This window comes from Canis lupus, chromosome 1 (assembly GCF_048164855.1).
Source record: "Canis lupus baileyi chromosome 1, mCanLup2.hap1, whole genome shotgun sequence".
Taxonomy (NCBI): domain Eukaryota; kingdom Metazoa; phylum Chordata; class Mammalia; order Carnivora; family Canidae; genus Canis; species Canis lupus.
This window is the reverse complement of record NC_132838.1, coordinates 105,525,228-105,597,316: the sequence shown is the minus strand read 5'-3', so window position 1 is coordinate 105,597,316 and position 72,089 is coordinate 105,525,228. Positions and strand designations below refer to the sequence as shown.

Below are 72,089 nucleotides of genomic sequence, written 5' to 3'. Positions count from 1 at the left end.
TCATGAGAAACAGAGAGGAAAGAGAGACAGAGACACAGGCAGAGGGAGAAGCAGGCTCCATGCAGGGAGCCTGACGTGGGACTCGATCCGCGGTCTCCAGGATCACGCCCTGGGCTGAAGGCAGCGCTAAACCGCTGAGCCACCCGAGCTGCCCTTACACTTTTTAAAAAATAGATTTATTTGAGAGAGAGAGTATGTGTGCATGAGTTGGAGGGGGAGAGGCAGAGGGAGAGGGAGAGAGAAACTCAAGCAGACTTCGTGCTGAGCGCAGAGCCCAATCCCGGGCTCAGTCTCAGAACCCTGAGATCAGGACCCCAGCCCAAAGTAAAAGTCGGACACTCAACCAACTGCTCCACCCAGGCACGCCTGAACTTCTACATGCTATACGAACTTTTCATTGGATCAACAGATGGATGACTGAGTTCACAATTACAGAATATTTAATTAGGCATTTGCTTCTTCCACAATGTATCAAAATAAAAACCTCACTAGTATCTAGATACAGACGATTGAATGGAAATAAGCAGAAAATTTTTAACACTTCTTCCATCTCATGGAAGTGTATCACTTCATTAGGTAGCACTGTTATAACAGGAATCCCTGAAGTTTGATGATGTGGCTGTGTACCTCACCTGGGAGGAGTGGCAGCTCCTCCGATTTGCAACCTCTTTTTCTTTGTAGGAGTTTAGAGTAAAATGTATCCCATTTGTCTCTTCAGGGATTTGATCCCTCTTTATTTTTTTTATTTTTTTTTAATTTTTATTTATTTATTATTTATGATAGTCACAGAGAGAGAGAGGCAGAGACATAGGCAGAGGGAGAAGCAGGCTCCATGCACCGGGAGCCCGACGTGGGATTCGATCCCGGGTCTCCAGGATTGCGCCCTGGGCCAAAGGCAGGCGCCAAACCACTGCGCCACCCAGGGATCCCGATCCCTCTTTATTTTATTTACATCTTGAATTTTGTTTGCATGGGGGTTTCCTATGATTTTCAGATCTTTCTTTTCTTTATATTCTTCAACCTCCCTTGTTATAAAAGTCTACTGTCCAAAGGCCTCTCTCCAAAGAGAAAACTGAATTCCTCACTGTCTTCTAACTATTGCACTTTTCTGTCTCATTGGTATTGTTGATTTTCCTTCCCAACCTCTACCCCATCTTGGATACTGTGCCCTTGTCTTCACTCCGAAGATCTCCAAATGCTCTGTTTTCCATTTCTTTTCTGCTCTCCTAACCCTTCAAACTTTCCTTTATTATTATTTTTAATTACTTTTTTGGAGTTCAATTTGCCAACATATAGAATATCACCCAGTGCGCATCCCGTCAAGTGCCCCTCTCAGTGCCCATCACTCAGTCACCCCAATCCCCCCGCCCACCTCCCTTTCCAATACCCCTTGTTCGTTCCCCAGAGTTAGAAGACTCTCATGTTCTGTCACCCTCTCTGATATTTCTCACTCCTTTTCTCTCCTTTCCCCTTTATTCCCTGTCACTATTTTTTATATTCCCCAAATGAATGAGACCATATAATGTTTCTCCTTCTCTGATTGACTTACTTCACTCAGCATAATATGCTCCAGTTCCATCCATGTTGAAGCAAATGGTGGGTATTTGTCGTTTCTAATGGCTGAGTAATATTCCATTGTATACATAGACCACATCTTTATCCATTCATCTTTCGATGGACACCGAGCTCCTACCACAGTTTGGCTATTGTGGACATTGTGCTATTAACATTGGGGTGCAGGTGTTCCGGCGTTTCACTGCATCCGTATCTTTGGGGTATATCCCCAGTAGTGCAATTGCTGGGTCGTAGGGCAGGTCTATTTTTAACTCCTTGAGGAACCTCCACACAGTTTTGCAGAGTGGCTGCACCAGTTCACATTCCCACCAACAGTGCAAGAGGGTTCCCCTTTCTCCAAATCCTCTCCAACATTTGTTGTTTCCTGCCTTGTTAATTTTCCCCATTCTCACTGGTGTGAGGTGGTATCTCATTGTGGTTTTGATTTGTATTTCCCTGATGGCCAGGGATGCGGAGCATTTTCTCATGTGCTTGTTGGCCATGTCTATGTCTTCCTCTGTGAGTTCATGTCTTTTGCCCATTTCATGATTGGATTGTTTGTTTGTTGGGTGTTGAATTTAATAATTTCTTTATAGATCTTGGGTACTAGCCCTTTATCTGATATGTCATTTGCAAATATCTTCTCCCATTCTGTAGGTTGTCTTTTAGTTTTGTTGACTGTTTCTTTGGCCGTGCAGAAGCTTTTTATCTTGATTAAGTCCCAGTAGTTCATTTTTGCTTTTGTTTCCCTTGCCTTCATAGATGTATCTTGCAAGAAGTTGCTGTGGCCAAATTCAAAAAAGGTGTTGCCTGTGTTCTCCTCTAGGATTTTGATGGATTCTTGTCTCACATTTAGAGCTTTCATCTTTGTGTATGGTGTAAGAGGATGATCTAGTTTCATTCTTCTGCATGTGGCTGTCCAATTTTCCCAGCACCATTTATTGAAGAGACTGTCCTTCTTCCAGTGGATAGTTTTTCCTGCTTTGTTGAATATTAGTTGACCATAGAGGTGAGGGGCCATTTCTGGATTCTCTATTCTGTTCCATTGATCTATGTGTCTGTTTTTGTGCCAGTACCACACTCTCTTGATCACAGCTTTGTAGTACAACCTGAAATCTGGCATTGTGATTCCCCTGGCTCTGGTTTTCTTTTTTAATATTCCCCTGGCTATTCGGGGTGTTTTCTGATTCCACACAAATCTTAAGATGATTTGTTCCAACAACTCTCTGAAGAAAGTCCATGGCATTTTGACAGGGATTGCATTAAACGTGTAAACTGCCCTGGGTAACATTGACATTTTCACAATATTAATTCTTACAATCCATGAGCATGGACTATTTTTCCATCTCTTTGGTCTTCCTCCATTTCTTTCAGAAGTGTTCTGTAGTTTTTAGAGTATAGATCCTTTACCTCTTTGGTTAGGTTTATTCCTAGGTATCTTATGCTTTTGGGTGCAATTGAAAATGGGATTGACTCCTTAATTTCTCTTTCTTCAGTCTCATTGTTAGTGTATAGAAATGCCACTGACTTCTGGGCATTGATTTTGTATCCTGCCACACTGCCAAATTACTGTATGAGTTCTAGCAATCTTGGGGTGGAGTCTTTTGGGTTTTCTATGTACAGTATCATGTCATCTGCGAAGAGGGAGAGTTTGACTTCTTCTTTGCCAATTTGAATGCCTTTTATTTCTTTTTGTTGTCTGATTGCTGAGGCTCGGACTTCTAGTACTATGTTGAATAGCAGTGGTGAGAATGGACATCCCTGTCTTGTTCCTGATCTTAGGGGAGAAGCTCCCAGTGTTTCCCCATTGAGAATGATATTTGCTGTGGGCTTTTTGTGGATGGCTTTTTAGATGTTGAGGAATGTTCCCTCTATCCCTACACTCTGAAGAGTTTTGATCAGTAATGGATGCTGCATTTTTGTCAAATGCTTTCTCTGCATCTATTGAGAATATCATATGGTTTTTGTTTTTTCTCTGGTTGATATGATCTATCACATTGATTGCTTTACGAGTGTTGAACCAGCCTTGCATCCCAGGGATAAATCCCACTTGGTCATGGTGAATAATCTTCTTTTTTTTTTTTTTTTTGAGATAATAATCTTCTTAATGTACTGTTGGATCCTATTGGCTAGTATCTTCCTGAGAATTTTTGCATCTGTGTTCATCATGGATATTGGTCTATAATTCTCCTTTTTGGTGGGGTCTTTGGTTTTGGAATTAACGTGATGGCTAGCCTCATAAAATGAGTTTGGAAGTATTCCATATCTTTCTATGAAAGATATGAATTTAGTGTCATCATAATACCTATTCAGTCCCTGTTTTTGTGGATTATTTCTTTGGGCATCTTCTTTCTTTTACAGGTCCCCCTTAATATTTCTTGCAGAGCTAGTTTGGTGGTCACATATTCTTTCAGTTTCTGCCTATCTTGGAAGCTCTTTATGTCTCTTTCTATTCTGAATGAGAGTCTTGCTGGGTAAAGTATTTTTGGCTGCATGTTCTGCTCATTTAAGACCCTGAATATATCCTGCCAGCCCTTTCTTTTTTAATTTTTTTTTAATTTTTTTCTGCCAGCCCTTTCTTGTCTGCCAGGTCTCTGTGGAGAGGTCTGCTGTTAATCTAATATTTCTCCCCATATAAGTTAGGGATCTCTTGTCTCTCACTGCCATAAGGTTTTTCTCTTTTTTATCTTTGGAATTTGCAAGTATCACTATGAAATGTTGAGGTGTTGAACGTTTTTATTGATTTTAGGGGGGAAGTCCTCTCTATCTCCTGGATCTGAATGCCTATTTCCCTCCCCAAATTAGGGAAGTTCTCAGCTATGTTTTGTTTAAATATGCTTTCTGGCCCTCTGACCCTTTTGGTGCTCTCTGGAACCTCAATTAAACGTAGATTTTCCCTTCTGATGCTGTCATTTATTTCCCTTAACCTTTCCTCATGGTCTTTTAATTGTTTTTCTCTTTTTTTCTCAGCTTCCTTCCTTGCCATCAAGTTGTCTTCTATGTCATTCACTCGTTCTTCTACTTCATTAACCCTCGTTAGGACCTGCAGTTTGGATTGTATCTCGTTTAATTGGTTTTTAATTTTGATTAGATCTAAAATTAGATCTAAAATCTACAGTCATGAAGTCTCTTGAATCCTTTATGCTTTTTTTCCAGAGCCACCAGTAGCTTTATAATTGTTTTTCTGAATTGACTTTCTGACATCAAATTGTACTCCAAATTCTGTAACTCTGTGACAGAGGGTACTGTTTCTGATTCTTTCTTTTGTGGTGAGTTCTTCTTTCTAGTCAGTTTGCTCAGTGCAGAGTGGTTAAAAACAAGTTGTACTGGAAAAAGGAAGAAAAAAAGAAAAAAAAGAAGAGTACCCTCTGGTTCTATATACTGTAAATCCCTCAATTTCCCTGGAGCTTTCTAGCTCCTCTCAGTCAAGAACTTGCTCTTCCCCTTCCTTCAGCTGGTTTTCTGGGGGAGGGCCCTGCTGTGCTGATTCTCAGGTGTGTGTACCTGGGGGAGCTCCCCTGCCCCGGTCAGGTGTGGGGCTCAGTAGAGCTGTTGACCCCGTGAGGCCCCTCTTCCCTGGCGGCCCTGCTCTATCCCAGGCATAGGGTGACACCAGGAGTAACACCACCACTGACGGTGGCCAGCTCTCCAGCTCTGGAGTCAGTTCCCGCAGTAACTACTGCAGTCTCCCAGTCCACACTGGCCTGGATGCTCCTGGGGTGGGTGGCGCTGATCTGCACAGCTTGGGGCGCTCGGCGGCAGGAGAGTCCTCGCTGTCCTATGTCCTCCCTGCCTCTGCCTGTTGGGGGCGGGGGAAGCTCAGGATCGTGGGCTGTGTACATTTGGCACCCTGGGATCTGGGGCCTCCACTGCTGGAATTGTGCCCCTAGGGCTGCAGCTCCCGAAGGCATCAGGGCACAGCCCCCTCCATCCAGAGCCACCGCCTGAGCTTCTCCTGAGGTCCCACTGGGTGCACGCTCCAGCCCTTTACCAAGATCCACCCACAGTCTGTGGCCCACTTCTCTGGGCGCACTTCCTGTGTTAGTGATCTCAGGAACCTGGAGGCTCCACTGCCCCTCTTGGGATTATGCCTGAGTTCCCTGCTAAGTGCCTCTGTGTCCAGGAAGAATCTGGTGCAGATTTTTTAAGTTCCTGCTTCTCGAGACTGGGCTTTCCTGTCCCGGGAGGCTTTGGCCCGCCTGGCCTTAGCCCGGCTTCTCCCGGGGGCCTCTCTCCCACTTGATTCCCCACCCCCGCCTTCCCACCTTGTTAGAAGCGCAAACTCTGGGATCCCTGGGCGGCTCAGCGGTTTGGCGCCTGCCTTTGGCCCAGGGCTTGATTCTGGAATCCCAGGATCGGGTCCCGTGTCGGGCTCCCAGCATGGAGCTTGCTTCTCCCTCCTTCTGTGTCTCTGCCTCTCTCTCTATCATAAATAAATAAATCAATCTTAAAAAAAAAAAAGAAAAGAAACAAACTCTTCTCTCTGTAGTGTTCCAGCTGTTCTCTCTTTAAATCTCAGGTCGAATTTGTAGCTTTTTAGGATGATTTGAAAGTTATCTAGGTCAGTTGGTGGGGATAGGTGACCTTGGGACCCTACTCTTCCGCCATCTTGCCCCGCCCCCAGGGAGAGTGAGTCTTAACCAGACCCTTAACCATAGAGCCCAGAGCCCAAAGCAGAGCTTGATCTTATGATCCTGAGACCTGAGATTACCACCTGAGTGAAACCAAGAGGCCCCCACTTAACCAACTCTGCCACCCAGGTGCCCCAAGCTGGCACATTTCGTAAAGCAGCCACTTATTTCCAAGGGCAAGTACCGGCCAGGGCACAACCATGTTGTCTTATGGGTGTAGGTGAGAAATCGGTCCCAGAAGTCCCCATGGGGTCTCCATACCACTGCTGTGCCTGCGTGTCAGGGGAACGGGTAGACTAGCTCTAGTGGGTGAGCAGCCGAAGGTGCCTGACTGGCTGGGAGCTGTTGCCCTTATATTCATGTCCCAGCAGAACCCTGCAAAGCCCTGTGGGGAGGCCTGTGTCTTGAGTTGGGGATTGGGTCCTGAGGAGACCTGGGCAGGCACAGTGACTCTGGGTTCAAGGGATTTGCCTCTGAAATCCCTGGTGTTTCTGATTTTGGAGTCTGAGGTAGATGAATGATAGACAATGCGATTAGAGCATGGGTTCTTGGAAGTCTATGAGGGGGTCTCAGTGAGTCTGGGGGACAAGGAGAGTGATGATAAAGGGAGAATTTCTGGTGGGAGGATGGGAGGACTGTTTGACAAATGCTAGACCTGTACATTAAAAAGTGAAATAAGTCATTCAGAGAAGGACAAACATTATATGATCTTATTCATTTGGGGAATATAAATAATAGTGAAAGGGAATAGAGGGGAAGGGAGAAGAAATGGGTAGGAAATATCAGAAAGGGAGACAGAACATGGAAGACTCCTAACTCTAGGAAACGAACTAGGGGTGGTGGAAGGGGAAGAGGGCGAGGGTTGGGGGTGACTGGGTGGCGGGCACTGAGGGGGTACTTGACAGGATGAGCACTGGGTGTTATTCTCTATGTTGGCAAATTGAACACCAATAAAAAATAAATTTATTATTAAAAAATAAAAAAATAAAAAGTAACACTTTATGTACATTAAATGTAAATTTAACAAAGTTTTTAAAAAGGTATACAGTCCTGACACATGCTGCAGTGTGGATGCACTTTGAAAACATTTTACTAAATAAGTCAGTCACAAAAGATGTTATATTACATTTGTATGATTCTATGTATAGGAAATGTCCCAAGTGAGCAAATGTATAGAAACAGAGAGTGGGTTCATGTTGCTCAGAGTTGGGAGGAATGAGGCTACTTTGGGTGATGGCTGAAGGCTATAATGTTTTTTAGTGTGTGTATGGTGATAAAATATTTAAAAATTGGTTGTTTTAATATAGGCACAGCTCTTTGATAAAACCATGGAAACCACTGTGCACTCTAGGTGGGTGAATCATATGTGAATTGTATCACAATGCTGTTGCAGAGCTGTTACAAAAAGATAAGAAAGCTAGAGGGATGCCTGGGTGGCTCAGTGGTTGAGTGTCTGCCTCAAGCTCAGGTTGTGATCCCGGAGTCCTGGGATCGAGTCCCACATTCTGCTTCCTGTGGGGATCCTGCTTCTCCCTCTGCTTATGTCTTTGCCTCTCTCTCTGTGTCTCTCATGAATAAATAAAATCTTAAAAAAAGATAAGAAAGCTAGAGTGCCTAGTTTAAAATCTTACAAAGTAGACTTCAGGAAAAGTAGTAGATAGGAGAAGGGAGTTTATACTTTGATTAAAGGATCAGCTTACCAGAAGTCATAACAATCCTGAATGCTGCACCTACCATCACAAATTTAAAATTTGTGAGGGAAAATACTGATAGCAGTGAAAAGAGAAATATGGAAACCCACAAATATGTTTGGAGATATCAACACTATTTCCTCAGTCATTTATGGAACAGGTGCACAAAAGATCAGCAAGGTTATGGAAAACTTGAGCCAACACTGTTGGTGATGGTGACCTAAATGGAACACTTTACTCCACAATAGCAAGTGTACATTCTTTTCAAGCACACATGAAATATTGTGCAAGATAGTCCAAATTCTGAGACATAAACCTAAACCAAGGGAATGAAATTGTTTAGTCTCTGACCATAATAGAATGAAGCTAGAAATCAGTAGCAAAAAGGTATTAGGAAATTCTAAATAATCTGAACTCTCAGAACACACTTTTTTTTTAAGATTTTATTTTCATTTGAGAGAGAGGAGAAATATAGCACAAGCCAAGGGGAGAGGCAGAGGGAGAAGGAGAAGCAGACTCCCTGATGAACTGGGTGCCCGATACGGGGTTCCATGTGGGTATTGATCCCAGGACCTGGAGATCATTACCTGAGCTGGAGGCAGACACTTAACCAACTGAGACACCCTAGAAAATGCACTTCTAAATAAACATGAGTTAAAGTGGAAGTCTCAAATCAGATGCCATCTTGAACTGATTTAATAAAAATGGTACATGTCCAAATTTGTGGGATGCAGCTAAAGCAGTGCTTACAGACAAACAAAGCATTGGGATCCTGGGATTGAGTCTTGTGTCCAAATTCTTCAATGGATTTTGTTTTCTGTAATTTTATTAAACTCCCTTATTAATTTTAGGAGCTTTTATTATTTTCAAAGAAACAATCTTATTTTCCATCAGTCTAATTTCAATTTTGTTTAACAGATTGTGCAGGAAAGCCTCAAGCTGCTCAGTGGTTGCTCCTACCCACTTGGTGGCCTGAGCAGTGAGAGCTGCACGCCAGTCTTCAGTGGTGGGCTGAGTGCTCCAGTCTTCAGTAGGGAACTGCTGAAAAGGCACAGAGGCACCTGCCCACCTACAGAGCAGGTCTGGGACCACAGGTTGAGTAGCAGTGAACTCGGGAGACGGAGCAGTCCATTCACCCTGAAATTCTTTCCTTGGTTAGTTGCTTTATTTTTAAATTTCATCAAGTTTTCTGTATAGATGACCTTGTCATTTGTGAATGAAGTTAGTTTTACTTCTTTTCAAAACTAGAGGCCTTTTACTTTTTTTTTTCTTCTCTGATTGCATGGACTAGCACAAACAGAACAATATTGAATAGAAGTGGTGAGGAATCCTTACTTTGATCCTAATATTTGGGGAGAGCATTCAGTATTTCATCATTAAATACAATGTTAGCTGTAGGTTTTCATCAATCTTCTTTATGAGGTTGAGGAAGTTCCCTTCTATTAGAGTTTTTTTTTTTTTTTCATAAATGAATGTTGGAGTTTGTCAAAAGCTTTTTGGATATCTTTTAAGATGATCATGGGACTCTTCATTTTTGTTTCTTAATATGATTAATTACATAGATTGAGTTTTGAATGTTCTAATCCTGCATTCCTAGGAGAAAGTACTTTTCATCAAAGATGCCTTATCTTTTAAAATACATTGTGGCATGTTTTTTCCTAAAATTTGATTATTGAGAGATGCTAATCTATAGATTTCTTGTGATGGTTTTGGTGGCAGAGGGATGCCAGAGGGTGTCCAGATTCACGGAGTAAGTTGGGAAATGTCCCTTCCTCTTTAGATTTGGTAAGAGTTTGGTAGAATTGGTCTGAGTCTCAAATCCTCCTTCCCACCTGGTCATGCAGTGGCATCTACACACCCTGGGTCAGCCAGGGAAGCTTTGATAGATCAGCTGAACACATCTGAGCCATGGAATCCCTACTGGGACCACCCATCCATACTAAACAATCCTTCTCTGACCTTTATGGGCCAGAGCCAGTTTTCATCAAAGCTTGCTACAAGAATAAAAGCCAGCCTGGCCCATACCTGGCTTCTTTGGACATTTTGGAGAAACGTGACCAGAGTCCAGTTAAGAAGCATTGGTCATAATTCTGAGTAGGGGCCCCAGAATCTCTTTCAGCAGGATCCCCAGGTGATTTGTATGCACATTAAAGTTTGAGAAGCAAATAAGTCAATCAGAGAAGGACAAATATTATATGGTCTCATTCATTTGGGGAATATAAATAATAGTGAAAGGGAATAGAGGGGAAGGGAGAAGAAATGGGTAGGAAATATCAGAAATGAGACAGAACATGAAGACTCCTAACTCTGGGAAATGAACTAGGGGTGGTGGAAGGGGAAGAGGGCAGGGGGTGGGGGTGACTGAGTGGCGGGCACTGAGGGGGGCGCTTGACGGGATGAGCACTGGGTGTTATTCTGTATGTTGGCAAATTGAACACCAATAAAAAATAAATTTATTATAAAAAAACATGGGACAGAGTATAGAATAGTCTGAAAAGGAAGAGATAGAAATATGAATATTAAGGCTTTTCACTTGAAAACAGTGTCTGGACTTAAAGGTATTGGCATATCCCAACAACCTGTACAGTTCTAGAGTGTGATAGTTTAGGGGTGAATACAATTTGAACTCATTCATGTTTAGATTGCTATTTTGAAGATCATCACTCTGGCTTTGGTGGAACTATGGTGATTGGCGGCAGAAGGAATCACATGTCAAATATCTTAAATAAAAATTTATTGACTAAATAATTTTGCCTATACTATACGTAATTAAAAAAAACTTTACACTTTTAGTAAAAAAAAAGTCTGGAAATCACTTCCTGTAGCAGAGGACAAAGGCCAGACCCTTCGGGTTTTGGCTAATTCTATACACAGTCTACCCCTTGGCTTCTACTCAGGACTCTCATAAAAAAACATGTTTGTGTGGATATCTACACGTAGTACAACATTTACAGGACAATTGGCAACAGATAGCTGTGAGTAGGCCTAACATATGGAATAAGCAGTGTGGGGTAGGGACAGATTTAAAGAAACAGCTATTCCGGGAACCCTGGGTGGCGCAGTGGGTTTAGCGCCTGCCTTTGGCCTTTGCCTTTTGCCTTTGGAGATCCAGGATCGAATCCCACGTCGGGCTCCCGGTGCATGGAGCCTGCTTCTTCCTCTGCCTATGTCTCTGCCTCTCTCTCTCTCTCTCTCTCTCTCTCTCTCTCTGTGACTATCATAAATAAATAAAAAAATAAAGTTTTAAAAAAATAAAGAAACAGCTATTCCATCCACTGTTGCTACATACATTTTCATAATTTTGTACTAACTGAATTACTCAATTCCCTTTTTGGTCTACAGACCTATGTTCGGGGGAGGCCAATTCTTCTGTACTCATATCCTAGTTGCCACATCAGGCAAAATAGCCATATGGATGACAACCCATTCTTAACACACAAATGTACACACATGGTTACTCAGACATATGTGCAAATGCATGTATGTTCACTTACAGACTTAAACATACTGAAATATGTACTGAAATAAGTCCTTACATGCACACTCACCACATGCAGATGTTCACATTCTGAGACACGGTGCACACACCCACACAGATGACACACAGATGACACCCACAGATGTCCTTCTCACATTCCCACAGTCACCAGGAAGATATGTATCTCAGTAACATGTTCATAGATTCTGTGGATGGTTCCTTATCTAGTAGTAGTTGGCTTCAGAACAATTAGAGTTGATGCATGATGGCTGGGTAGGAGAACTCCATGAGGGGAATGGTAGATATTTGGATTGCTTATTTGCTCAAGGAGAGCCTGCTGTACCCTAGCTTGGGACTCCAGACTGGCTCAAGGCAGCATGAAACAGGAAACTCAAAACTCTATTACAGTGTATTTTTGGATATTTATGTTCTGGAAACTGTTAGTATCAAGATAGAGCCAGAGGAAGGGGAGCAGCAGCCTTACAAGGGTGATAGTGGACTTGGGGAGACAAAATGGTTGTGGGTAATGAAATCTGAGGGGGAGGGTAGTGGTTTTGGGTAGACTTCAAGGCCCAGAGGAAATTAGTAGATGTAGGGGTGTGAATGGGGGCATAGGGTGGTGATGGCATCCAATTTTGAAGGGTGGTATTTTGAGGGAGGTGTAAAGAGGATATGGAATTAGGCTGAGGTCACTGGAATTGGGACAAATATACATCCAGAGGGAGGCAGAGGCAGTGGAAGTCAGGAGTGTTTGGCTGAGGTCTTGGTAATGGAATGTGGCAGAGAATTGACGGAAGGAAGGAATCCCAAGTGGGTGAGAGGTGGAGGTGGGGCATATATGTAGAATGGTTCAGTCAGTGGAGGTGGGAGGGGCAAATGCATCTTAGGGAGTTGAAGGGTAATCAAATAGGTTCTTACAGATGGGAAAGATCTAAAGATTTGTAGGATGAAGATCTCAAGGGCAATAAAGGTGAAGAGGGACCAGTATGGAGATTCAGAGGATGGAGGTATGGGGCCTATTGGGCTTCAGTGATTTTATTCCTTCACTCAGTATCATCATTTACATTGAGGCACACATTACTCATGGATCATGTTTACTTTGAGCCCATGAAGCAAAATTCTTACTCATATAAATTGCTCCTACAAAACTTTTAGCCTACAGTGGGACCACAGGCAGAAAGTTGAGTGATCAGCACTCCATCCCTATCCCATTCCTGTGTGAAATTCAGGTGGAGGGTATGGCTGGGGTGGGTCTGGTAGGAGAGCTTGTTCAATAGGACTAGGTACTCAGTGTTGGCAACAAGTGGCAGGCCTCACCATTCCCAATACTTAGATTTTCAAGAACTGTTATTGTCCAAAAGTGATGAAGTTGTTGTTCTTTAGTGGAATATTTCTGAAATGTCATACATGCTGTCTATAGGGATTAAACAAAACAGAATTGAAGAATGGTAAGTAATGTTTGTTCCTTAGGACGTCTGAGTGGCTTAGTGGTTAAGCGTCTGCCTTCAGCTCAGCACATGATCCTGGAGTCCTGGGATCGAGCCCCACATTGGGCTCTCTACATGGAGCCTGCTTCTCCCTTTGCCTATGTCTCTTCCTCTTTCTCTCTCTCTGTCTCTCATGAATAAATAAATAAAATCTTTTAAAAATGTTTTTTCTTGTGTATGATCATTCCAAATGGTAATAAGTAGTGATATTTTTGTGGATATTATTACAATTAAGGCTATTTTTACCTTTGTTTTACTGAGGTAGCAGTTTCCTGGTGTTATCTGTTGGTTGTATTTACCTTACATGACTAAAGGGACTTTGGAGATGAAATTAATGTTACTCATCATCTGACTTTAAAATCAAGAGATTATCCTGGATTGTCTGGGTGAATGGACTATAATCATATGGCCCTGAAAGCTGATTCAACTAGGTGTAACAGAAGAGGAAGAGATTGGAAACTGGGAGGGGGATTCAATGTGCTGATGCTGGCTGTGAAGTTGGAGGAGTCTTCTTGGAGACTGTTCATGGAAAGGACCTCTGCCAACAATGGATATCAGCCTGGAGGAATTCTCCCCCAGAGGCTCCAGGTAAGAGCTCAGGAGAGCTAGCATCTCGATTTGGCACTATTCACCTCTACTGACCTGTGAGAAAATAAATGAATGGTGTTTCATGGAAATTTGGTCCGGCAATAACAGAAACCTAATATGGCCATACTTTATTTTATTGCACTTTGCCATATGGCACTTACAGATACTGGTTTTTATTTTTTTTAAGATTTTTATTTATCCATTCATCAGAGACACAGAAAGAGGCAGAAACACAGGGAGAGGGAGAAGCAGGCTCTATGCAGGGAGCCCAATGCAAGACTTGATCCCTGGTCTCCAGGGTCATGCTCTGGACTGAAGGCGGTGCTAAACCACTGGGCTGCCCCAGAGATGCTGTTTTTTACAAACAGAAGGTCTGTGGCAACCCTGCCTGGAGCAAGTCTATCAGTGCCAGTTTCCCAACAGCATTTGTTCACTTCCTGTCTCTGTTTCACATTTTGGTAATTGCTACAATAGTTCAAATTTTTCCATTGTTACTATGTTTTTTATAGTGATCTGTGATCAGTGATCTTTGATGTTATGATTGTAATTGCGTTGGGGGCACTGGAACCATGTAAGACCACAAACTTAATTGAGAAATGTCTTGTTCAGACTGCAGATGTGGTGGAAATAGCAAGAGAACCTGCATTAGAAGTGGAACATGAAGATGAGTCTGGATTGCTGCAGGTTCATGATCAAACTTGAACAGATGAGTAGTTGCTTCTGGAGGAGCAAAGAGAGTGGTTTCCTGAGATGGAATCTCCTGCTGGTGAAGATGCTGTGAGGGTTGTAGAAATGACAACAAAGGATTCAGAATATTACATAGTCCTAATCGGTAATGCAGCGGCAGGGCTAGAGGAAATGGACTCCAGTTAAAGCAGTTCTGCTATGACTAAAATGCTATAAATCAGCATCATGTGCTACAGAGAAATCATTCCTGAAAAGATATGTCAATTAGTGTGGGAAACTTCATTGTTGTCTTATGTTAGGAAACTGCTATATCCATGCCAAGCTTCAGTAATACCACCCTGACCAGTCATTCAGCAGCCCTTAACATGGAAGCATGACCCCCCCACCAACCAAAAAGGTTTTCACTTGCTGAAAGCACAGATAATGGTTAGCATTTTTTTTGTAATAAAGTATTTTTAAATCGTTATACACATTGTTTTTTTAGGCATAGTGGTATTGCACACTGAATAGACTCCAGTATTAGGTAAACATAACTGTTAAGTGCACTGGGAAACAAAAAAATGCATTTGGCCTCCTTTATTATGTTAGCTGCTTTATTGGGGTGGTCTTGAACTAAACCTGAATATCTCTGAGGTGTGCCTGTACACATAAATATGCACTTAATAATTCACAACAAAATAAGTAAATTTTTAATTTATTAATTCATATCTGATACCATTTTGATCTCCAAGTGTAACAGTTTTCTGGATGGGTTTATTCTTCTTCTCATGCAGCATTATAGCATATCTGATATTATAAAAGAAATGGCATAAAATTGGGACGCCTAGGTGGCTCAGTAGTTGAGTGTCTGCCTTTGGCTCCGGTCATGATCCTGGGGTCCTGGGATCGAGTCCCACATCAGGCTTCCTGTGGGGAGCTACTTCTCCCTCTGCCTATGTCTCTGCTTCTCTCTCTCTCTCTGTGTCTCTCATGAATAAATAAATACATCTTTTAAAAAGTGGCATAAAATTAAATATTTACACACACCTTTAACATATTCTGTTTTGGTTCAATGTTTACATAAATATATTATACTGGACTTATTTTCCAATCAGATAACTTTCCTGAGAATCAGTGATCTGGAAGGAGATGTATTTATGCATTAGAAATATGTCTGCCATATGCTTTTAAACATAATTCAATAATATTAATGAGTTATCTTTATCAAAACACTCCTTATTTATACATGTAAAGAGTTTAATGAGAAAAAATTCTTTATATTGATTATCTGGGTAGGGTTGTAAGAGCTGTAACTTCCTCTGTAAATTTTTGGAGTAGTGTACAACATTTCTATAATATTAGGAAAAATAAAGATATTTCCAAACTAAAAGAAAAAATTGAATATTGGCTATCCCACACATCAAGAGATGTGGAGAGTTGGTCAAGTTGCTTTATGCCCATATGGATTATCTTGGTGGTTCTGGATATGGATTCACTTCACCACAACTGCTGGTTTTCACCGTGGCTGTGCACTTGATAAGTCATCCTTTTAAATGGCTGTACCATGTAATATCTGAGCACCTGCATGCCCACATGTTTCCACTTGTCATTCAATGCTCACTTCATTTCAGGGACTATCCCTATACAGATTCCAGAGTAATACAATGATGTCATTTTGTCTGTTTTCAGAAATTGAGGATCCAGTCATGTCAGGGATTGATTTTATTATCTTCTTTCCTTAGTTTCTTTAATCTAGATCAGTTACTTCTCTTGCTTTTTCCTTTATCTTCAGTGATAGGGAAAGTTTTGAAGACTGCTGCCATTGTTTTGCAGGATGTCCCTTGGTGTGGATTTCTCTGATTGTGTCTGTCATCCTGTGTCTCAGGCATCACAAATGAGCAGAACTTCAGTCCTGAGTGTATCAGCTCAGAGGCAAAGGTTATGAGGAAATGTCAGTGCACTAGATATGTGGATGAGCTTCTTCAAGGGAAAAGCAGGAGATGTGGTTTGATTGTTGCAGTGAGCTGGGGAGAGAAGGTGTGCCCATCCACTTCCAGGCTCCCAGAGGAGCCCAGGCAGCTCTTAGAGGCAAGCTGATCAAAAGCCTATTAGCGTGGAATGTTGTAAAGAATCTCTTTCAGGCATATGCCAGGTGATTTCCAGGCTCATTATTTGAGAAGTGGTGTGCAGCTGAGTGGTCCTCCCTACTGGTTTCATGTTTATTATCACCTTGGGGAGGGGATTTCTGAAAAATCATTTTCAGATCTCTATATGTGCACTCCTAATGCTTCCATGCTTGTAATAAATGTTGGATGAATGTCTAGAAATCATGTGATCCTGTGCAGAAACAGTATGTCTGGTTGCATTTGCTGGAGCAGAAATGTTTTCTATAACTCTGGGTTATGAAGTGCTTAATAGATTAAATAACTGTGTCTCCGTTAGTTATGTAGAGAATTTTTCCATTAATGGAGGGAAGAAGCATTTAAGAAAAATATAACCAATTTTAGGGGGTATTAGTTGCTGGGGTGTCATAAGAAGGCCATGGACTGAGTGTCTGAAGCAACAAAAATTCCGTTTGGCAGTTCTGGAGGCTACAGCCTCAGATCAAGGTGTCCTCAGGGTGTGGACCTTTCAGATTGTCCCTGGGGAGAGTCTGCTCCAGGCCAGTCTCCCGGCTTTGTCTCCTAACCTTATGGCAGCATAACTTGTCTTTATAGGGTGTTTTCCCTGTATCAATGTCTTCCTCCAAATTTCCCCTTTCTGTAAGGACACCAGTAATGTTGGATTAGGAGTCACTGTGCTCCATATGACTTCAGCTTAACTAATTCCATCTGCAATGGCCCTATTTCCTAAGAAGAGCATATTCTGAGATGTTAAGATGTGAGCATAATGATTTTGATGGAATTCACTGGAACACATAATAGAAGGGTTGATGCCATAAAAGGCATATTTGCAAAATGTGGTTTTTCCAGATAATGAGAAAGACCTGGACCAGGATAGCAAAGGGAAAATGTCTTTCTGAGATAAATAGTGAGTTCCAGGTGAGACTCTGTGTCCTTCCTTCCTCCTTGAGAGGCCATGGGTTTAGACCTTGAAAACTTTTCCTTCTCTCAGCTCTATTACCCTGGCTCTTTACCGTGGGCTCTTTGGCTCACTCACATCCACTCTCTTCTTCAGGGCTCTCTGTCCTGTGCCTATGGTTCCTGCCCCTGCTTCTCTTTCCCCTAGGCTTTGTGTCCTTGACCCACATGCCAAGAATGTCTTAAGAGGTGCTCATTAGAAACTTGTAGTTATTCTTGGTAATTGGCAACTAAGAAAAAAGTTTTCAAAAATATTCTCAGCTCCCAAGCCTGTCAGTGCCAATGCTGCTTTAGGTGAAATGATAATTGAAGTTGTGAGGGGAAGGGAGCTCCCAGAGTCATAAACACACATCTCAGGGCCCAGCTGCCCCTCTTGCACACATACTGCTTGCTCTACCCATCCACTGAGCCCACCATGTGTGCAGCAGGACAAAGTTGGTGGATTTTTAAAAATTTCTGGGAGGTAGAATTTGTAAAGGAAGGAGTGGTATCAGAAGTCCAGATAAGGGAACATATTGGATAAAGGAGGATTTCTATGTATGAATCTGGTTCAGTGCCAAAGGCTGGCATGAAGGTGGAATACATCCTGAGGCAGGAGCTGAGCTAGGAAAGAGAGATGGTGGTCCTAGACCTATGGCCATCCCTTATAGCTCCTAAGGCGATGTAGTATCATCCTCACTGACAATGATTGCTGTGGTTTGAACCAAGTGGGTTGTGAAAACTGATTTTTTAAAGTTTTAATTTTAAGTCCAGTTAGTTTAACATACAGTGTTAGATTATTTTCAGGTGTGCAATATAATAATTCAACATTTTCTGCAAATAAATATAATCATTAATTTGCTTAAGGACTGTAATTCTGGAGTCCGGCTGCTGTTCAGACTCTGTTCCAGGAGCAATAGACATTTTCTGATCTCTACATGTGCATTCATAACACCTCCATGATTATAATAAATATTGGATGAATGTATAGAAATAATCTTATCCTGTGCAAAAACAGTGTGTCTGGTCACAGTTCCTGGAGCAGAAATGTTTTCTAAACTCTGGGTTATGAAGTGCTTAATAGATTAAATAATTGTGTCTCGGTTGTGGAGAGACTTTTCCCATTAACGGAGGGAGGAAGCATTTAAGGAAAATATAACTTAGTGTCACACATGATTTTTAATCTCAAATGTATCTTGTGATACATGTGCTGATATTAAACATACTACTCCAAAACCTATGTCACTTGTACAAGAGATAAGGATTTTGCTTTAGCATTCCATTTTGCATGTCTTGTAGTTCAGTATCTTTCACAAGTCTTGCTTTACAGGTACTAAATTTATTTAAGCAGATATTAATAAGTAGATATGTATATGATCTGAATGTAGTCATAATTTTGTGTGGATGTTACAGGACTTAAACCATCAGCGGTGCTTTTTATCCTGAGTTCCTATGTCTTGCACATTTGTTCCTGGAATAAAAGTCAATGATTCTTTCTTCGCCATCCTCGTATTGAGCCATTCTTGAATTCACTGAATCCAGCTTGTCATGGGGCAGGTTCCTTCAGCTTTGTAGTACTGCAATCAGTGCATCTACACTTTATTACGATATCTAAAGCTGTATTCAAGTTCCTATTTGGCTATAGAAACAGTCTTCATAAATAAGTGAGAACTCATCATTAAAAATTGTAAATATGCCAGCAATCTAACTTGAAATGACAAGGTACAAACCTAAACTTAAATCGATAGCTGGTTTATTTCAAGAAACACACCTCACTAGCATTTTTGTATATTATGGATTAAATGCACTAGTTTGTAACCATTCTGGCCAGATTCGAATTGCCACTTTGCCCCTAATTAGTGAATGAATTCAAAGTACTTCACCTCTGTGTGCTTGTGTTTTCACCTTTATAAAGAATGCAATAGTCACTGCCTCATGTATTTGAGAGAAATAAGTTACCACATGGGTGGCCATTATACCAGTGAGTTACACATTACAAGTATTTGGTAATATTTGTGTTTGCAACAATTTGAAGGCCTTAAATGACAGAAGTGCTGTAAGTATTATTTCAAAGTAGGAAGTGTCAATAAGTGGAGAATATCGGAGTTCAGCTGACATGATTCATGTTGCCCCTTCCTCATATTCCCACACGGGATCCTCTTACCCAGAAGACAAATACTAATCACTGAGACCTGCCAGGACGGCCACCAAGGATCTGGCAGTAGGAGTGATCTTAATACAGACTGTGGTTGGAATCCTGGGGAACTCCCTATCAAAATACATGGACTTTCTTCAGAGAGTTAGAACAAATTATTTTAAGATTTGTGTGGAATCAGAAAAGACCCTGAATAGCCAGGGGAATTTTAAAAAAGAAAACCATAGCTGGGGGCATCACAATGCCAGATTTCAGGTTGTACTACAAAGCTGTGGTCATCAAGACAGTGTGGTACTGGCACAAAAACAGACACATAGATCAATGGAACAGAACAGAGAATCCAGAAGTGGACGCTCAACTTTATGGTCAACTAATATTCGATAAAAGAGGAAAGACTATCCATTGGAAGAAAGACAGTCTCTTCAATAAATGGTGCTGGGAAAATTGGACATCCACATGCAGAAGAATGAAACTAGACCACTCTCACCATACACAAAGATAAACTCAAAATGGATGAAAGATCTAACTGTGAGACAAGATTCCATCAAAAGCCTAGAGGAGAACACAGGCAACACCCCCCCCCTTTTTTTTACAGTATGTCCTACTTATTTTATTTTTTTAAATAATAAATTTATTTTTTATTGGTGTTCAATTTGCCAACATACAGAATAACACCCAGTGCTCATCCCGTCAAGAGGCAACTCCCTTTTTTATCTCTTCTTAACCATTATCTCTTCCTTTATTTCACTGGGTGTAGGCCAAAGTCCACAGATTTCATTGTTAAGAATCTGATTGTAGCCAACATTTTGGTCCTGTTCTCATTTGGAATACACAATGCAATGCCATTTTGGGGGTTATATCATATCCTCAGTGATTTTGGATGCAAATTTTTTCTCTATATTCGTGGGGTAGGCAGGGGAGTGTCCATTGGCACCACCCACCTCTTGAGTGTCTTCCAGGTCATCATCATCAGCCCCAGGAACTCCAGGTGGGCAGTGCTTAAAGAGAAAGCTTTCAAGTTCATTGTCCCTTCCATAGTCCTGTTCTGGGTCCTGCAGATACTTGTAAATATTGTGATTCCTATGTTTTTGACTATCACTTTGAACAACAAAAATATCACAAGTAGAAAAAGTTTTGGATACTGTTCAAGTGTTCGTGACAAAACCAGAAACCCATTGCATGTAGCATTGTTGTCATTCCCTGATGTCCTGTTTTTGGGGCTCATGCTCTCTGCCAGCAGCTCCATGGTCTTCATTCTGTACAGGCACAGGCAGAGTGTTCAACACATTCTCAGGAGCAGTGTTTCCTCCACATCATCACCTGAATCTACAGCCACCAAAACCATCCTTCTCCTGGTGAGCACCTTTGTCTATTTTAAAACTCTGTCCTCTTTCAGATTGTTTTGAGTCTGTTTGATAATCTCAACTGGTACATAATGAACACCAGTTTAGTGATCAGTCTGTGTTTCCCAACTGTCAGCCCCTTTTTGCTCATGAGTCGTGACCCCAGGATATCCCTGGTCTGCTTTGTCTGGATAACGAATATAAAATCCCCTCATCTTATAAGAAATATTTAAATTGAGAAATTCCCATATATTTCCCAATCTTGTTAATTCATTCATAAATGATGAGACCCAAACAGAACATCTTGAACATCTTCATTGTTAACAATGAGTTATAATAGTGATTGTAATGTCTCATTTATATAATTTTTTTTAAAGACTCATGTGATTGAAGTCATGCTAACGGTCAGTGGAAGAGTGCAGAAATAATTCAATTATAAACTCCAGGTCCTGAAGCAATCTGGATATTACAGAGAAGTCTTTGAGTGTGTGACATAAATTTGCACACTAAAATGCGCAGAAGTGAAGTAGGCATGGAATCATAGAAAAAGGAGGACGATAATGGATTGGCATGGGGCAGGTCATCACTGAAACTGAAGAGCATTCTGCTGGAGGGGAAATTTAGACAATGAATAGAGGTTTGGGGAGCCAGTTAAAATTTTTCCTTTTCATACTAGAGTGGTGGTAGTCACTCATGTGAAGTATTTATTGTTTTATGGGAGCTTGGGAGATAAGCACATGCAAACACTTTCAGATAGACATGGGCAGATTGAGCTGGAATAGGTGGTGGAGAGCACAAATTACATTTTAGCTGATTCTTAAACCAGATCAGGTGGTGGTAATAATTTAAATGACATGAATTCCATAGAATTGGCATCTGTAGAAGGCAGATTTTTCTCTCTTTTCTGAAGGTGATTTGGGCCTGTTGGCAAGAAAGAGGTTTGGTGGTAAACACTCCTGTCTCTGAGGTGATGAGATTAGTTTATGGTGGAGACTTCCATTGAATGTGGAGCTGTGAAGTGAGAGCCATTTGAAAGACGAAGAAATACATTGTTTATGTGGAGTTTGTAGCTCCTTGATTTTCAATTATCCTCAATTTTAGAAAGGATTTATAATTTTGTTTTACTTATTTAATTGAGACAGAGAGTGTGCATGCATGTGATTACGGAGGGGTGGAAGGGTGGGTAGGTATAGGAAGAAAGAACATGAGGCCGACTCTGCACTGAGTGTGGGGCCTAACTGTAGGGCTCCGTGCTCCATATCACAACCACCAGGTCATGACTTGAGCCAAATCCAAGAATCAGAAGCTCAATGGACTGAGCCTAGGCAACCCTCGGGGAGATTTTTACATAATATAAATATACTTATAGATTATATATATAACTCTGCATCACAAAATGGAACCCATATTTGTGTCTCACATATGGCACTTAATATATATCACAAATTAGATCACAATGAAAGAAGACAGAAAAAATAGATATTGACACACTCATACATACAGTTCTGCATGTAGGGTCTATTGTGTGTGATCTCTGTAGGAATATACACATACAGATGTAGATTTAATCATTTTTGTTATCCACTAATCAATGCATTAGAGCTTTGTCCATTAGGGAAAATTATCAATGGTACCAGTTACAGTAATGACCAAATCAAGGCAAATGGGATCTGACGCATATATTGCCCTGTTCTGTGTTTGATTGTTAAAGTTCTAGGAAATTATTTTCATTTTCCTACTTTAATTCTATTATTTTGACATATCTCTAGAAATAACAGTGAATATAGGAAAATATGCTTGAAATTAAAGAGGGGTAATTGGAGTGAAGATGACAGTGCTAGCTGATATTCCAGAGGTAAAGGGTTGTCCTCCACCCCTCTGGAAATCCTGTTCTTTCTGAGTTAGTGGTATTATGCTTACTATTCCTGCTGGAACTCCTCATATTTCTGTAGAAAGCTCTCCTGCTGCCATCTCCAACAGCCCATGTAGTAGTGGATGTGGTGATGCCTTTCTTTTACTTTGGAAATGAAGGAATTCGACTATTTTTTTGGTATAAATGGAAACCTCTGCCATTGAAAGATGCCAGTTGGTAGTGTGGGTTTGACCTTCCGATCTGCCCCATGTCCTCCTATTGCCTGCTGCTGCAGACCTCTGTGCTCTTCTTGGAAGCCATCCTGAACAGCATGTTGCTCTTTTGTGGTCTAGAGCTGCTGCTTGAGGTGCTCACCTTGGCTGTTTTCTCCAGAATGGACAGGATTTGCAGTACAGAAATTTCAGCCAGCTTCGCTCATGGGCTGACATCACAGATACTTCTGGTCTTTAGCCACACCAGTGAGAATTTGTGGGTCAGATTGTCCTGGGAAAGGCCACAGCTGTTCTTCAGTGCGGACGTTTGTGTAACACACTGAGCACAAACCATTGGGCATCTTCTAACGCAGGACCAAAAGTCTAAGAGACTCTTCTACACTCCAGTGTCAGGAGGGGCAAGGCTGTTCCATTCTCGCCCTTCTCAGAAGTAGGTTCCTGCTGCCCTCCAGTTCTCCTTGATCCTCCTGGCCAGAGCATCTTGTGTGGGCCGGTAGGCTCCTTGGGCTACAGGCAGGGCCAGAGCCATGTATTCCCGATATGTGCTGTGCTACACCTGTCATAAGAGTACAGAGATCCTGAGGGTGGTCTGCTTCCAGGATGATGCAAAATCCTCTCACCTCATTCTTCAGAGATGAATGCCAGAACTTCTTCTTGTAGTTCATGGTGTTATTTTCCTACTCTTATTATGAAAGAAACATTTATTTTTTTAATTTATTTTTATTGGTGTTCAATTTACCAACATACAGAATAACACCCAGTGCTCAATAATAAATGTGTTTTTTGTCAAAAAATAAAGGAGTAATTAGTCTATTTACAGTTAATATAATTCACATATTTATGTATCAGTGGGGTTCCTCTTTTTATATATGTAAACCACTGTGAATTTTTTAAAAGATTTATTTATTTATTCATGAGAGACAGAGAGAGCGAGGCAGAGACACAGGCAGAGAGAGAAGCAGGCTCCTCGCAGGGAGTCTGATGCGGGACTCGATTCCAGATCCCGGGATCATGCCCTGAGACAAAGGCAGACGCTCAACTGCTGAGCCACCCAGGCATTCCACCACTGTGAATTTTTATTTATTTTTATTTTTTATTTTTAAAAATATTTTATTTATTCATGAGAGACAGAGAGAGAGAGACAGAGAGACAGAGAGAGAGAGAGAGAGTCAAAGACACAGGCAGAGGGAGAAGCAGGCTCCATGCAGGGAACCTGACGTGGGACTTGATCCTGGGTCTCCAGGATCACATCCTGGGCTGAAGGCGGCGCTAAACCGCTGAGCCACCCGGGCTGCCCCACTGTGAATTTTTAAATAGAATTTTACATTATGGTTCCATATAATACTTGAGCTCTCTTTTTAAGTTGTATCCATATTTCTTAGTTTTACCCAGAAATTTCAATATACTCTTAAAAAACTAATCACAGTGTCATTTCATTATGTACTATGAAAATCTATCTTTCTAAATAGGACAATAATAATCCATTTACCATGTTCCATCTATTTGATGAGATGTACTTTAAACATTCAGTGGTCATAAGTGTGTAGCTTATCAACAATTTACATACTGAAAACCTTTCTGTACTTGGCACTTACTTCACTGAATAGAATATTGTCAGACCCCCAGAAACCCTTTGGGCTCCTACCTCTGATGGTCATCAGAGCTCTGACATGAGACAGCATAGGTCACATTAACATGTTTTGCATTTGGTATAAAGGAATAGAGCTTGAATTCTTTCGTATTTTCCTTTTACCTTTCCTTCTGGTGTTTGTGAATGCAGTGCTGCATGCTGTTATTGATCATTCATTGGCATTGCTGCATAGGTTTCCGTTGTGTGTATATAAAACTATTTATTTGATTATTCCCCTGTTAATTAGCATATGGATGGTTTTCACTTTGGAACTATTAGAAATTGTGCCGGTATATAAACTTAGCTCATGCTTTGTTGGCACACATACACATTTCTTTTATTTATTTATTTTTATTTTTTTTATTGGAGTTCGATTTGCCAACATATAGCACAACGCCCAGTGCTCATCCCGTCAAGTGCCCCCCTCAGTGTCCCTCACCCAGTCACCCCATCCCCTCACCCACCTCCCCTTCCACTATCCCTTGTTCTTTTCCCAGAGTTAGGTGTCTCTCATGTTCTGTCTCCCTCTCTGATATTTCCCACTCATTTTCTCTCCTTTCTCCTTTTATCGCTTTCACTATTTTTTATATTCCCCAAATGAATGAGACCATATGTTTGTCCTTCTTCGATTGACTTATTTCACTCGCATAATATCCTCCAGTTCCATCCACTTTGAAGCAAATGGTGGATATTCGTCGTTTCTAATGGCTGAGGAATATTCCATTGTATACATAAACCACATCTTTATCCATTCATCTTTCGATGGACACGGAGGCTCCTTCCACAGTTTGGCTAGTGTGGACATTGCTGCTAGAAACATCGGGGTGCAGATGTTCCGGCCTTTCACTGCATCTGTATCTTTGGGGTAAATCCCCAGCAGTGCGGGGATCCCTGAGTGGCTCAGCGGTTTAGCGCCTGCCTTTGGCCCTGGGTGCGATCCTGGAGTCCCGGGATCGAGTCCCACATCGGGCTCCCGGCATGGAGCCTGCTTCTCCCTCCTCCTGTGTCTCTGCCTCTCTCTCTCTCTCTCTCTCTCTCTCTATGTCTATCATAAAATAAGTAAATAAATCTTAAAAAAAAAAAAACCCAGCAGTGCAATTGCTGGGTCCTAGGGAAGTTCTATTTTTAACTCTTTGAGGACCCTCCACACAGTTTTCCAGAACGGCTGTAGTAGTTCACATTCCCACCAACAGTGAAAGAGGGTTCCCCTTTCTCCACATCCTCTCTAACATTTGTTGTTTCCTGTCTTTTTTTTTTTTTTTATTGGTGTTCAATTTACTAACATACAGTATAACACCCAGTGCCCGTCACCCATTCACTCCCACCCCCCGCCCTCCTCCCCTTCTACCACCCCTAGTTCGTTTCCCAGAGTTAGCAGTCTTTATGTTCTGTCTCCCTTTCTGATATTTCCCACACATTTTTTCTCCCTTCCCTTATTTTCCCTTTCACTATTATTTATATTCCCCAAATGAATGAGAACATATAATGTTTGTCCTTCTCCGACTGACTTGTTTCCTGTCTTGTTGCTAGAACTCATACAGCAATTCGGCAGTGTGGCAGGATACAAAATCAATGCCCAGAAATCAGTGGCATTTATATACACTAACAATGAAATTGAAGAAAGAGAAATTAAGGAGTCAATCCCATTTACAATTGCATCTAAAAGCATAAGATACCCAAGAATAAACCTAACCAAAGAGGTAAAGGATAAAGGGTATAGACCCTAAGAACTACAGAACACTTCTGAAAGAAATTGAGGAAGACATTTCTTTTCTTTTCTTTTTTTCTTTTCTTTTCTTTTCTTTTTTTTTCTTTTCTTTTCTTCTTTTTTTTTTTAAAGATTTTATTTATTCATTCGAGACACAGAGAGGCAGAGACCTAGGCAGTGGGAGAAGCAGGTTTCTTTTTGGGGAGCCTGATGTGGGGCTTGATCCCAGGATCCCGGGATCATGACCTGAGCCAAAGGCAGATGCTCAACCACTGAGCCACCCAGGTGCCCCCACATATAAATTCCTGTTGGAATTGGGTGTTAGATTTCCATCTTAGCAGTTTAAGGAGATGGTGCCCAGGGGGTTGGAAAATGTTTGTAGGAAGTTTCATGCCCTCCAGCAGGGTAGGAGATTATCTGTTTGTGCACATCCTTGTCAACAGTTGTCATTTATTTTCCAATATCTTTTTGACTTCTGGTTGGTATGGGATGGTATCAAGTAGTGATTTTATTTTCATTTCTTTGATTAACATGGAAGTTGAACCTCCTTTCACATATTTGTTAGACATTGGGCAACCTCTTTTTGAAGTATGTGTTAGTTCATTTTATCCATTTTTAAAAAGATTTTATTTATTCATGAGAGAGAGAGAGAGAGAGACAGAGACAGAGACAGAGACACACATAGGGAGAAGCAGGCTCCATGCAGGGAATTCGATGCTGGACTCCATCCCGGGACTCCAGGATCACACCCTGGGCCAAAGGCAGGTGCTAAACCACTGAGCCACCGAGGGATCCCCAGGCGGCACTAAACCGCTGAGCCATCCGGGCTGCCCCATTTTTAAAAAGATCTTATATATTTATTTATTTGAGAGACACAGAAAGAGAGAGAGATAGAGAGCACACATTAGTGGAAAGAGGAGCAGAGGGAGAGGAGAGGCAGACTCCCTACTAAGTAGGCAGGCCAACATGGGTCTCCATCTCAGAACCCTGGGATCATAACCCAAGCCTAAGGCAGACACTGAACCCCCAGGCACCTTGTCTTTATTGATTTGTATGAATTCTGTATATGTGTTGGACATGTTTCCTTTATTAGTATCTCTTGTATCCTCTTTCTGTGTCTGTCTTAAACGTGTGTGTGTTCAGATGAGGAGAAAGTGTTAATGTGCATAGAAGTATTTCTCCCTTTCCAGATAATGTTTATTATTCTTTCTTTTTTTTTTTAATGTAACATCAAGATTTTATTGTCTGCATAACAAAATTTGACGCTTAGAACTGGATCACTTGGCCCCTTCTCTTATCTCCTCCCAGGTCAAATTGCTTGCATCTCTTAATAGCTAGCATTCTCTTAGATCTGCAGTTGGGCTCAACACATTCAAGCCTCAGCACAATCTTCTTTGTAGTTTTAGCCTTTTTCCAGAAAATCGGCTTAGTCTGCCCACCATAGCCCCTCTGCTTCCTGTCATAACGCCGCTTTCCTTGGGCATAAAGAGAATCTTTGCCTTTCTTGTACTGTGTCACTTTGTGGGGTTGGTGCTTGCCACACTTCTTGCAGAAAGTCCGGTGGGTTTTAGGAACATTCATCTTTGCAAGAGTGCTATCGGCATGGAAAGCATGTTAATTATTCTTTCAAGAGATACTCTCCTAAAAAAAAAAAAAAAAAAAAAAAAAAGAGATACTCTCCTATAGTAAGACTATGGCGATATTCTCCTTCATTGTTTTTTAACCTTTATATAGCTTTAAAATTTAGACTGTCAATGCATCCAGAATTGATTTGTTGCGTGTGTGGATGGTGAAATCCATATCTTTCTTTTTTTTTTTTTTAAGATTTTACTTATTTATTCATGAGAGACACACAGAGAGAGAAAAAGAGAGGCAGAGACAGAGGCAGAGGGAGAAGCAGGCTTCATGCAGGGAGCCCAATGTGGGACTTGATCCTGGAACTCCAGGATCACACCCTGAGCTGAAGGCAGACGCTTAACCACTAAGCCACCCAGGCATCCCCCATATCTTTCTGATAAGATAAAAAATTTCTCTCCATTTAGAATACATGGTATTATGTGTGGAAGGAAAGGCAAGAAATGTGAACAGGAAGTTCTTGCTGCCTGTATGTGTGAATAATACTGTCTTTTGTTTTCGTCTCTGGAGTTTCATGTCTTCTCCCAGCATCCATGCAACCGGCAGACTAACTTACTGGTTTGCAAATGGGTAACATTTTACAGCCTTTACATTTCTTGACAATTTTGGCATTGAAGATGGGTTAGAGATTGATCTGTACAACCTCTAGCCTTTGTGAGTTGCCATGGTAGCAGAGGGAATTTATGTTGGTGTGGTCCTTGGGTCCCCTCTCAGTCTGTGTGGAGCAGTATAAGAGGGGGGCACTTGATGGGATGAGCACTGGGTGTTATTCTATATGTTGGCAAATTGAACACCAATAAAAAATAAATTTGTATATAAAAAAAAAGAAAATTCCAGTCTGTCTAGTTTTTACCTGAGTTCATATCTCACAGTTTTGGAGTATGAAAATCTGAGATTAGGGTACCACTGTGGCTTTGAGGGCCTTCATGTGGGTTGCAGCCTTCTGGTATCTTCACAAAATGAACGGTCAAAAGAGCTCTCTGGCCTCTTTTTATTTTTATTTTTATTTTTTTAAAAGTTTTTATTTATTTATTCATAGACACACAGAGAAAGAGGCAGAGACACAGACAGAGGGAGAAGCAGTCTCCATGCAGAGAGCCCGATGTGGGACTCAATCCCAGGTCTCCAGGATCACACCCCAGGCTGTGCCAAACCGCTGCGCCACCGGGGCTGCCCTCTGGCCTCTTTTTAAAGGCCCCCAATCCCATTCATGAGGGCAGAGCTTCCCAGTCACTTCCCAAAGGCCCCACCCCCAATGCCATTACCTTGGGGGTTAAGTTTCAACAGATGAATTTTGAGGGGACACAAACAGATCATAGCACTACTGTTTGGGTAAGTTCAATACCAGTTGTTTCTACATCAGAATGTAATAGGCATTGTTGTGCTATAGGCTTGTGCTTCTCCATCCCAGATCCAGAGGGGGAGTTTCCCAATCTGAATGAGCTGCAAGTAGAGAAGTGCTACTGGGATACAAGGCCTCTCATTTGCCACCAGTGGGGCTGGAGGGGTGGGGATAAGGATTTAGGTCAAGCTCTGTCATAACAAGTTTCAGAATATACATGATATTCTCACTGTTGGCAAATTAGAGGCCTCAGGCCCTGTGGCCCTGTCTCATGTAGAGACAGTAGAGGTACTGTCTACTACTCTTTCTGCAGTAGAGGTGGGTGATATAACCTGCCCCAATTCAGGTCCTGTTTGCCAGTCACATCTCATTGGAAACCTATGGGCAATGAAGGAAAAACTCTTGTCTCTTTGGCTTCCCATCACTTAAAAGAGGGCTCAGCACTTACTGGGCTTCTGTCATGTGGGAGGATGGCACTAGTCTGTGAGGAATGAGTCTATGTTGGAACCTCTGGCAAAGAGAGGTAGCCTCCACTTGGAAGCCCCAGTTGTTGTATGCAATTTGGGCCACTGTGAGTCAAATAACAATTGCACTTTTATAAAATAGCAGTGATTAAAATCTAAAGGAAACTGGGGCACCTGGGTGGCTCAGTGGTTGAGCCTTTGGCTCAGGTTATGATCCCAGGGTGCTGGTATTGAGTCCTGCATCAGGCTCCCCACAGGGAGCCTACTTCTCCCTCTGCCTATGTCTCTACCTCTCTCTCTGTGTGTCTCGAATGAATAAATAAAAAAAAATATTTTTAAAAACCTAAAGTAAACTAACTAAATACATTCTTTGAAAGTAGTGATTAGCATGTAGTGAGTGCTCCTCAAACTTTCCTTTAGATATATTGTCACTCCATGGCTTGATATTCCAATTTTCGAATGAGTCAACATAGATTCACTTGAAATAGGGTAGGAAGGACCCCCAAAATGTTGTGTCCAATGAAAAGTGCATTTTCAAGAATGAAGGCAGACTCTTTCCACTAGCATTTCAGGTTGACAGGAATAAGTAGTATGTATCCTTTCAAAGGAAATTTTAAGTTCCATACAATAGCCAAAGCCAATGGCACTAGAAACCCTCAATCTTCTGAGAGTGCCCCAAGTGCATGGTCCTGATCACTGATGGTTTAGGTCAACTGAAACCTAATGGTGTCCTCTCGGCCACTGGGTCTGGTTAGTTTCAGGGCCAGCTCTGCAGAACCAAATCAGAGGTGGGTTCTTCCTTCATTAGTCACATCTCAGAAACCTGGGCTGCTCCCAGGGGTCTAGATCTTTGGCATGCCATTTGGAAAGCTATGGACTGGCAGTTAAGGACCTTTCCACCCAAATCCCCTTCCATTGCTGTGTTGTCTGTGAACAGTGTAGACTAGTTGGAGGGCAGAAAGACTTGTGTGGGTCACTCACTTAGATGCCCATGGTAAGGGCCTGTTCTTCACAGACACTGCCAAGAAACAGACTGCTGATTAAGCTCTTTTGTGACATGTATGGCACCATTGAGACTCCCCTTATCTGGTTTTATTATGGTACATATGACAAATAAAATTGTAAAATATTGAAAGTTGCAGCCTTAGGTAAGAAGATCCATAATCTCAGTGAGCTGGTGGGGTGGTAGGGAGATCATGAGTACGTGGTATACAAGGACTTGTATATCTATACAAGCCCACCTCCATCCCCTTTTTATTGAGAGCAGTTTCCTAGGTGGAGTGAGGAGGGGTGTTTTGGAAAAGAAGCTTGGGCTCTTCAGACATGCCCAGGAGTCCTAGTTTAGCCTTGCCCTTCAAGAGATGCAATGAAGAAGGAAGAAGCATCCCAGGCCTTACCTTCTCTATCCCCCAACTCCCTCTGTTAATGTGGTCCTCAGAGATAGGTGGGGGACTGTGTTGAATGAGACTTGGAACAGAGTTTAGTCAGAGGCAACGCTGCTGCCAGTCTATATGAGGAGACAGACTCCAACACATTAGGGTCTGAGACAGAGAGAGAGAGAGAGAGTCAGTCAGACATGTGTGTTGGGTTTGGGTGGGTTGGTGGTTTACAGAGTAACTGCCACAGTGTTTTCTATAGTGGTTGTACCAGTTTCCATCCCTACTAGTAACATATGAGGGTTCTAGTTTCTCCACATCATCACCAACATGTGTTGCTTTTAAGGTTCTTCTTCTTATAATACTAATAATAGTGGGTGTACAGTAGTATATTATTGTGGTTTGGTAGTGCCTTTTTTTATCATGGCAAAATGTACATAAATGAAATTTACTGTTTTTGCCATTTTAAATGTACAGTTCATTCATGTTGAGTACATTCTCATTACTGTGCAACCATCATCACCATCCATTTTTAGAACTTTTTCATTATCTCAACCTAAAACTCTGTACCCCATAAACAATATGTTCCATTTCTTCTCCCCTAATGCCTGACAAGTATGATTTTACTTGTCTCTATGTATTTGACCTCTGAAGATACTTCGTTTACTTAAAGTCATACAATATTTGTCCTTTTGTGTCTCACTCCTTTGACCAAGCATAATGACTCCCAGGTTCATCCAGGTAGTAGCCAGTTGAAAATTTCATTCTTTCATAAGGCCGAATAATGTTCCATTGTCTATACGGGTCTAGATATATCATATTTTGTTCATTAGTCATCAATGGACATTTGTGGTGTTTTCATGTTTTGACTATTATAAGTAATGGTGCTATGAGCATTGCTGTAAATATGGCTGAATTTCTGCTTTCCATCCTTCTGGGTATATGCCCAGAAAAGAAACTACTGGATTATGTTAAAGTTATGGTGAATTTTCTGAGAAGCTGCCATACTATTTTCTACAGTAGCTGTACCATTTTACCTTCCCACCAGCAATGCACAAGTGTTTCAATTTCTCTACAGTCTCACTAACACTTTTTTCTTTGTTTTTATACTAGATTTTTTATATTTTTACATATATATATATATTTTACTGTACCGTCTCTTTATTTTTTTTATTGGTGTTCAATTTGACAACATATAGAGTAACACCCAGTGCTCATCCCATCAAGTACTCCCCTCAGTATCCGTCACCCAGTTGCATGCCCCCCCCACCTCCCTTTCTACCACCCCTAGTTCGTTTCCCAGAGTTAGGAGTCTCTCATGTTCTGTCTCCCTTTCTGATATTTCCCACTCATTTTTTCTCCTTTCCCCTTTATTCTCTTTCACTATTTTCCCCCCCAAATATAAAGAGTTTATTCACTTCTGCCCTCGGTACAAAATATAAAACAGACCCCCACCCCCCACAGTTCTACGGCATCGACCCCAGTGCAGTCCGTCCGGGAAGGCCAGCCCTCAGGCCTCGAACAGGGCGCAGCTGGCACAGAGCACCGACTCGTGAACGTCGCCACAGTCCCCGAGGGCACACAGGACGCAGGCCACGCTCCTGCAACTGGAGCAGACGTGCACACACCGCCCACAGAGGGCACGCTCACACTGGCCACACGCTGCCTTCCCGTCCACGGCTCGCACGCACGAGGAGGAGGCTCTGGTCACTGTCCCGGAGGGGTCAGCTTCAGAGGCCTGGGCTTGGCTCCTGGTCAGTCGGCCATCTGGTCCACTCAGCATCTGCCCACGGGCTGCCCGAAGGGCCTCTGTGGGGCCGGGCTTTGGGGACTCCGGCAGGTCAACAATGGCACAGCCGTCCTCCCAAAGTGGGCCCTGTAGGCCTGGGCCCCTCGAAAAGGAGTTGCTCGGTTTTCTCGAAGACCTCCCGCGAGTGCTGCTCGCCACACACGTGGCGGCTCAGCTCCCTCTGACCAACGCTGACCTTCAGCTGCAGTGGGGCGGCGTCTCCGAAGCGACAGCCCGGCTTGGGCACGGCCTCCGGCCGGAGCGGTGCAGCTCCGCCCCTTTCACTATTATTTATATTCCCCAAATGAATGAGACCATATAATGTTTGTCCTTCTCCGATTGACTTATTTCACTCAGCATAATACCCTCCAGTTCCATCCACGTTGAAGCAAATGGTGGGTATTTGTCATTTCTAATGGCTGAGGAATATTCCATTGTATACATAAACCACATCTTCTTTATCCATTCATCTTTCGATGGACACCGAGGCTCCTTCCACAGTTTGCCTATTGTGAACATTGCTGCTATAAACATCGGAGTGCAGGTGTCCTGGCGTTTCATTGCATCTGAATCATTGGGGTAAATCCCCAACAGTGCAATTGCTGGGTCGTAGGGCAGATCTATTTTTAACTCTTTGAGGAACCTCCACACAGTTTTCCAGAGTGGCTGTGCCAGTTCACATTCCCACCAACAGTGCAAGAGGGTTCCCCTTTCTCCACATCCTCTCCATTTGTGGTTTCCTGCCGTGTCAATTTTCCCCATTCTCACTGGTGTGAGGTGGTATCTCATTGTGGTTTTGATTTGTATTTCCCTAATGGCCAGTGATGCGGAGCATTTTCTCATGTGCGTGTTGGCCATGTCTATGTCTTCCTCTGTGAGATTTCTGTTCATGTCTTTTGCCCATTTCATGATTGGATTATTTGTTTCTTGGGTGTTGAGTTTAATAAGTTCTTTATAGATCTTGGAAACTAGCCCTTTATCTGATATGTCATTTGCAAATATCTTCTCCCATTCTGTAGGTTGTCTTTTAGTTTTGTTGACTGTATCTTTTGCTGTGCAAAGGCTTCTTATCTTGATGAAGTCCCAATAGTTCATTTTGCTTTTGTTTCTCTTGCCTTCATGGATGTATCTTACAAGAAGTTACTGTGGCCAAGTTCAAAAAGGGTGTTGCCTGTGTTCTCCTCTAGGATTTTGATGGAATCTTGCCTCACATTAAGATCTTTCATCCATTTTGAGTTTATCTTTGTGTATGGTGCAAGAGAATGGTCCAGTTTCATTCTTCTGCATGTGGCTGTCCAATTTTCCCAGCACCATTTATTGAAGAGACTGTCCTTTTTCCAGTGGATAGTCTTTCCTCCTTTGTCGAATATTAGTTGGCCATAAAGTTGAGGGTCCAATTCTGGATTCTCTGTTCTGTTCCATTGATCTATGTGTCTGTTTTTGTGCCAGTACCACACTGTCTTGATGACCACAGCTTTGTAGTACAACCTGAAATCTGGCATTGTGATGCCCCCAGCTATGGTTTTATTTTTTAAAATTCCCCTGGCTATTCGGGGTCTTTTCTGATTCCACACAAATCTTAAAATAATTTGTTCCAACTCTCTGAAGAAAGTCCATGGTATTTGATAGGGATTGCATTAAACGTGTAAATTGCCCTGGGTAACATTGACATTTTCACAATATTAATTCTGCCAATCCATGAGCATGGAATATTTTTCCATATCTTTGTGTCTTCCTCCATTTATTTCAGAAGTGTTCTGGAGTTTGTAAGGTATAGATCCTTTACCTCTTTGGTGAGGTTTATTCCTAGGTATCTTATGCTTTTGGGTGCAATTATAAATGGGATTGACTCCTTAATTTCTCTTTCTTCAGTCTCATTGTTAGTGTATAGAAATGCCACTGACTTCTGGGCATTGGTTTTGTATCCTGCCACACTGCCAAATTGCTGTATGAGTTCTAGCAATCTTGGGGTGGAGTCTTTTGGGTTTTCTGTGTATAGTATCATGTCATCTGCAAAGAGGGAGAGTTTGACTTCTTCTTTGCCAATTTGAATGCCTTTTATTTCTTTTTGTTGTCTGATTGCTGAGGCTAGGACTTCCAGTACTATGTTGAATAGCAGTGGTGAGAGTGGACATCCCTGTCTTGTTCCTGATCTTAGGGGAGAGGCTCCTAGTGTTTCCCCATTGAGAACATCTAATTCATTCTTAATGAAGGGTGTTAAGCTGCACCATTATTGAAGTGTTGAAGATAAGTGATATCAGACAAAGTAACTGAAAAAAATTCTTTTTTTTAATTGGAGTTAAATTTGCCAACATATAGAATAACACTCAGTGCTCATCCTGTCAAGTGCCCCCCTCAGTGCCCGTCACCTAGTCACCCCCATCCCCCACTCACCTCCCTTTCCACCACCACTTTTTCGTTTCCCAGAGTTAGGAGTCTCTCATGTTCTGTCTCTCTTTCTGATATTTCCCACTCATTTTTTCTCCTTTCCCTTTTATTCCCTTTCACTATATTTTATATTCCCCAACTGAATGAGACCATATAATGTTTGTCCTTCTCTGATTAACTTATTTCACTCAGTATAATACCCTCCAGTTCCATCCACATTGAAAAAATTTCTAATGGGGTAAGAGTAAAAACAAAAACTTGACTTCAGTCATTAACCTTAGAAATCATTGGACTCATTCATTAGAAGTAAATGCAGATTGATTTAGAAATGATGATACAGAAAATTTCTAGGAAAATACCAATATTGATCCTAGCGGTGGTAGTGGGTCTAAACAAACAAATAAACAATCCATAGAAATAGGTGTTGGGGAAATGTCTATCATAAATAAAAGCACCAGGATCAAATGGATTAACAGAGTCTATCATTCTTTTCTTTTTTTAAAAGATTTTATTTGTTTATTCATAGAGACAGGGAGGGAGAGAGAGCGAGAGAGAGGCAGAGACATAGACAGAGGGAAAAGCAGGCTCCACGCAGGGAGTCTGACGCGGGACTCGATCCCGGGTCTCCAGGATCACACCCCGGGCTGCAGGCAGTGCTAAACTGCTGCCCCACCGGGGCTGCCCTCTATCATTCTTTGAAGTATCAGAGAACCCAAACTCTTTTCTTAGTTTCAATTGTATTGAATGGTTAGCAGAGTACTCTAGAATTACTTTATGCTGAAATTTCCTTAAGAAGCAACTGTTGATTATGTAATTAATGAAGATATATAAAATTTAAGAACCAGAATAGATTCTTTGAGTTTTTTGAAACATAAATCTACCATTTGGTCTACCTCTGCCCATCTGTTCCCCCTGTGATAGTTTTATTCCAACTGAGACACTAGAGGGACCCTGGTCCACAGAAGACCACACTCATTGTTGACACCAGCAGGAAGTTGAGAGTGTCCCAAAACCTCACTCAATTTCAATAGTTCTCTAAATGTACTCACAGAACTCACTCATAGCTCTTCTACTCATTGTTGTGGGTTTTGTTAGTTTGTTTTTCAGAAAAGGATATAGATTAACAACAGACATGGATCAGATGCATGCATGTTGCATGGGGTTATATTTCAGGAAAAGAACCCACTGTAGATCTTCTAGTTGTCCTCTCTCTATGGAGTTATGGGGTGTTACTGTCTGGGGCTGATATGGGATAACACTCACCGAGTGTTGCCAAGGCAAGAAGACTCACCCGAGCCTTCGTGCCTGGCTTTTTTACTACAACTCTGCCACTTTGCCACTTACCTTCTGGATGGCTGACCTTATTAGTCTTCCTTCTGTCCCCAGGTGAGCTGATACCTTTTGTCTCCAGCCCTCTCAGAGGCCGCCATGATGATACTTGGGGCCCAAAGACTCATCCTAAAGCTCATTATTAGACAGTCTGGTGACCAAGCCTCCAAGCAAACAAAAACATTCCTATCAGGCATGGCCTTGGAAAGATCTAGAGATCATCTCCCAGTATCAAAGAGCAAAGGCCAGATTTCCCTTTGTGGGGGGTTATTTCTTCTCTAGATTGTTCACCTTCTGGGGTCTGCCCAGGACTCTCTCACAACAAAACATACATACGTATCTGGACATCTACCTATAGTATAGCATTTATAGGACACTTGGCAACGTATGAGTGTGAATAGACCTCACCTTTGGAAGAAGCAGTGTGGGTAGGGATAGATTTAAAGCAACAGCTAATTGGGGCACCTGGGTGGCTCAGTCTGTTAAGCATCTGTCTTTGGCTCAGGTCATGATCCTGGAGTCCTGGGATTGAGCCCTTGCTGAGCAGGGAGTCTCTTTTTCTCCCTCTTCCCCTCCTCCTGCTTGAGTACACTCTCCAAAATAAATTTATAAAATCTTTAAAGAAATAAGGAAACAGCTAACTGATCTTCTGTATCATTGCATATATCTTCATAATTTTGTACTAACTGAATTACCTCCCTTCTTGATCTGCAGTTATACCTTTGGGGAAGGCAAATTCTTCTCTAGCTGCATCTTAGTTGTCACATTCTACAAGAGATCCATGACTGACAACATTTCTTCACACAAATGCACACACAGTAGTTACTGAGGCATATGTGCAAATGCACATATGCATACATAGAGACTCAAACACACTGAAATATGTACTTAAGTCACCTCATACTCTCTCAATCACACACACACACTCACCACATGCAGACATCTACATTCTGATACACTCACAGTGCACATACCCACACAGATGACACTGTCCCACTCACTTTCCCATAGTCACTCATACAGTCACCACGTGGATATGTGTCTCAGGAACGTGTTTGTGAAAGTTTTGTGCATATCTCCAAATCTGGGAAACAAGACAAAAGGATCCTAATTGCCCAGCCACAATGGCAACATTTAAAGTATACAATATTGAAAAAATGCTCTGGGTTTTGCCACTTTTTTTTTTTTTGTAAGAGATATTTATAGTTGGTGTTTATTGCATAATTATACACACTAACCAAGATATGGAAATAACTTAGGCATCTGTCAACAGATGAGTGAATAAAGAAGAGATATATTTGTTATATATAACATACATATTTTATATAAAATATATACAGTATAGTGGTAACCATATTACAATATTAGATGTATCAACTCTGATACCTTAAACTTATGTAATGTTATATGTCAATTATATCTCAATTAAAAAAACACAAAGTTTTATTTTCCTGATAATAGGTATAACAATTATTATTATTTTTTAGGGTTAATATTATGTTTATTACTTTTTTTAAATAATAAATTTATTTTTTATTGCTATTCAATTTGCCAACATACAGAATAACACTCAGTGCTCATCCTGTCAAGTGCCCCCCTCAGTGCCCGCCATCCAGTCACCCCCACCCCCCGCCCTCCTCCCCTTCCATCACCCCTAGTTCGTTTCCCAGAGTTAGGAGTCTTCCATGTTCTGTCTCCTTTTCTGATATTTCCCACTTATTTTTTCTCCTTTCCCCTTTATTCCCTTTCACTATTATTTATATCCCCCAAATGAATGAGGCTTTGCCACTTGAAGAAGTGAGAAACTTTGAGTCTATGGGTTCTGACTGAGTTGGATGGGAAATAGAGCACTAGGAAAGGGAGTATAGCAGAAGGGGGGGCAGAGAGCACGGGGTGTGGGTGTGAGAGAGTGAGGAGGTGAAACTGCACAGAGGGTAAAGTGTAGGTCATATTTTAATGGCACTGTGTGGCCTATGCACAAGTGGGCAAGGTATGCAAGTAAATTGAGGGTGTAACACATCCTGGGCTCTGTGGGGACAAGGGGTACAGGAGTCAAGAAATCAAAAGAGACAACAGAGAAGAGAGAGTGTGCTTGAGTGTGTGAGGGGTAGGGTTGTGTAGGAGGCACAGGAGAGTCCATGTCCACAGTAGGTTACAGAGCATAGTGGGATGAGAAGTATGTCTTTTATAAGATTGATTTCATTCTTTTCTTGATTTTATTTTTACTTTAATTCATTTTATTTTATTTTATTTGTCATTTCATTTCATAAGAAAGGAGACTACACATGCAGCACCTTAGTTGGATGTAGCAGAAGTCTGAGAACCTTGACCCCTAACCCCCAACAGTCTCCTACAAATGGGCTTGAGAGCTTATCTTAAGGTTCCAGCAGGGGAGCACAGCTACTTGCATACTCTTGGCCATAGAAGGATCCTCCTTTATCAAGGAAGGTTGTCTTCTTTGCTGAATGTATATCTTTGGAAAGGATGAACACGGAGCTAGGAGGGAGGAAGGGGACATCACCTAGGCAGCCAGATTAGTGGAATCTAGCCTGGCCATCAATGGGGTGACAGATGTCACAGTCCCATTGCCTTCAAGTCTGAAAGATTCTTTTGATGGTTGGACACAACACAATGACAGATGAAAGGCAGAACCATATTACTAGCAGCTTCACACTAAAGAACAGGCAGGCCACACAATTCCCCTTCTTGTGTAGGTTAACAGAAGCCTGGAGGTGGAAGGGCAACTTATATATATTACAGAGGGAGTGGGGTTAGCTGGATTTCAAAACTCCCTAAGCATTGTCTATTTTGGATAATTCCTTAAGTGCCAGGGCATAGGGATGGTTCCTCATCCAGTGGTCATTGGCCCCAGAACAATTAGAGCTGGTGCATGGTGGCAGGAAGCAGGAGAGTCCATGAGGAGAGTGGTAGTGTATGGATTTGATCAGTTGCTCAAGAAGGAGAGCCTATTTTCCCCTAGCCTGGAACTCCAAACTGGTCAAGGCAACATAAAACAGGAAACTTAAAACTCTACTACAGGGTATTTTGGTATATGAATGTCCTGCGGATAGTTAAAATCCATTATAGAGCCTGACATGGGATGAGGATTAGTCTTACAGGAGGCTTATGGTTGTGGAGATAAGATGATTGTATGTGATGAAATCAGTAGTGGAGGGTAGTGGGCTTGAGTAGACTAAGGAACCCAGAGGAAAAGAGCAGATGTAGGAGGGTGAACAGGGGACACATGGAGTTGATGGCACTGAATATGTGAAGGCTGGGTTTTTGATGAAGGTGTGAGAAGTGTTTGGAGTTGGACTGAGTTCACTAGAATGGGGAAAATATATATCTGGAGGACTGCAGAAGCAGTTTTTGGCTGAGGTTCCAATAATGGCATGGGGAAGAGAGTAGACAGAGGGAAGCTATCCCTGGTGGGTGAGGGATGGAGGTGGTTATGGTGTTAGAAATGTTCACGCAAGGTAGAGGGATAAGTAAATTAAGGAATTGGAGGGTGATGGAGTAGCTCTTATGGCTAGAACTATCCATATATAGATTTCCCACAGTGATACAATGATGTCATTTTTGTGTGCTTTCAGAAACCTAGGATCCAGTCATGTCAGGGATTGATTTTATTGTCTTCATCCCTTAGTTCCTTTTTTAAAAAAAGATTTTATTTATTTATTCATGACACACACACACACACACACACACATACATACACACACAGAGGCAGAGACACAGGCAGAGGGAGAAACAGGCTTCCTGCAAGGAACCAGATATGGGACTCAATTCTGGATCGCGGGATCACGCCCCGAGTCAAAGGCAGACTCTCAACCACTGAGCCACCCAGGCATCCCCATCCCTTAGTTTCTTTAATCAGATCAGTTGCCCTTCTTGCTTTTTCTTTGTCCTCAGTGACAGGAAAAGTGTTGAAGACTGCTGTCATTGTTTTGCAGAATGTCATTCAGTGTGGGTTTCTCTGATTGTGTCTGTTCACGCAAGGTACATCCTGAGTCTCAGGCACCACATCAGAGCAGAACTTCTACCCACAGTTGATGGTGGGACTTCCTGAGTGCATCTACTCAGAGGCAAGGGTTATGAGGAAATGTTGGTGCACTAGATATGTGGTGAGCTTCTTCCAGGGAGAAGTAGGAGACATGGTTTGATTGTTGCAGTGAGCTGGGGAGAGATGGTGTGCCCACAGACATTCAGGCTCCTGGAGGAGCCCAGTCAGCTCTCAGATGCCGGTTGATTGGAAGCCAATTATTAGAATGGAATATCCCAAAGAATCTCTTTCAGGAAATTGCCAGATGATTCCCAGGCTCATTATAATTTGGAAGTGATGTGAAGCTAAATGTCCTCAGTGCTAGTTTCACATTTAGGATATCCTGGGACAGAGGGCGGAGGATTCTGAAAAATCATCACTTATGCTCTACTCACTGCACTATTTTTATTAAGTAAGTTGCTTAGTCTCCAGGACGCATTTCTGAGAGTGAGCTGAAGCTCTGGCTGTTGGGGACATAACAGGCGGCTGCTCTGCATGGGTTTTGTAGGAAGATTTGGTACAGGCACATCACTGATACTGTAGCAGGATTTGGGATGTTTCTGGGAGTGCATGTCTCTAGAGACAGGGGATGAGAAACTATGTTATGACCTTCAGATCAGAGCTGTTTGTCTTTGAATCCCTCCTGTGACAAAGGACATGGAAGGGCAGGCTTTTCTGTAATTCAAGGTCCTTCTGCCTGTGGAGAGGCAGGGGGGGAAAGGAAGGTGTATTAGTTTGCTGTGGTTTCCATAAGAATACCATGAACTGATTGGATGAGGCAATGGAAATTTATTGTTTGGAGATCTGGAGGCTACAGTACAAGATAAGGGGGTCCTCAGGGCCAAGTATCCTTCCAGTCGTCCCTGGGGAGAGTCTACTCCAGCCCAATCTCCCAGCTCTGCATCCTTGGCTTATGGGCAATCAAATTAGTTGTCCTCCAAGATAACCCTTTTTGTAAAGACACCGGTTGTGTGGGATTAGGGGCCACTCTACTCCATATAACATCATCTTAACTATTTCCATTTGTAATCCCCTTATTTCCTAAGACAGGCACATTCTCAGGTACTAGAAGTCAAGAGTTCAGCATATTTGTTTTGATGGGACTCAGTAGAACCCCATAGTAGAAGGACTTGTTGATACCATAAAAGGCATATTCATAAATCTGTTTTTTTTTCCCAGATAATAAGAAAGAGGCCTGGATCAGGATAGCAACGGGAAAATGTCTTTTCTCAGACAAATAGTGAGTTCCAAGTTAGACTCTATGTGCTTCTCTCCTCCTGAGAGGCCATGTGTTTATTCTTTGAAAATCTTTGCTTTTCTATCTCAACGTTGTCACCCTAGCCCTTTCCCCTGGGCTCTTTGGCTCACTCAGATTCACTCTCCTCTCCAGGGCCCTCTGTCCTGTGCTCATGGTTCCTGCCACTGCTTCGTATTTCCCCCAGGCTTTGTTTCCTTGTCCCACATGCCAAGAGTATCTTAAGAGGTGCTTGCTAGAAACTTGTAGTTATTCTTGGTAATTGGCAACTGAGAAAAAAGTTTTCAAAAATATTCTCAGCTCCCAAACCTGTCAGTGCCAATGCTGCTTCAAGTGAAATGATAATTGCAGTTGTGAGGGGAGGGGAGCTCCCAGAGTCATAAACATACATCTCAAGGCCCAGCTGCCCCTCTTGCATGCATACTGCCTGCTATGCCTGTCACACCAAGCCCACCATGTGTGCAGCAGGACTAAGTTGGTAAATTTTCTCTAGGTTCATCTGAGTGGTAGAATCTGTAAGGGCAGGGGTGGTATCAGGAGTCCAGGTAAGGGAACATATTGGATAAAGGAGGATTTCTATGTCTGAAATTGGTCCATGCCAAAGGCTGGCATGAAGATGGAATACATCCTGAGGTAGAAGCTGAACTAGGAAAGAAAGATGGCAGTCCTAGACCTACAGCCATCCCTCATAGCTTTGCCTTAGGACAATACTAACAGTGTTTGCTGTGGTTTCATCTATTTGGTTTGTGAAAAGTGACTTTTAAGATTTAAAAAAAAAAAAGATTTTTTTATTACTTCCAGTTAGTTAACATACAGTGTTATATTATTTTCAGGTGTACTATATAGAAATTCAACACTTTCTGCAAAGAAATTTAATAATTAATTTGCTTAAGGACTGTAATTCTGGAGTCAGGCTGCTGTTCAGACTCTGTTCCAGGAACAATAGACATCATTTTCAGATCTCTATATGTGCACTCATAACACCTCCATGCTTGTAATAAATGTTGGTTGAATGTCTACAAATCATGTGATCCTGTGCAGAAACAGTATGTCTGGTTGCATTTGCTGGAGCAGAAATGTTTTCTATAACTCTGGGTCTATGAAGTGCTTAATAGATTAATAATTGTGTCTCAGTTGGTTATGAGATACTTTTCCCATTAATGGAGGGAAGAAACATTTAAGAAAAATATGTTACTAAATATCACACATGATTTTTTAAAAAGATTTTATTTATTTATTCATGAGAGACACAGACTGAGAGAGAGAGGCAGAGACACAGGCAGAGGGAGAAGCAGGCTCCATGCGGGGAGCCCGATGGGGGACTCGATTCTGGAACTCCAGAATCACACCCTGAGCCAAAGGCAGAGGTTCCACCACTGAGCCACCTAGGCATCCCGATACCAATCCAAAACTTGTCAGTTGTACAAGATACAAGGGTTTTGCTTTAACATTCCATTTTGCATGTCTTGTAGTTCAATATCTTTCACAAATCTTGCTTTGCAGGTATTAATATTATTTAAGCAGGTATTACTAAGTAGGTATGTATATCATTTGAATGTAGTTATAATTTTGTTTTGACCTTACACAATATAATCAGGCAGTGGTGCTTCTTTTTCTGAGTTCCTATGTCTTGCACATTTCTTCCTGGAATAAAGCTAATGATTATTTATGTTGCCATCCTCATATTGAACCATTCTTGAATTCATTTCTTTCTTTTTTTTTTTTTTTTTTTCTTGAATTCATTTCATCCAGCTTGTCATGGGTAAGTTTCCTGTAACTTTGTAGTACTTCAGTCAGGGCATCTACAGTGTATTAAGATCTCTAAATGTTTATTTACATTCTTATTTGACCATAGAAACAGTCTTTATCAATAAGTGAAAACTCATTAATAGCAAAAACTTAAATATGCCAGCAATCTCAACTGAAATGACAAGGTGCAAACCTAAAAGTAAATTGATAGCTGGTTTATTTCAAGAACCACAGCTCAGTAGCATTTTTGTGTATTAAGGATTAAATGTGCTAACTTTGTTACCAAACCTGCCAGATTCCAATCCCCACTCTGCCCCTAATTAGTGAATGAATTCAGCCACAGTGCATCTCCTTTGTGTGCCTCTGTTGTTCTCACCTTAAAGAATGCAATGGTCACTGCCTCCCGTCTGTGAGAAATAAGAAGTTACCACATGGGAGCCATTATACCAGTGAGTCATACATTGGAAGTATGTGATAATGGTTGTCTATGAATCTCTTGGAAGACCTTAACTGACAGAAGAACTTTAAGTATTATTTCAAAGTAGGAAATATTGGTAAGTGGAAAATATTGGATTTCAGTTAATATGATTCATGTTGCCCCTTCCTTATATTCTCATGCAGTATCCTATAGCCCAGAAGACAAATACCAGTCACTGAGATCTGCCAGGATGGCCACCAGGGATCTGGCAGTAGGACTGATCTTCTTAATGCAGACTGTGGTTGGAATCCTGGGGAACTTCTCTCTTCTTAACCATTATCTCTTCCTTTATTTCACTGGGTGTAGGCCAAAGTCCACAGATTTGATCATCAAGAATCTGATTGTAGCCAACATTATGGTCCTGTTCTCATTTGGAATACACAACATGATGCCATCTTTTGTGTTATATCATATCCTCAGTGATTTTAGATGCAAATTTTTTCTCTATATTCGTGGGGTAGGCAGGGGAGTGTCCACTGGCACCACCTGCCTCTTGAGTGTCTTCCAGGTCATCATCATCAGCCCCAGGAACTCCAGGTGGGCAGTGCTTAAAGGGAAAGCTTTCAAGTGCATTGTCCCTTCCATTGTCATGTGCTGGGTCTTGCAGATACTGGTAAATATACCGATACCTATGTTTTTGACTATCACTTTGAACAACAAAAATATCACAAGTAGAAAAAATTTTGGATACTGTTCAAGTGTTCTTCGTGACAAAATCAGAAACGTATTGAATGTAGCATTGTTGTCATTCCCTGATGTCCTGTTTTTGGGGCTCATGCTCTCTGCCAGCAGCTCCATGGTCTTCATCCTGTATAGGCACAGGCAGAATGTCCAACACATTCTCAGGACCAATGTCTCCTCCACATCATCACCTGAATCTACAGCCACCAAAACCATCCTTCTCCTGGTGAGCACCTTCATCTATTTTAACACTCTGTCCTCTATCTTTCAGATTGTTTTGAGTCTGTTTGATAATCTCAACTGGTACGTAATGAACACCAGTTTAGTGATCAGTCTGTGTTTCCCAACTGTTAGCCCCTTTTTGCTCATGAGTCGTGACCCCAGGATATCTGGTCTGTTTTGCCTGGGTAAAGAACATAAAATCCCCTCATGTTAAGAGAAATATGTAAATTTTAGGAATTCCTAATGTTGGTAATTCACTTATCCTCTCAGGGTCCTGAGTACAATGATGAGATGCTAACAAAACATTTTGAGCATCACCTTCAATGTTAACAATAAGTTATAATAGTGATTGTAATGTCACATTATATAATTATCTTATAAATACTCATGTGATTGAAGTGCTTCAACTAGAAAATATCTTGATCATCTCCTTCAATGTTAACAATAAATTATAATAGAGATTATAATGTCACATTATATAATTATCTTTTAAATACTTACGTGGTTGAAGTTGGGTCAGTGGAGGAGTCCAGAAATGATGCAAGTATAAACACTAGGACCTGAAACAATCTGATATTATAGAGAAGTCTTTGAGTATGTGACATAAATTTGTCACACTACATTTCCCAGAAGTGACATAGGCATGGAATCATAGGAAAAGCAGCATGAAAATGGATCAGCATGTGGCAGGTAATCACTGAAACTGAAGAAAATTGTGCTGGAGGGGAAATTCAGTCGGTGAGTACAGGTTTGGGGACCCAGCTATAATTTTTCCTTTCCATACTAGAGTGGTGGCAGTCACTCAGGTGAAGTATGACATCATAGGAGCTTGGGAGATGAGCATGTACAAACACTTTCAGGTAGACATGGACGGATTGAACTGGAATGGGTAGTGGAATACACAAGTTACATTTGAGCTAATTCTTAAACAACATCAGGTGATTGTAACAATTTAAATGACATGAATTCCATAGAATTGGCGTCTGTAGAAGGCAAATTTTTCTTTCCTTAGTCATGGTAATCTGGTGCCTTTGGCAAGAAAGAGGTTTGGTAGTGAACACTCATCTCTGAAGTGATGAGATTAGTTTATGGTGGAGACTTCCACTGAATGTGGAGTCCTGAAGTGAGAGTCATTTGAAAGGCAGAGACAGAAGTCCATTCTGTGTATGTGGAGTTTGTGGCTCCTTGATTTTCAATTTTCCTCAATTTTAGAAGAAATTTTTAAAAAGATTTTATTTATTTGAGAGAGAGAGAGCGCCTGCACACCTGTGATTTTGAAGAGGCAGAGGATAGAGAGAGGGAAAGCAAGAACCTGAGGCAGTCTCTGAACTGAGTGTGGAACCTGTGAGGCTCTGTCCTACAACAGCCAAATCATGACTTGAACTGAAACCAAGAGTCAGACACTCAATGGACTGAGCCACCCAGGCACTCCTAGGAGATATTTTTATAGAGGTGCTATATATATAGAACATTGTTCCACAAAATGAACCCATATTTGTAGCTAACATGAGGCACTTAAATATTTACCTGAACATTAGATCATAACAAATAAAGAAGAAAAAAAAATAGATATCGACAAACTTATATTTACATTTATGCATATAGGGATTTATTCTGTGTGATCTCTTTGGGAATATACAGATGTAGATTTAATCATGTTTGTTATCCACAAATAAAATATTGGAGCTTTGTCCATTAGGGAAAATTTTCAATAGTACCAGCTACAATAATGACCAAATCAAGGCAGATATGATTTGATGTGTAAATTGCCCTACTAGTTGTCTGACTGTTAAAGTTCTATGAAGTGTATTTTTTATTTTCTTTCCTTAATTCTATTATTTTGTTGAATTTCTAGAAATAACAGTCAGTGACATAGAAAAACATGTTTGAATTTAAGAGGGGTAATTACAGCAAAGATGACAGTGCTAGGTGATATTTCAGAGGTAAAGGGCTATTTCCATCCCTTTGGAAATCCTGTTCTTTCTGAATGGTTGGTATTATGCTTACTATTCCTGCTGGAACTCCTCATATTTCTGTAGAAAGCTCTCCTGCTGCCATCACCAACAGCCCATCTAGTAGTGGATGTGGTGATGCCTTTCTTTACTTTGGAAATGAAGGAATTCGATTATTTTTTGGTATAAAGGGAAACCTCTGCCATTGAAAGATGCCACTTGGTATTAGTGTGGACATGACCTTCTGATCTGCCCTGTGTCCTCCTATTGCCTGCTGCTGCAGACCTCCATGCTCTTCTTGGAAGCCATCCTGAACAGCATATTGCTTTTCTTCTGTGGTCAGAGGTTCTGTTTGAGGTGCTCACCCTGGCTGTTTTCTCCAGAATGAACAGGATTTGCAGTACAGAAATTTCAGCCAGCTTCCCTCATGGGCTGACATCACAGATACTTCTGGTCTTTAGCCACACCAATGAGAATTTGTGGGTCAGATTGTCCTGGGAAAGGTCAAAGCTTTTCTTCAGCACAGACATTTGTGTAACACACTGAGCACAAACCATTGGGCATCTTCTTCTAACGCAGGACCAAGAGTCTAAGGGACTATTCTACACTCCAGTGTCTGGGTGGCAAGGCTGTCCCATGCTGGCCCTTCTCAGAAGCAGTTTCCTGTTGCCCTCCAGTTCTGTTTGATCCTCTTGCCTAGAGCATTTTGTGTGGACCTGGTCAGCTACTTGGGTTTCCAGTAGGACCAGAGCCACATATTCTTGGTATGTGCTGTGCCACACTGTCACAAAAATGCAGAGAGCTTTCGGATGGTCTGCTCCCAGGGTGATACAAAAGCCTTTCACCTCATTCTTCAGAGATGAATGCCAGAACTTCTTTTTGTAGTTCATAGTGTTATTTTCCTTCTCTTTTCATGAAAGAAACCTTTTAAATAATAAATGTATTTTTTTGTTGAAAAATATTAAAGGAGGGATCCCTGGGTGGCGCAGCGGTTTGGCGCCTGCCTTTGGCCCAGGGCGCGATCCTGGAGACCTAGGATCGAATCCCACGTCGGGCTCCCAGTGCATGGAGCCTGCTTCTCCCTCTGCCTGTGTCTCTGCCTCTCTCTCTCTCTCTATCATAAATAAATAAAAATTAAAAAAAATATTAAAGGAGTCAAACTGTGGAAGGAGCCTCGATGTCCATCAAAAGATGAGTGGATAAAGATGTGAGATATATATATATATATCTCACAGTGGAATATTACTCATCCATTAGGAACGACAAATACCCACCATTTGCTTCCACGTGGATGGAACTGGAGGGTATTATGCTGAGTGAAATAAGTCAATTGGAGAAGGACAAACATTATATGGTCTCATTCATTTGGGGAATATAAAAAATAGTGAAAGGGAATAAAGGGGAAAGGAGAAAAAGTGAGTGGGAAATATCAGAAAGGGAGACAGAACATAAAGACTCCTAACTCTGGGAAACGAACTAGGGGTGGTGGAAGGGGAAGTGGGTGGGGGGTTGGGGTGACTAGGTGACGGGCACTGAGGGGGGCACTTGATGGGATGAGCACTGGGTGTTATGCTATATGTTGGCAAATTGAACTCCAATAAGAAAAATTTAAAAAATAAATAAAAATAAAAAAATAAAATAGAAAAAGAAAAAGCCTGCCCACGCACGGCGCCCCCAGAGCCCTTGGTTATCTTAAGTGCTTTGACCGCAGGGGCGGGCAGAACAGCGCAGCATCAGGCACATCTCGCGCCGAGCGCTGCGTGCCAGGAGGGCGGCCAGTGCAAGAGCGGTGACCTGGGAGCCCAGAACCCACACTCCCAGCCCCAGCTCTGCCCCCAGAACTCACTACGATGGGCCTGAGACACTGTGGGGGGCACATTGGTGGTTGCACGCCTTTGGGGAATGACAACTCTTGGAGCAGAACAAGGGTGTTGGGGATCCCTGGGTGGCACAGCGGTTTGGCGCCTGCCTTTGGCCCAGGGCGCGATCCTGGAAACCCGGGATCGAATCCCACATTGGGCTCCCGGTGCATGGAGCCTGCTTCTCCCTCTGCCTATGTCTCTGCCTCTCTCTCTCTCTCTCTGTGACTACCATAAAAAAAAAAAATTGAAAAAATTGAAAAAAAAATTAAAAAAAAAAAAAAGAACAAGGGTGTTGTCACCATCTGCGACCCCAGAGCTCCAGGCTGGGGTGGTGAAGGTTCAAGCACATGGCAGACTATGGGAGGGAGGAATTTGAGTGTGCTGAGTGAGGGGACCTTGGCGGCCCATGTTGCCAGCAAGACAGTCCTCGGTGGCCCACTGTAGGCTGAGTCCCCGGGGTGGCACTGCTGGAGTCAGGGGCGGGGATGTCACACAACCTCCCAGAGCCTCAGTTTCACCATAAACAGGCCCCCAGGAGCACAGGCTGGTTTTCAGGATACAGCCAGGTAAAGGTGTAGGGCACCAGGGGTGATGCTCAGCAAACACAGACCATAGACATCCCGACATCTGGGAAATAGATAAGGCAGATGAGGCAGCACCGAGCATGCAGAAACCAGGGCCTGTGCTCCTCGCCCTGTTGTGATCCCCCTGCAGCCCAGCTGGTCCCCTACCCTGCCCACTTGCAGCCTCCAAGGGGCCTTGACAATGTCTACAGCATGTGGCAGTAGCTTGTGAGGACAGTGATGTGGCCCCTGGCCCAGCTCCCCTCCGCGGCCTTGCTCATCACCTCTCTGCTCTGGAACATTCCATTTCCCAGAATGCTCTCTTTACAACCCACACCCCAAAGCTTTGCGGGATCTGCTGCTTTGGTGGCCACCCCAGACACAGCTGAGGCTGCCACACGGCCTGTGTCACCAGGGTCCTCCCCATGATGCCAGCAAAAGACCCAGACCAATAGGAAGAGAAATGCAGGGCACGGCGGGAAACGATGCCCATTTTATCAACCATCGGGGCTGAGCCTCGAGCTGCGCCAGGCCTACAGGGTGCCGGGGGTGGACGGCACACACCAGGTACTGGTAGGTGGGGGTCGAAAGCAGCCACTGTTAGGGGATTGGAATTCTGAGCTCCAGCTGGGGTCACAATTATTCATGTGGGTCCCAAGGCCAGCAGGTGTAACCACATTGGAGCATCCAGTCCAGGGGCAGGGAAGGTATGGGGGATTAGAGGAAACATCTCAGGGCACAAAGCGACGAGGTCGTTAGGATGGTGAATGTGCTTGGGATGCTGTGGGAAAGGCCAGGTGGTGGGTTCAGGACTGGCCCCTCTCAGTGGGAGGAGAGTGAACAGGTGTAGGGGTCCGGTCCAGGAATTCGGTGAGAAGAGGTCAGAGGGGGTCAGCTGTCCAGGGCCTTTGCTACTGCCACAGGTTCACCCTAACAGGGCTGGGGGAGGGGCCGGGGTTCAAGGCCAGGATAGGGAGTGCTTGAATGGTGCCCAGGACACAGTCACATGCTGTGCCATGTCCCTGAAGGTCATATGTTGACACCTGACCCCCAGACCTCAGAATATGATTGTATCTGGAAATGGGGCCTTTACAGAGGTGATTAAGGTAATATGAGGTCACCTGGGAGGCCCTGATCCCATGTTATGGGGGTCCTTATATGGAGAGGGGATCAGGACACAGACACACATGGAGGGCCGACCCCGTGAGGACCCAGGGAGATCACGGCCGTCCACACACACGCAGAGAGGCCTCAGGAGGACCCTGCCTGCCCATGCCTAGACCTTGGGCTTCGGCCTCCAGGACGGGGAAAGGATGAATGTTTAAGCCCCTCTGGCTGTGGCACTTTGCAGCTGGCAGCCTGAGCGAACACACACACACAGTGAGTACAGCATCACATCAGCTCCTGCATGACACATTCCCATTTCACAGACAAGGAAATGGGTGTACACATGTGTGTGACACCTGGCCAAGGTGGGCAGGCTGACGTCCTAAAGTCTCTGCTGGCCCACAGGGCTCTGCCTCTCTAGGCCCGCAGGGTGTGCTGGTGCTTCTCAGAACCACAACAGGACGAAGAAGCCGGGACCCATCCCTCCCAAAGGAAGGAGATGGGAATTGATACTGCTTTTGAACTTTTATTCTGGCAGCACAGGAAGTGGTTTCAGAAAGGACACAGTCCCTGCTCACCTGAGAATGGTGAGGTGTCCAGTAGGATGCTCCCATCCTCTTCTGCAGAGGGAAGGGGAGACGCACAGCTTGGACCTTCCCACAAGGGCTACGGAGACCAGACGAGGGCGGGGTGGCAGTGCGTCTCTGGTAATGGTGGCAGCGGTTGGGTGTGTGTGGGGCCACAGCCAGAGGGCCTGGGATAGGGCAGGGGAGAAACCTTCACTCCTCGCACCATCACTTATCAGCCAAGGGGTGGCCTTGGGCCCAAAGGCAAGTGATGGGGCCACAAACATCCAGCTGCTAATTTACAGAACAGGGAGCTATCACAGGAGCCGGGGGAGGATTCTTGTCCAACTCAGGGATAACTAAGGAATTGATTTCACAAGAATGTTCCTCATCTGTGATGCTTTAGGTCTCTGGGATGCCGTGAGCTCAGAGGTCAACTTCTGGGGCGATGCTTAGACCTTTTCTTGCCTCAACACAGGACAGGCAACTTTCCCATCTGCCCTTGAATGCAGGTGAGCATGACACTGAATGCAGGTGAATATGAACACAAGACTAAATTTCTCTCTTATTCTGATTAAAAGTAGGTTCCTCTCACACTTCCGCACCCGCCCGTTCCTGGTGGGTGAGGACTCCGTGCTGGTCGTGGTGGACTTCTCATACCTGTGAGCATCATTTCCAGCACGTGAACTCAATCAGTGTGACTGAGTGAATGAATGAAGAACGGAAGTCCACTAGGAAACATGAAGGTAGGGCTTCTTGCTAACATGGAGGGAGGGCCTGGTGTGGGGTCCCTGGGACAGGGCAGGTGCTGGGACCCGGGCTCAGGGTGGCCCCCATCAATGGCAGGGGTTGCTAGGACAGGCCTGGAGAGGACAGACTGGCAGGACCCACTATCCCTGTGTGTCCATGGCTGGGGTCAGGGTGCAAAGAACTTTTACTTAAAAGAGGCCCCGAGAGACCCAGACCCGTGCACAGTGACAGGAAATGCCCCTGGGCAGAGGCCTGGGGGGAAGAGGCCTGTCTGTACGAGTTACCCACAGTGTGCAGCCTCGGCGCTGGGCCTGGGGCTGTAAACTCAAATGTGACTGGTCTTGCTCGCCGCCTAGAGATGGGCCACCTGTGGGGGCAGACCCACCTCTGCTATGGGGCTGTGGAACTGCCTGGGCTAGGCCTTAGCCGGTGGGTGGCTGCGACCGGAGACCACTTGCTGAGCCAATGGTCCTGTGTGGAGGGCGGCACGTGGGTGACCCCTCATGTTCTGTGGACAAAGGTTTGCACCCAGGTACCTGGCTCTGTCGGCGAAATCTTACAATTAGCCCTAGACTGGGCCAGGTAGAGAAAACCCCAAGGGTTGTCTGAAGTGTGACACGGTCTCCCCAGTCTCCCCAGCCTGCCCTGTGGCCCAGGACCCTCTGACATTGACCTGCATCGCACACCTTTTCCATGAGCCCCTCTGTACTGGCCTTGTGCCCAAGCTGGAGAAGGAGACAGACTGCCACGCTGATGCAGGAAGGACAGCCATGTGCATGTGGTGATAAGCACTGGGTGTCCAGGGAGGGACACAGGGCCCAGAGCAGAGGATCCTGCCCTGGAAAGTGGGAGGTGGGGGCCTCGGCACTAATGAAGGAGGAGAAGATGATCCAGGCTGGAGGAATGACCCAGGTAAAGGCCCGGTGGCAGGAGGAAGCCAGAGCCAAGGGGAGGCTCCACTCAGTTTCTGTGAGCAGCATCTGGGGTCGGAAGAGCAATCTTCCCCTGGTGAAACCTATCAGGTGTGGCCTGTGCTGATGGTCCCCTCCACACGTCCTCTCTCCAGAGACATGAAGGTTTCCCTGGATGGGAGGTGAAATGCCTCATTGAGGTTTGATTTGGCCACTGGGAGAGCTCTAGCCCAGCAGCATCTCCAGGGCCTGCGCTGGACCCCAGGACCACAGGTGGTTGCCCCCAGATCCTGCCCTCTTCCAGGTCAGTACAACAAGGGCCCCCAAAGAAGTCCACATCCTAATCCCTGGGACCCATTGACTGTGTGACCTTACAGGGCAGGTGTGATTGAGTAAAGGATGTGAGGTGGCCGGTGATCCTGGATGACCCAGGTGGGCTCACTGTGACCACAGAGTCCTTTGGAGAAGACAGGTGGAAGGGTCAGAGTCAGAGAGGGAGAAGTTACGAGGGAAGTGAGGGCTGGGGCCACAGGCCAGGGAGTGTAGGCACCTCTAGAAGGTGAAGGCCAGGATTGGACGCCTCCCTGGAGCCTCCAGAAGGAAGGTAGCCTGCCAAAGTCTTGATTTTAGTCCCTTGAGACCCATTCTGGGCTCCTGACCTCCAGAACTCCAAGCTAACACCTGTGTGCTGTTTTAAGCCACTATGCGTGTGGTCGTCTGTCACAGCAGCCATAGGGAAGTCATACGCTGGCACAGCTGGCTTTACAAAAGCCAAGAGGAGAGCCAGTCGCAGGCAACACAGCTGAGGGCCTTCGCAGACCAGCTCCTCCCCTTGGTTGTTAGCAAACACCAGGTGAATCAATAGGCTCCCTTTGTGCTTGAAAACATTCCCACGGGCACGAGGCAGCACACAGCCCCCCACCCAGAAAGGGGCCAGGTGCCCACACAGCCACCAGCACATCCTTTCTGAGTGCCCCCTAGTTTTCACAGAACCGTGGCCTCCAGAACACTCAACCACATCCACTGTCCAACTGGAGCGCCTGCTGAGAGAAGAGAGAGCCTGAGTTCTGCCAAGACCAAGGATATCTCCTGGGTGGCGGTGTGGTGGGGCATGACCCAAAGCACCTCTGTCTGCTTCCACCATCTTTGTAGGGATGGGAGGCCACGGGGCCTGCACTCCCTTGGAGGGCCTGGGGATGGTCTCCTGTACCCCTTGTCACAGAGTCCACCATGTCCAGGGGACCCTCAGAGCTCCAGCCCTTGCAGCCATCAACATGCACCCGTCCTGCAGGAGTCTGTCTCGGTAATGTAACTGGGGACAGAACATGCTCCACTGGAGGTAAGAGAGGCTGGGATTAAGGATCAACAGCCTCCTAATGTTCATTTCCCACAGAGGAGTCATCCATGGGGACCTGGTGGGGAAAATCAATTCTTCTTTGGAGGGTGTGGGAAGAAAAGCTTTTGTGGTCACTGAAATAAAGCCACAAACAGGATTGGTTATCCCACTAAACTGAGAAAGGCCCGTTGTCTTCCCCAGAGAGGTCAGCTTTCTACCTGAAGAGCATATCCTACATTACTTAGAGTTGTTTGCTTTATTTTTATTTTCATTTCTCACTTCTAACCGGTACTATCTGCAGTGTATTTTTTACACTAATTAAGAACAGATACGAGGACTGGTGCCCGGAGCCACACTCAGTGTATAAAGGCGGGTTCATGGAAGGAATCTGCCTCAATGTCCACTCTCCCATCTCTCGGCTGTGTGACTCTGGGAAGCCACTCGACCTCTCTGGGCTTCTGTTTAACCTCCAGTATAGAGAAGGTCCTAAAACCATCTGTCAGCCTAAGGCAGGCATGTCTTGTCTTTCTCAGATGCCCACAAAGATCCACCCTGCCTCTCCCTGGGAGCTGCCAGTCAGGGAGAGGGAGTACGGAGAGCTCCCTGGCCAGGCCTGGCCTCACCTCCCAGCCGAGGGCCGGGAGTGGGGAGGGCTCGGCCTAAGCGAGAGCAGATGGAGACGGGATGTGGGGTCAAGAGTGGCCCGTGCCTGCTTTGTGAGATGTCCAGAGAGCTCCCACAGAACATAACGGAGACACCACTGGAGGGGTGTGATCGGAACCGGCCTGGGGGAGAGGCCAGCGGGGAGCAGCACCTACATTCCCCAGTGGCATCATCAGCATCCCGTCCCTCCAAGCCCCTTAACTCCATTAGCGCCGATTGAGCGCGTGAAGCCCAAGTCTGGCCCCAGATCCAATTAGCTTAGGAACATATGTCTGAACATGATGACGAGCATTGGATGAGACCGTGTCTCAGTATATATAGGAATTTGCTTTGGTCTGAGGGGCAGGGTGGTTGGAGGCTTGGTTGTCTTCCTAAGTTCCTGGGTAGTCGGGCGAGGGGATGGGGGGCGGCCCCCAGAGACGCTAGTCACACTGGGCACCAGCCTGGTGTCAGATGCAGCGTGGGTCCCTGAAAAGGCTTCGCTTACACCTGCCACTGTGTATTCTGTGCAGGACTCTTGTGGATCTTCAGAGGCAGCTGGGGGGCTTTGGAAAAATGTGGAGCCCTGGCCCTATCCCCAGACAAGCTGACTGGGTGGGTCTGGGTTGCATGAGTGGGGTCTGCATATTGAATGAGCAGGAGATGCCCCAGGAACCATTTACAGAGCTGCTCACAGGAGAGCTTACTCTTCCCATCCTCAAGGGCAGTCCTGTGAGGGTCAAGGTGCTGCCATATTGATGGAGGGACACTGAACACTGAGAAATGACCTGGTGCTGGGTGTGAAACCAAGTGGCTGGCTGATGGGGATAGAGCAGGAGATTTGGGGTGGGTTCAGATACTGCCCGGTCCTAGAGGAGTGGTGTGTGTGGGAGCTGTAGAGGCTCCATGGAGAAGGGGATCCCCAGGTGGGCTCCAGGTGGCCTGAAGGTCAGCAGAGAGGTGGAGGTTGGAGGGTTGGAGGACGAGCCCCCTGAGCCCTACTGCCATAAGGGCAGCATCAAATCCTGAGGCTTGAGCTGGCTGTTGCAGAGGTTGTATTGCATTTTGTATGGGAGGCATGGCAAATGCCACCTCACAGCCCCTTCACACTGGAACTGCCCAGGCCACAGCCAGCCCTTCCCAGCTTGGAAAAACGCAGCACGCTTTGTAGTCTGGCAGCCCGACCGACCCACGAGTGGGCACCTGATTCAGGGGAAGGTCATCCATTGGCTGGTCAGGGGCCAGTGCCAGGATCTGATACAAAGGGCATTGCCTCATAGGCAGAGATGATTGGTAGAGCCAAATGGACTGGCTGCTTCTAGAATCAGAGAATTAGGAGCCAGTCATAATAGAACAATTAGCAGAGAGGAGCTGGCACAGCCTTCGGGAGGGACAGAGACAGTAGCCAGTCTGTAGGGCTGCCCTGAGTCCTCATAGCTCTGATTCCCAGGCCACAGTCCCCAACCCCAACTATCATTTTAAAAAAATTGGTCAGAATTTGTCCTTGTTTTTTGTTCTAATACGTGCAGGCTTGTATCCATTCCTCCTTCCCTCCATCCATTAACTTGCCCATCCATCAATCCCTCTCTCTCTCCATCCATCATGAATGGATCCATTCATCCATTCATGCATCCCTCCCTCCTTTCTTCCCTCCGTCCATCCCTCCATCCATTTACCTATCAATCCCTCTCTCCATTATGCTGAGTGAGAAATAAGTCAATCGGAGAAGGACAAACAGTATATGTTCTCATTCATTTGGGGAATATAAATAATAGTGAAAGGGAATAAAGGGGAAGGAAGAAAAAATGAGTGGGAAATATCAGAAAGGGAGACAGACATAAAGACTCCTAACTCTGGGAAACGAACTAGGGGTGGTGGAAGGGGAGGAGGGCAGGGGGTGGGGGTGAGTGCAACAGTGCAAGAGGATTCCCTTTTCTCCGCATCCTCTCCAACATTTGTTGTTTCCTGCCTTGTTAATTTTCCCCATTCTCACTGGTGTGAGGTGGTATCTCATCGTGGTTTTGATTTGTATTTCCCTGATGGCAAGTGATGCAGAGCATTTTCTCATGTGCATGTTGGCCATGTCTATGTCTTCCTCTGTGAGATTTCTCTTCATGTCTTTTGCCGATTTCATGATTGGATTGTTTGTTTCTTTGGTGTTGAGTTTAAGAAGTTCTTTATAGATCTTGGAAACTAGCCCTTTATCTGATACGTCATTTGCAAATATCTTCTCCCATTCTGTAGGTTGTCTTTTAGTTCTGTTGACTGTATCCTTTGCTGTGCAAAAGCTTCTTATCTTGATGAAGTCCCAATAGTTCATTTTTGCTTTTGTTTCTTTTGCCTTTGTGGATGTATCTTGCAAGAAGTTACTGTGGCCAAGTTCAAAAAGGGTGGTGCCTGTGTTCTCTTCTAGGATTTGGATGGAATCTTGTCTCACATTTAGATCTTTCATCCATTTTGAGTTTATCTTTGTGTATGGTGCAAGAGAGTGGTCTAGTTTCATTCTTCTGCATGTGGATGTCCAATTTTCCCAGCACCGTTTATTGAAGAGACTGTCTCTCTTCCAATGGATAGTCTTTCCTCCTTTATCGAATATTAGTTGGCCATAAAGTTCAGGGTCCACTTCTGGGTTCTCTATTCTGTTCCATTGATCTATGTGTCTGTTTTTGTGCCAGTACCACACTGTCTTGATGACCACAGCTTTGTAGTACAACCTGAAATCTGGCATTGTGATGCTCCCAGCTATGGTTTTATTTTTTTATTTTTTATTTTTTTTAAAAACGGAAAATGGATGTAATTTCTTTTTCATGTTGGTGAAATTTTTCACGGATTTTAGATAGGTTTTATTTTTTAAAATTCCCCTGGCTATTCGGGGTCTTTTCTGATTCCACACAAATCCTAAAATAATTTGTTCTAACTCTCTGAAGAAAGTCCATGGTATTTTGATAGGGATTTCATTAAACGTGTAAATTACCCTGGGTAACATTGACATTTTCAAAATATTAATTCTTTCAATCCATGAGCATGGAATATTTTTCCATCTCTATGTGTCTTCCTCAATTTCTTTCAGAAGTGTTCTATAGTTTTTAGGGTATAGATCCTTTACCTCTTTGGTGAGGTTTATTCCTAGGTATCTTATGCTTTTGGGTGCAATTGTAAATGGGATTGACTCCTTAACTTCTCTTTCTTCAGTCTCATTGTTAGTGTATAGAAATGCCATTGATTTCTGGGCATTGATTTTGTATCTGCCACGCTACCAAATTGCTGTATGAGTTCTAGCAACCTTGGGGTGGAGGCTTTTGGGTTTTCTATGTAGAGTATCATGTCATCAGCGAAGAGGGAGAGTTTGACTTCTTCTTTGCCAATTTGAATGCCTTTAATGTCTTTTTGTTGTCTGATTGCTGAGGCTAGGACTTCCAATACTATGTTGAGTAGCAGTGGTGAGAGTGGACATCCCTGTCTTGTTCCTGATCTTAGGGGAAAGGCTCCCAGTGCTTCCCCATTGAGAATGATATTTGCTGTGGGCTTTTCGTAGATGGCTTTTAAGATGTCGAGGGAAGTTCCCTCTATCCCTACACTCTGAAGAGTTTTGATCAGGAATGGATGCTGTATTTTGTCAAATGCTTTCTCTGCATCTAATGAGAGGATCATATGGTTCTTGGTTTTTCTCTTGTTGATATGATGAATCACATTGATTGTTTTACGAGTGTTGAACCAACCTTGTGTCCCAGGGATAAATCCTACTTGGCCATGGTGAATAATTTTCTTAATGTGCTGTTGGATCCTATTGGCTAGTATCTTGTTGAGAATTTTTGCATCCATGTTCATCAGGGATATTGGTCTATGATTCTCCTTTTTGGTGGGGTCTTTGTCTGGTTTTGGAATTAAGGTGATGCTGGCCTCATAGAACGAATTTGGAAGTACTCCATCTCTTTCTATCTTTCCAAACAGCTTTAGTAGAATAGGTATGATTTCTTCTTTAAATGTTTGATAGAATTCCCCTGGGAGCCATCTGGCCCTGGACTCTTGTGTCTTGGGAGGTTTTTGATGACTGCTTCAATTTCCTCCCTGGTTATTGGCCTGTTCAGGTTTTCTATTTTTTCCTGTTCCAGTTTTGGTAGTTTGTGGCTTTCCAGGAATGCGTCCATTTCTTCTAGATTGCCTAATTTATTGGCGTATAGCTGTTCATAATATGTTTTTAATATCGTTTGTATTTCCTTGATGTTGGTAGTGATCTCTCCTTTCTCATTCATGATTTTATTAATTTGAGTCTCCTCTCTCTTCTTTTTAATAAGGTTGGCTAATGGTTTATCTATCTTATTAATTCTTTCAAAGAACCAACTCCTGGTTCTGTTGATCTGTTCCACAGTTCTTCTGGTCTCAATTTCGTTGAGTTCTGCTCGAATCTTTATTAACTCTCTTCTTCTCCTGGGTGTAGGGGTCTATTTGCTGTTTTTTCTCTAGCTGTTTTAGGTGTAAGGTTAGCTTTTGTATTTGAGTTCTTTCCAGTTTTTGGATGGATGCTTGTATTGCGATGTATTTCCCCCTTAGGACTGCTTTTGCTGTATCCCAAAGATTTTGAACGGTTGTATCTTCATTCTCATTAGTTTCCATGAATCTTTTTAATTCTTCCTTAATTTCCTGGTTGACCCTTTCATCTTTTAGCAGGATGGTCCTTAACGTCCACGTGTTTGAGGTCCTTCCAAACTTCTTGTTGTGATTTAGTTCTAATTTCAAGGCATTATGGTCTGAGAATATGCAGGGGACGATCCCAATCTTTTGGTATCGGTTCAGACCCGATTTGTGACCCAGTATGTGGTCTATTCTGGAGAAAGTTCCATGTGCACTTGAGAAGAATGTGTATTCAGTTGAGTTTGGATGTAAAGTTCTGTAGATATCTGTGAAATCCATCTGGTCCAGTGTATCATTTAAAGTTCTCGTTTCTTTGGAGATGTTGTGCTTAGAAGACCTATCGAGGGTAGAAAGAGCTAGATTGAAGTCACCAAGTATAGGTGTATTATTATCTAAGTATTTCTTCACTTTGGTTATTAATTGGTTTAAATATTTGGCAGCTCCCACATTCGGGGCATATATATACAGGATTGTTAAGTCCTCTTGTTGGATAGATCCTTTAAGTATGAGATAGTGTCCCTCTTCATCTCTCACTACAGTCTTCGGGGTAAATTTTAGTTTATCTGATATAAGGATGGCTACCCCTGCTTTCTTTTGAGGACCATTCGAATGGTAAATGGTTCTCCAACCTTTTATTTTCAGGCTGTAGGTGTCCTTCTGTCTAAAATGAGTCTCTTGTAGACAGCAAATAGATGGGTTCTGCTTTTTTATCCAGTCTGAAACCCTGCGCCTTTTGATGGGGTCATTAAGCCGGTTCATTTTCAGAGTTGCTATTGACAGATACGAGTTTAGTGTCATCATGATATCTATTCAGTCCCTGTTTTTGTGGATTGTTCCACTGAACTTCTTCTTAAAGGGGAATTTTAAGAGTCCCCCTTAAAATTTCTTGCAGAGCTGGTTTGGAGGTCACATATTGTTTCAGTTCCTGCCTGTCTTGGAAGCTCTTTATGTCTCCTTCCATTTTGAATGAGAGCCTTGCTGGATAAAATATTCTTGGTTGCATGTTCTTCTCATTTAGGACCCTGAATATATCCTGCCAGCCCTTTCTGGCCTGCCAGGTCTCTGTGGAGAGGTCTGCTGTTACCCTAATACTCCTCCCCATAAAGCTCAGGGATTTCTTGTCTCTTGCTGCTTTAAGGATCTTCTCTTTATCTTTGGAATTGGCAAGCTTCACTATTAAATGTCGAGGTGTTGGACGGTTTTTATTGATTTTAGGGGGTATCTCTCTATTTCCTGGATCTGAATGCCTGTTTCCCTTCCCAGATTAGGAAAGTTTTCAGCTATGATTTGTTCAAATACATATTCTGGCCTTCTGTCCCTTTAGGTGCTCTCAGAAACCCCAATTAAACGTAGGTTTTTCTTCCTCAGGCTGTCGTTTATTTCCCTTAATCTAACCTCATGGTCTTTTAATTGTCTGTCTCTTTTTTCCTCAGTTTCCCTCTTTGCCATCAACTTGTCTTCTATGTCACTCACTCATTCTTCCACCTCGTTAACTCTCATCGTTAGGACCTCTAGTTTGGATTGCATCTCATTTAATTGGTTTTTAATTTCTGCCTGATTGGATCTAAATTCTGCAGTCATGAAGTCTCTTGAGTCCTTTATGCTTTTTTCTAGAGCCACCAGTAGCTGTATGATAGTGCTTCTGAATTGGCTTTCTGATATTGAATTGTAATCCAGATTTTGTAACTGTATGGGAGAGAGGACTGTTTCTGATTCTTTCTTTTGAGGTGAGGTTTTCCTTCTAGTCATTTTGCTCAGTGCAGAATGGCCAAAAACAAGTTGTATTGGGAAAAGGAGAAAAAGAGAAAGAAGGAAAGAAAAGGTAAAAAGAAAAAAGAAAAAAGGAAGAAAAAAAGAAAAAAGAGAAGAAAAAGAGAAAGAGAAAGAAAAAGAATGAAAGGGAAAAAAGGGTGGGGGAGGCAAACAAACAAACAAAAAAACACGGGGGAGTATCTTCTGATTCTGTGTACTTTAAGTCCCTTGACTACCCCTGGAACTTGTCCGTCTAGCTGGTCTTCTGGGGGAGGGGCCTGCCTTGCTGATTTTCAGGTGTTAGCACTTGGGGGAGCTGCTCTGCCCCCTGCCTGGTGCAGGGCTCAGTGGGGGTTGTTTACCCCGTGAGGCTCCAGGAGGAACAACCACGGTGGCGGTGGCGGCAGCAGCTTGGAAACCTGGATTCAGCCCCCACAGGAACTCTGAAGCACTCCGCCTGCAGGGCCTGGCGGCTCCGGGGCGGGGCCGCTGCTCTGCTCAGCTCGGGATAGGAGGGCAGGAGCGTCCTCGCTGTCCTGGGCCCTCCAGGCCTCTGCCTGTCCCGGGGGGAGGCTGGATCCTGGGCTGTGTCCTGGCGCCCTGGGCTCCCGGCCTGCGCTGTTGGATTCGCGCTCCCGCCCCGCAGCCCCCTCCGCGGAGCCGCCGCCCGAGTCCCTCCGAGCTGCTCCCGGAGCCGCGCAGCCCCCTCCGCTCTGCCGGAGCCGCCTTCGAGCTTCTCCCCGCCGCACAGCCCCTTCCGCGCGGAGCCGCCGCCTGAGTCCCTGCGAGCTGCTCCGGGTCAGCCACGCGCGCTGCAGCCCTTTAGGGAGCTCGGCCTCGGGGTGTGGCGCACTCTCCCCGGGGGCAGGTGTCTGTTAGTGTCCCAGGGAGCCTGAGGGCATCCCCGCCCTCCTGGGTCCTGCTCCAACTCCCTGCGAGCCCCTTTCCGCCCGGGAAGGTCGGTGCAGCTCCTGCGTCTCCGGGACGGGGCTCTCCTGTCCTGGGGACACTCGCCCCGGCCTCAGCCCGGCTCCTCGCGGGGCCCCTCCCCCTCGGATGCCTTTTGTTTCTTTATTTCTTTTTTCCCCGTCTTCCTACCTTGATAGAAGCGCGAACTCTTCTCACTGTAGCGTTCCAGCTCGTCTCTCTTTAAATCTCAGGGCGAATTCGTAGATTTTCAGGATGATTTGAAGGTTATCTAGGTAATTTGGTGGGGACAGGTGATTTGGGGACCCTACTCTTCCACCATCTTGCCCCTCCTCCTCTTTTCAACTTTTTGAGAAACCTCCATACTGTTTTCCCGAGTGGCAGCACCAACTTCTATTTCCATCAAAAGTGTACAAGGCTTCCCATTTCTCAGATTTTTTATTTCTTTCTGTTTTAGTTTGAGTAGTTTATATGTCTCTAAGAATGTATCCATTTCTTTGAGATTGCCTAACTTGTTCACATAGAGTTGCTCATAATATGTTCTTATAATTATCTGTATTACTTTGGTGTTGGTTCATTCAGGATTTTATTAATCTGGGTCCTTACTCTTTTTGATAAGTCTGGCTGGCCAAGGGTTTATCAATCTTATTAATTCTTTCAAAGAACCAGCTCTTAGTTTCCTTGATCTGTTCTATTGTTCTTGTGGTTTCTATTTCCTTGATTTCTGCTCTAATCTTTTTTACTTCTCTTCTCCTGTGGGTTTAAGCTTTATTTGCTGTTCTTTCTCCAGCTCCTTTATCTATAAGGTTAGGCTGTGTATTTGAGACATTTCTTCTTTCGGGAGAAAGGCTTATATTGCTACATGCTTCCTTCTTAGGACCGCCTTTGCTGCATCCCAATTGTTTTGAACAGTTGTGTTTTTATTTTCATTTGTGTCCATGAATTTTAAAAATTCTTTAATTTCCTGGTTGATCCATTCATTCTTTAGTAGGATGCTCTTTAGCCTTCATGTATTTGAGTGCTTTCCAAATTTTCCCTTGTGACTGAGTTCCAGTTTCCAAGCCCTATGGTCTGAAAATATGCAGGGAATGATCCCAATATTTGGCATCAGTTGAGACCTGTTTTGTGAACCAGTATGTGATCTATTCTGGAGAATGCTCCATGTGCTGAGTTTGTGTATTCTGAAGAATGTGTATTCTGTTGCTTTAGGATGAAATACTCTGGGGACCCCTGGGTGGTGCAGCGGTTTGGCGCCTGCCTTTGGCCCAGGGCGTGATCCTGGAGACCCGGGATCGAATCCCACGTCGGGCTCCCGGTGCATGGAGCCTGCTTCTCCCTCTGCCTGTGTCTCTGCCTCTCTCTCTCTGACTATCATTAATAAATAAAAAATTTTTAAAAAAAGGATGAAATACTCTGATTCTGCCTGTGAAGTCCATCTGGTTCAGGGTGTCATTCAAAGCCCTTGTTTCCTTGTTGATCTTCTGCTTAGATGATTGGTCCACTGCAGTGAGTGGGGTGTAAGTCCCCTACTATTACTGTATTATTAGCAATATGTTCTGTGGGGAAAGGGAGCCTCTCTAAGATGGCTACCACAAAATGATATAGCAGCAGAGGGAGTGCAAATTCAGAATTTTTAGAAGTCTGCTCTGTTGAGGGATGTCACTGCATGAAAGGTGCTCAGGTGCCGAAGCAAGGGTAGAATACTGGTGGGACGGGGGATCTCAGGATCCTGAAGGTCACAGGAAGACTTCTGGTGCCTGAGTGCAGCAGAGTTTCCAGGCATTGCAGCAGGGAAAATGACTGCAATCAGCAAGCACAGGACTGGTCTTTCAGCTCAGTGTTGGCATAAACCATGACCTGCCACACAGTTGGCATGACTGTTCTCCAAGCAGGAGCCCCCAAAATGGCAGAACCTGTGAGACACCTCCCTGCCCCCCAACTTCCTTCCCTAGGAAGAGCAGGGCAAGAGTGCGCTGCCAGCGTCTAGAGTTTGGGACTCAAACCAGGTGGTGTATTTTTGATACGAATGTTCAGTCATAGGCTGGGTGAGCATGGAGTGCAGATGGACTGGGGAGACAAGAGTGATTGGGTACTGCTCCCTGAGGGTGCATTGAGGAGTAGGGCCCAGAGCTGAAAAAGGACATTCGGAGGCTGAGAGGGCTGCCATTTTCACTGTCATCCTGTAAAGCACTGTGGAAAGCCTTCAGGAAACAAAGCCACATAGAGCAATCCTGAGCAGATTACTTAGCCTGGCCCCTTGCTAAGTGTGGTGCAATACCACCCACGGCTAAGACACTTGAGAATCACCTCAACAGGCCTCTCCCCAAGATCAGAAAGAACATCCAGGCAAGTCCACGTTTACAGATCACTGAGAACCGCGAAACTCCAGTGCTAGGCAAATACAGCATATAGAAACCAACAGGGTTTTTTTTCTCTATAATTCTTTAGACTTTCGTTTTAATATTTTTCTCTTTCTTTTTCAACCAATTTCTTATTTTATCAACTCATATTTTTAAATAGTTTTTAAATTATATCTCTAGAATTACATTCTACTTTTTCAGTATATTTAATTTTATTTTATATATATATATATATATCTAAGTTTTCCTTTATCACAACTTTAGGATGCAGTTTTTTCTAACAAACCAAAATACACACCAAATCTACTATATGGCTCTTTTCTATTCACCTGTATGATCATATTTGCTTTTCTTTCATTTATTCCTCTTTGTTTTTGGGGTTTTTTTTTTCTGTTTTGTTACACTCTTTTTCTATTTTTTTTATTTTTTATTTTTTTCTGTTTCAAAACATTTTATTTAATTTTTTAATAATAAATTTATTTCTTATTGGTGTTCAATTTGCCAACATACAGAATAACACCCAGTGTTCATCGTCAAGTGCCCCCCTCAGTGCCCATCACCCACTCACCCCCACCCCCCACCCTCCTCCCCTTCCACCTTTTTTAAAATTTTCAACTTAACAGTAACATTGTATCCTTTCAATGTACTTGATTTTATTTTTATTTTTTTGCATTTTTAATTTATTAATTTTTTGCATGTTTTTTATTGGAGTTCGGTTTGCCAACATATAGCATAATACCCAGTGCTCAACCTGTCAAATGCCCCTCTCAGTGCCAGAAACCCAGTCATCCCATCCCCTCACCCACTTCCCCTTCCACTACTTCTTGTTAGTTTCCCAGAGTTAGGAGTCTCTCATGTTTTGATACCTCTCTGATTTTTCCCACTCATTTTCTCTCTTTTCCCCTATGATCCCTTTCACTATTTTTTTTATATTCCCTGTATGAGTAAAAACATCTGATGATTGTCCTTTGCTGTTTGAATTACTTCACTCTGTATAATATCCTCCAGTTCCATCCACGTTGAAGCAAATGGTGGCTATTCATCGTTTCTAATGGCTGAATGGCATTCCATACCACTTCTTCTTTATCCATTCATCGGTCGATGGACACTGAGGCTCCTTCCACAGTTTGGATACTAGGGACATTGCTGCTATGAACATTGGGGTACAGGTGTCCCCGTCTCTCACTGCATCTGTATCTTTGGGGTAAATCCCCAACAGTGCAATTGCTGGGACATAGGGTAGATCTATTTTTAACTCTTTGAGGAACCCCTACACAGCTTTCCAGAGTGGCTGCACCAGTTCACATTCCCACCAACAGTGCACATCCTCTCCAACATTTGTTGTTTCCTGCCTTGTTAATTTTCACCATTCTCACTGGTGTGAAGTGGTATCTCATTGTGGTTTTGATTTGTATTTCCCTGATGGCAAGTGATGTGGAGCATTTTCTCATGTGCTTGTTGGCCATGTCTATGTCTTCCTCTGTGAGATTTCTGTTCATGTCTTTAGCCCATTTCATGATTGGATTGTTTGTTTCCTTGCTGTTTAGTTTAATAAGCTATTTATAGATCTTGGATACTAGCCCTTTATCTGATATGACATTTGCAAACATCTTTTCCCATTCTGTAGGTTGTCTTTTAGTTTTGTTGCCTGTTTCTTTGGCTGTGCAGAAGCTTCTTATCTTGATGAAGTCCCAATAGTCCATTTATTGCATTTGTTTCCCTTGCCTTCATAGATGTATCTTGCAAGATGTTGCTGTGGCCAAGTTCAAAAAGGGTGTTGCCTGTGTTTTCCTCTATGATTTTGATGCAATCTTGTCTCACATTTAGATCTTTCAACCATTTTGAGTTTATCTTTGTGTATGGTGTAAGAGAATGGTCCAGTTTCATTATTCTTCAAATGGCTGTCCAATTTTCTCAGAACCATTTATTGAAGAGACTGTCCTTTTTCCAGTGGATAGTGTTTCCTGCTTTGTCGAGTATTAGTTGACCATAGAGTTGAGGGGCCATTTCTGGGTTCTCTATTCTGTTCCATTGATCTATGTGTCTTTGTGTGTGTGTGTGTGTGTGCCAGTACCACAGTGTCTTGGTGCCAGTACCACACTGTCTTGGTGATCAGGGCTTTTTTTTGTGTGTGTGCCAGTACCACACTGTCTTGGTGATCACAGCTTTGTAGTACAACCTGAAATCCAGCATTATGATGTCCTCAGCTCTGGTTTTCTTTTTTAATATTCCCCTGGCTGTTTGGGGTATTTTCTGATTCCACACAAATCTTAAGATGATTTGTTCCAACTCTCTGAAGAAAGTGCATGGTATTTTGATAGGGATTGCATTAAACGTGTAAATTGCCCTGGGTAGCATGGACATTTTCACAATATTAATTCTTCCAATCCATGAGCATGGAATATTTTTCCATCTCTTTGTGTCTTCCTCCATTTCTTTCAGAAGTGTTCTGTTGTTTGTAGGGTATAGATCCTTTACCTCTTTGGTTAGGTTTATTCCTAGGTATCTTATGCTTCTGGGTGCAATTGTAAATGGGATTGACTCCTTAATTTCTCTTTCTTCAGTCTCATTGTTAGTGTATAGAAATGCCACTGATTTCTGGGCATTGATTTTGTATCCTGCCACACTGCCAAATTGCTGTATGAGTTCTAGCAATCTTGGGGTGGAGGCTTTTGGGTTTTCTATATAGAGTATCATGTCATCTGTGAAGAGGGAGAGTTTGACTTCTTTGCCAATCTGAATGTCTTTTATTTCTTTTGTTGCCTGATTGCTGAGGCTAGGACTTCTAGTACTATGTTGAATAGCAGTGGTGAGAGTGCACATCCTGTCGTGTTCCTGATCTTAGGGGAAAGGCTCCCAGTGTTTCCCCATTGAGAATGATATTTGCTGTGGGCTTTTCATAGATGACTTTTAAGATGCTGAGGAATGTTCCCTCTATCCCTACAGTCTGAAGAGTTTTGATCAGGAATGGATGCTGTATTTTGTCAAATGCTTTCTTTGCATCTATTGAAAGGATCATATGATTCTTGTTTTTTCTCTTGTAGATATGATCAATCACATTGATTGCTTTACAAGTGTTGAACCAAGGCAGCCCGGTGGCACAGCGGTTTAGCACCGCCTGCAGCCTGGGGAGTGATCCTGGAGACCCAGGATCGAGTCCCACATCAGGCTTCCTGCATGGAGCCTGCTTCTCCTTCTGCCTGAGTCTCTGCCTCTCTCTCTCGCTCTCTCTGAATGAATAAATAAATAAATCTTAAAAAAAAAAAAAAAAACAAGTGTTGAACCAGCCTTGCATCCTGGGGATAAATCCCACTTGGTCATGGTGAATAATCTTCTTAATGTACTGTTGGATCCTATTGACTAGTATCTTGTTGAGAATTTTTTCTGTTCATCAGGGATATTGGTCTATAATTCTCCCTTTTGGTGGGGTCTCTGTCTGGTTTTGGAATTAAGGTGATGCTGGTCTTATAGAATGAGTTTGGAAGTATTCTGTCACTTTGTATCTTTCAGAGAAGCTTTAGTAGAATAGGTATGGTTTCTTTAAACGTTTGGTAGAATTCCCCCTTGGAAGCCATCTGGCCCTGGACTTTTGTGTCTTGGGAGATTTTTGATGACTGCTTCAATTTTCTCCCTGGTTATCAGCCTGTTCAGGTTTTCTATTTCTTCCTGTTCCAGTTTTGGTAGTTTGTGGTTTTCCAGAAATGGATCCATTTTTTTTTGATTGCCTAATTTATTGGCCTAGAACTGCTCATAATATGTTTTTAAAATAATTTGTATTTCCTTGGTATTGGTGTTGATCTCTCCTGTAAAGTAATGTGAATGGCAGATGGATTTCATAACTACAGATTCTTGGTATTGGTTGTGATCTCTACCCTTTCATTCATGATTTTATTAATTTGAATCTTTTTTTCTTTTTAGTAAGGCTGGCTAATGGTTTATCTATCTTATTTATTCTTTCAAAGAACTAACTTCTGGTTTTGTTGATCTGTTCTATAGTTCTTCTAGTCTCTATTTCATTGAGTTCTGCCCAAATCTTCATTAATTCTCTTCTTCTGCTTGGTGTAGGTTTTATTTGCTGTTCTTTCTCCGGTTCCTTTAGATGTGAGCTTAGCTTGTGTACTTGTTTTTTTCCAATTTTTTGAGGGATGCATGTATTGCGATGTATTTCCCTCTTAGGACTGCTTTTGCTGTCCCAAAGATTTTGAATGGTTATATCTTAATTTTCATTAGTTTCCATGAATCTTTTTAATTCTTCTCTACTTTCTTGATTGTCCCGTTCATCTTTTAGCAGGATGCTATTTAACCTCCATGTGTTTGAGTTTCTTCCAAGTTTCTTTGTGATTGAGTTCAAGTTTCAAAGCATTGTGGTCGAAAATATGCAGGGGACAATCCCAATCTTTTGGTATTGGTTGAGACCTGATTTGTAACCTAGTATGTGGTATATTCTGGAGAAAGTTCCATGTGCACTTGAGAAGAACGTGTATTCAGTTGTGTTTGGATGCAAAGTTCTGTATATATCTGTGAAATCCATCTGGCCCAGTGTATCAACCCTTGTTTCTTTGGAGATGTTGTTCTTCGAATACCTGTGATCTGCAGAAATTGCCGTGTTGAAGTCTCCTACTATTAGTGTATTATTATCTAATTATGTCTTTACTTTGGTTATTGGTAGTAGCTCCCACATTAGAGGCCTAAATATTCATGATTATTAAGTCCTCTTGTTGCATAGACATTTTAAGTATGATATAGTGTCCCTCTTAATCTCTTACTATACAGTCATTGAGATAAACTTTAATTTATCTGATATGAGGATTGCTACTCCTGCTTTCTTTTGAGGACCATTTGAATGGTTAAATCGTTCTCCAGTCTTTCATTTTCAGGCTGGAGGTGTCCATAGGTCTAAAATGAGTCTCTTGTAGACAGCAAATAGATGGGTCTTGCTTTTTTATCCAGTCTGAAACCCTACGTCTTTTGATGGGATCATTAAGCCCATTCACGTTCAGAGTTACTATTAAAAGATATGAATTTAGTGTCATCATGATACCCACCCAGTCCTGTTTTTGTGGATTATTTCTTTGGGCATCCTCTTTTTTTTACAGAGTCCCCCTTAATATTTCTTGCAGAGCTGGTTTGGTGGTCACATATTCTTTCAGTTTCTGCCTATCTTGGAAGCTCTTTATCTCTCCTTCTATTCTGAATGAGAGTCTTGCTGGATAAAGTATTCTTGGCTGCAGGTTCTTCTCATTTAGGACCCTGAATATATCCTGCCAGTCCTTTCTGGCCTGCCAAGTCTCTGTGGAGAGGTCTGCTATTAATCTAATACTTCTCCCCATATAAGTTAGGGATCTCTTGTCTCTTGCTGCTTTAAGGATCTTCTCTTTATCTTTGGAATTTGCAAGTTTCACTATTAAATGTCAGGGTGTTGAACAGTTTTTATTGATTTGGGGGGGAATCTCTCTATCTCCTGGATCTGAATGACTGTTTTCCTCCTCAAGTTAGGGAAGTTCTCAGCTATGATTTGTCAAATATTCTTTCTGGTCCTTTGTCCCTTTTGGCACCCTCTGAAACCCCAATTAAACGTAGATTTTTCCTCCTGAGTCTGTCATTTATTTCCCTTAACCTTTCCTCATGGTCTCTTGTTTTTCTCTTTTTTCTTCAGCTTCCTTCCTTGCCATCAACTTGTCTTCTATGTCACTCACTCATTCTTCTACCTCTTTAACCCTCATCGTTTGGACCTCCAGTTTGGATTGCATCACATTTAATTGATTTTTAATTTCAGTCTGATTCTATCTAAATTCTGCAGTCATGAATTCTCTTGATTCCTTTGTGCTTTTTTCCAGAGCCACCAGTAGCTTTATAATTGTGCTTCTGAATTGGCTTTCTGACATCAAATTGTAATCCTAATTCTGTAACTCTGTGGGAGAGAGAACTATTTCTGATTCTTTCTTTTGTAGTGAGTTCTTTCTAGTCATTTTGCTCAGTGCAGAGTGGCTAAAAACAAGTTGTACTGGAAAAAGGAAGGAAAAAAAGAGAAAAAAGGGAAAAAACAACAACAAACAAATAAAAAAACAAAGAACAACAACAGAAAAAAAAAAAAAACAAGGAGGGGTATCCTCTGGTTCTATATACTGTAAATCCCTTGACTTCCCCTGGAGCTTTCCAGCGCTGCTCAGCCAAGAACTTGCTCTTCCCCTGTCCTTCCAGCTGGTCTTCTGGGGGTGGGGCCTGCTGTGCTGATTCCCGTGTGTGGACCTTGGGGAGCTGTCCCGCCCTCTGCCAGGTGCATGGCTCAGTGGGAGCTGTTTATCCTGTTCCCTGACGACCAGACTCTCCCAGGCACAGGGTGACACAAGGAGGAACAACAAGACTGGCAGCAGCCAGCCTTCCAGCCCTGGAGTCAGCTCCTGCAGTAACTACCACAGTCTCCCAGTCTGCACTGGCCTGGATGCTCCGGGGGCGGTGGGCGCTGATCTGCACAGCTCTGGGCGCCCACAGTGGCAGGAGCGTCCTCGCTGTCCTGTGCCCTCCCAGCCTCCGCCTGTCCCGGGGGGAGCACAGGATCTTGGGCTGTGTCCCCTGGGGCCCTGGGATCGGGTCTGTGCCACTGGAATCACGCTCCTGGGACCGCACAGCCCCCTCCACCCGGAGCCACTGCCTTAGCTGCTCCTGAGGCCCTGCAGGTCGCGTGCTCCAGCCCTTTACCACAGTCCGCCCGTGGTGTGTGGCGCTCTCCCCTGAGGTGCACTTCCTCTGTTAGTGACCCCGGGAACCTGGAGGCTCCACTGCCCCTTCTGGGATCCTGCCCGAGTTCCCTGGGAGTGCCTTTCCGTCCAGGAAGATTGTTAAAGATCCTGCTTCTCCGGGACTGGGCTTTCCTGTCTTGGAGGCTTTTGCTGCCAGCCTTAGCCCAGCTCCTCGTGGGGCCTTTCCCCCACTGTATTCTTTTTTATTTATTTCTTTTCTGTCTTCCTACCTTATTAGAAGTGGGAACTCTTCTCTCTGTAGCGTTCCAACTACAGTTTTCTCTTTAAACCCCACATTCTTCCAGTTTTCTCTTTAAACCCCACGCCAAATTTGTAGGTTTTCAGAATGATTTGAAAGTTATCTAGGTCAGTTGGTGGGGACAGGTGACTTGGGGACCCTACTCTTCCGCCATCTTGCCCCGCCCCCAACAAAAAATTTAAAAAGAAGTAAATGCAGATTTATTTGGAAATGATGATACAGAAATTTTCTAGGAAGATAACTACAAATATCAGTCCCACCTGTGGTAGTAGGTATACATACAATCCATAGAAATAGATGTTGAAGAAATGTCCATCATTAGTAAAAGCACCAGTGTCAAATGATTAAGAGGGAGATTCCCTCATTCTTTGAAGTATCAGAGAAACCAAACTCCTTTCTTAGTTCAACTGCATTGAATAGCTAGCAGAGTACTCTAGAATTTCTTTATACTATACTGAAATTTCCTCAAGAAACAAATGTTAATTATGTAATTAGTGAAGAAATATAAAATTTAAGAGCCAGATCAGATTCCTCGGGTTTTCTGAACAAATATCCACCATTTGGTCTATGTCTACCATCCATTCTCCCTGTGAGAGTTGTATTCCAACTGAGATATTAGAAGGACCATGATGAACACAAGACCACACTTGCAGCTGACGGCAGTAGCAAGTTGAGAACTTGCCAAAACCTGGCTCAACTTCAATAGTTCTCTAAAAGTATTCACAGAACTCGCTCAGAGATATTCTACTCATTGTCATTGTCATGGTTTTCTGGGTTTGTTTTGTTTTGTTTTGTTACAAAGGATACAGATTAACAATAAACATGGTGAGGTTCATAGGATTAAATTTCGGGAAAAGAACCCACTGTAGATCTTCTGGTTGTTCTCTCTCTGTGGAGTCATGGAG

General features: G+C 43.3%; 1 protein-coding gene and 3 pseudogenes across 1 annotated transcript; 2 read left to right on the top strand and 2 right to left on the bottom strand.

Annotated features, from left to right (window-relative positions):
- Nucleotides 1-27,341: 27,341 nt before the first annotated feature.
- Nucleotides 27,342-27,656, bottom strand: LOC140600970 (large ribosomal subunit protein eL42-like). Its single transcript, XM_072769349.1, has one exon. It carries the CDS (start codon nucleotides 27,654-27,656, stop codon nucleotides 27,342-27,344), a length of 315 nt encoding a protein of 104 aa, XP_072625450.1.
- A 4,650-nt stretch (nucleotides 27,657-32,306) lies between these two features.
- LOC140608449 (apoptosis regulatory protein Siva pseudogene) lies at nucleotides 32,307-36,499 on the bottom strand (annotated as a pseudogene).
- A 7,613-nt stretch (nucleotides 36,500-44,112) lies between these two features.
- Nucleotides 44,113-45,052, top strand: LOC140608334 (vomeronasal type-1 receptor 4-like; annotated as a pseudogene).
- Nucleotides 45,053-45,490: 438 nt separating this feature from the next.
- Nucleotides 45,491-51,541, top strand: LOC140608231 (transmembrane protein 216-like; annotated as a pseudogene).
- Nucleotides 51,542-72,089: the final 20,548 nt, after the last annotated feature.

What these genes read in the sequence shown, in the direction of transcription:
- LOC140600970 (XM_072769349.1), bottom strand. Translation starts at nt 27,656, where the DNA reads ATGAATGTTCCTAAAACCCACCGGACTTTCTGCAAGAAGTGTGGCAAG.